The following is a 72089-nucleotide window of genomic DNA, read 5'->3' as shown; positions in this document are numbered from 1 at the left end:
GGTGGCACAGAAAGAGTGGGAGGCCACCATGGCAGTGCAGACTAAGCAGGAGCTCCCTAGGGTGGAGCAGAGGGAGCAGGAGCCCACCAGGGTGGCGCAAACGAGGCAGGTGAAACAGAAGACCAACACAAATGAGCAGACAGAGCAGAAGGCCATCTCAGCGGGGCAGTTGGCCACGACATACCAGGTGAATCAGGGACCCCTGGCACTATCGGGAAACTAAAAAAAAGACACAAGAGACAGGGAAGAGCATTCACAGCATGAAGGAGCAAAGCAAAGTTCTCAAATGTTATAGTTTTTACGGCTGGATTGGGGTGACAAAAGTTTATAACTGGCCTCCATGGCCGGGACAACATGAGACAAGAGTTTGCAAATGGCTTCCTGTGACAGGACAGTGGAACCAAAGATGGCCTCTATAGCCATGACAGGACTGGGCGAGTATTGATAAATGGACACCATTGACACCTCTAGAGGTTCTGCAGGGGTTGCCACCACCTCCGAAGGTTCTACAGTAGTATGCTCATGGGGAAGACCGTTCAAAAATCGTTACACATGACCAACATGACACTTTTAGAGCACATGCTGAGCTCCACCACCATACCAAGAGCAGAAGTGAGCACCACCACTTCGAGAGGTTCTGCAGCTAGAAACTCAGGAGAAACTGCAGCAAATGCCCTTACCTATAGGAATACTGTAGGTACATCTGCCACTGTTTCAAAAGGTTCTGTGGCATCAACAGCCACCTCGGGAGACATTATCTTGGCTGCATCCATTTCAGACAGCTCTGTGGTGGTGTACATAGCCCAAATGCAACTTAACACGACCTCCATCATGGAAAGTGCCTCAGATAGGGGAATCAGTTCATGAACAGGAGGCTTAGGGTCAAACGCCTCGGAGTTACCAGCTTTGTGTGCGAATATCAATGGCGTATCTCTCACACTATACACTAACCTGTGATATTGGAAGACTGACCTTGAAGATCTGGGCATGATAGACAGGACGTGACGTGACTCAGGAAGATGAGTTGAGGTGTGACGAGACTCTGGATGGTCAGCTGAGATGTGAAGTGACTCTGCACATTCAGCAGAGATGTGACATTACTCTGGACTGTCAGTGAAGACGTTAAATGACTCTGGCAGATCAACAATGATTTGACGTGACTCTGGAAGATCAGCGATAACTGAGTGTGATCTTGGCAGATGAGCAATGATTTGACATGATTCTTGCAGATTGGTGTTGATGTGATGTGACTTTGACAGATTACAGATGACGTGACCATCACTATGACTTGACCTGACTTGTGAAGATCAGTGACGACTTGACTTGACCTGACTTGTGAAGCTCTGTGATGCCTTGTCTTGACTGGTGAACTGTGACTTGACTTCATTTGATTCATGGCGATCAGCTGTGACTTGACTTGGCTCATGATTGGCAGCTGTGACATAACAGGGCGTTTTATTATTAGACATTGTCATAAATACGGCCAGGATCGAAGGAACAGTAGATGGATATGGAATTGGCAAAACACATGAAATAGTCCAGGAAACAAGCAATGGTTAGTCGACAGAAAACATATTCCAAAGGGGCAGAGAGAGATAATCTACGCAAAAGAGCAATAGTCCAAATGGGGCAAACAGAGTCTAAATGACAAGATGAAAGGGATATCAAAAATACTAGGCAAAGATTATACACAGAAGAGCAGACAAAGCAAAACAAGGACCAGACTAGGGAAACTAGAAAATGGCTCTGTAGAGTACCTATTGCAAAGCAATACTCTGTGGTTTGATCAGGAACTGAGTGGATTGTTAAATACAGGATAGCAAGTTAACAAGGGGGAGGGGCTAATCAATTACCAAGGAAACTAACAATGTGATCAAACGAACAAGGGAACAAAGAAACAATGGAAAACAAACACTTCAAAATAAGAGTCCACAAAAACCAAGATCGGGCTACATAGACTGAAATTATGGCAGTTATGATAATATATTGTAGGAAATGCAATGATTTAAAAAGAAAAATCACACACAGTGATTTCCTTTGTATTTTATCCTCAACTTCCTCATTTTGTTTAAATATTGTTGGATTTCCACAGTTATATTTGTAGCAATAGCAATACCACTGTATAGGTCAAAATTATTGAGTTTTATTGATTTGTATACAAAAAATAATTAGGATATTAAGTAAAGCTCATGTCCCATGAAGATATTTTGTAAATGTCATAATCATAATTGATTAGTAATGTACATGGCTTAATTTGGTCAACTTTAAAGGACAATTTCTCTATTTATTTTTTACATTTATTTTTTCACCTTCAGGTTACAGATTTTCCAATAGTTTTATTTTGGCCAAATATTGTTCTATCCTTACAAACAATACATCAGTGGAAAGCTTATTTATTCAGCTTTTATTTAATTATTTATTTACTTTCAAAAAATGTATCTGACTGGTTTTGTGTTTCACGGTGCTTAATCCTGGACACCCGGTGTCCTTCCTGGTTAGGAAACAGTATGAGACTATCATTATTCCATATGGTACTGGTACTGTACTTTTTCATAAGACTTTCTCTCAAACGCAGTCACGGATAACTGCAACAAATGAGAATATGTCTTGAAATTCAATGTCTACTTCAGACTAATACACAAAATTGCACAAATAACATTTACTGAGCTGAACAGGCCTGTTTAATAGATTGCAAAGGTCAGCTGTCGTTGTATTTGGAATAAATCAAACACATTGAGCTGCTCTGCTGATACGGCATGAAAAGTGCTAGTGCTCCAACTGCATCAACAATAGTCTTAATCCCATCCATTTGCCATTTCTGGAGGATTTGTTGAGCCTGACCTCAATATCACGGCGTAATACAGGGTGCAACAGAACATTCATTGTAACCTCAAGGATTTATTTTTGTAATGTCATGCAGTTGAATCAGGTCAAATTTTGCACGACTATTGATATTATATTCACTGTTTTTAGACCCACAGCTAAAAGGAAAGTGCTTGTATGAGAAGCCTCTATCTGTGTCTTTAACCTTTCTTTGTACATGTTGACCATTAGCACATTTAATTTGCCAGTCATTCCTTAAAATTGTACAGCTATCATTTATAACATCCATTCATTCCCTAGTAGACAGGTGAACAAATAAGAGAGATCTCTCATGAACTCCACACTTGTTTAGGCCAAGGATCTTCTGGCCTGCGCTAGTTACACAAGGCTGACATTTTGCCAAGGTCTAACTGCTGACCTTTTCATGAGGCGAGATCTCTTACCATTTAATGTCCTCTAATTGAGCATGCTTGCATTGCCAAGAAAACATTGCCCTGGGATTTGCTTCCCTGAGGGGGATGCTATTCACTTCACATACAGTACATCTAAAACACTACCTGCTATAAATATAGAACATAGCAGCAACTTATTTTATGTAATAGAACATCAAGAGACTATTGGTTTGATAACTTCAGACACTTACACAATACATATTGCTATCTTGCCATTACATGTAGCTTACAGAACTTGCGTTGCTCTGGATGTTGATAAATCAGGTTGTTTTCACATGATATCTACACAAACATACCAATAAATATCAAGGCCAGCCAAGATACAAGCTGTCACAAGCTGTTTAGAGTTCTTCTGATACCCTCCACATCCCTAAGCTCCAATTGTCTATGCAATTTATATATGCCTATTCATGCAGCAGCAGTATATCTTATGGTCACAGCGGCATGTCTGCAACTTGGTCTGAAAATAGAAAATTGCTCACATATAGTTCAATCATGACGACTCTGTGGATAGTTTTAGCATGATATTCAATTCGAAGCAGTGCATGAACAGGTATCACATTGATCACAAGTGCAGAATAGGGTACCTCAAGGTTCAGTACTAGGGTCAAATTGAGAAACTAATAAAACGCATAGCTAATATAAAAAAACTGGATGACGATTGACGGATGACAATGAGGTGTTAATTATCAGACCTAAAAACCCCCATCTATAACACTGTCTAACACTTTATGGCTGCTCTGTCAATTCGTTTTCATCAGTCAGGAAGCCCTTGCTATTTGATAACAATCTTTCCTTTGAAAGCCACATTTCTTGCATTTGTAAAACAGCATTTTGTCATCTGAAAACTCTGAATTGCATTCATGACAAGGTTAGACTATTGTACCGTTTTATTGGGTGGTTGTTCTGCACACTTAATAAACAAACTACAGCTGGTCCAAAATGCAAGAGCAAGAGTCCATACTAGTACCAGGAGTGTATGATCATATTAGACCAGTTCTGTCAATACTGCACTGGCTCCCTATTAAACATTATATTGATTTTAAAATCTGGTTATCCTAAAATCTCAGACAAACTTTGTCAGTTTTAACTTTAACTCTAGAATTTCTAATTTCCATCAATTATCGTTGACTTCATTGCACAGATACTATTTAAACTGAACTGAGCTGGCCAATGACATCTCTGAACTCAATAATGAAATGCCTTTAACTGAAAATTAAGTGTTTATTCTGGCTTATTCTAGTTTATTTCTGTTTATTACTGACATTCTATTCTTCCATTTTTATTTGTATTGTTCTGTAATCTGTATTGTTAAAAGCAGCATATAAATAAAGGTGACTTGACTTGATACAACAATGTTCATGTATTTTATCTTGGTTGACTGCATCAGCAGCAGCATGCACAACAGATGCTATATAAACTATTCACAGAATTGTCATGATTGGACTATATGTGAACAATTATTTTCTATTTTTAAAATGAACATTTAGGATTAGTCAAGCATGGCCATTAAAAAGAAATGACAGAACACGTGGATAAAAATTCATCTCAACAACATAATTTGTCCAGAACAGACGGCAAGGATTTAGAGGACATATTTTCCAGAGTTGTCTCTTATTCACCAGCGGCTGTGGGATATAAAAAGATTGCAGTGTGAGTGTGTGAAGTAGACATGGAGGTGAGATGCACTGCTGAGAAGTGTTAGGTGATGTGCAGAAGGTGATAACTTGTGATCAGGTTTTTTCCATGAATAGCTGCAGATTTCACAGCATGCACAAGTTTACATTTACATGTGGTTCAATTGTATTGTGCTTATTTAAGGTGGTAGAACAATGCACACATCTGGACTGTGCAAAGAGAATTTCTGCAAACAGACTTACAAAAACAATTAGATACTGTACGCAGTGGTGCATCTTTAGAAAGCTTTCATACATTAAGCACATCCCATACTATAAACCACTATTGTTAAAGAGACCTTTTGAGATATGTAATTTTTTTATCATAATAAAAAAAATTCACAGGTGAAACATATATGCATAAATGTGACTTTTGTTTAGTTTGTAAGAATATTATATGCATAACCATGAAAGAGTGATTTTATCAGCTTCAATATCTGTTTGAAAAATCCATTGTGTGAATAATGTTACTTGTAAGTTATGATTATCCTGTATAATACTGTCAGAAGTTTTCACACACCTCCCACCACATCACACATACACTGTAATAGCAGGATCTTTTTTTCTTTATTTAGAAGTATGATGTAACAACGCAAATATGAATGACCTGCACTTTTATGTTACATTTGATATTTAAATTAGATTACCTGATGCTTAAAATCTTAATTATAAAGAAAGAACACACATGTATATATAGTCACATATATGTACATTAATTGAAAAAGTATCCATAGTGCACCTTTTTTATCAGTAATTAAAACAAAAACAAATCTTTTTTATATTACTTATTACAAAAAGTGATAGAAACTCAATTGCAATACTTTTTGGGAAAGTAGTACTTCTACAACTTTTTTTGTATTTATATAATCCTAAAAACTACTCTTGGCTGACTTTTTGTTTCCCACATGCTCTGCCAGCCTGCCATCATGTCTGTTAGATAAAGCTTCCTGATATTCATCTTGTGTGCTGCCAAAATGTGTGTTAAGAGAATTCATACATAAGTGAATGTTTGAAAATTTGACATATCATGGTGGACTAAAGAAAGAAAGAAAGAAAGAAAGAAAGACATACCAGTTGTATTCTCTTTATCTTATACTTTAGATATTCATGTTGGAGGAAAAACACTAACAGATGGACAAAGCACAATGTCAGTTAACAAGCTCACTAGCCCTGCTGGATCAGTGACACACATTAATCCTACAGATAGACACTCATGACCTGTGCACTCAAAGAGAGCAAACCTTCATGGCTTACATGATATATTTCCTGCATTTGGGCTCAAGTGTTCAAGTAGGCATGAACACTGCAAGTGTTTGTACAGCTTTTGATTCTCCAGTATCTCCAACATCATGCTGGTGAAAAAATTGTGGTACAGAGGTTTATTTGCAGTACACATTTTGTTCATTTGATACTTAATAAAATAAATAAACTTCTACATAGCAATTTAAAATTATTTTTTTTAAGAATTTTAAAAAAGTTGCTTTCTCAAAGGGCTATAAAAAAACCAAAACACAACAAAAAGAAACAAGACAACACATAAACGAACAAACAAACAGAGAAGAAGAACTCTGAGAAGAGTGAAGGTTTACAAATGGATTGTGTTAGGAGCTCAGACAAATACTGAAGAGCCAGACCATTAAATGCTTTATACGCAGGAAGCCTTTGCAAAAACAGTGCAAAATATGGGTAATCTGATCGCAAATACCGATGAAATTCAAATGTCAATCTGGCAAAGACAAATCTGATTTTTACGATTGTAAATCTGGTAGGTAAAGGGCCAAAAACCGAGCCCTGTGGTACATCAGCATGAACAGGCCCAACCATCAAATTTGTGACCAATAAAAGATACAAACTCACTAAGATCATAAAGTGATTGGAGTAAGTTGTGGAGTTAGAATAAACTTATTGTTGCTTTTAGTTTAAATGACACATTAGAAACGAAAGTAACTTATTAAAACAGTTCAAATCAGTAATGTTTATTATTATTATTTCAATACTGCTGACACAGTTGACAGAGAGTCATTTATTATTCTGAGAACAACCAGACACACAGAGCAAAGAAAATGCAGCCTGCAAAGTGACCTGGGAGCTAGAAAGGAAAATTTGGAAATAAAAGCACTAGATCAATTGACTAGTAATGCCAATGGCACTAGTGAAGCAGAGAGCTAGAAGAACTAACAGAGAGAGAGAGTGAGAGAGAAAGAGAGAGAAATCAATACGGAACTGAAGTAGATAAAGTGCTAGCAGCATTAACTTTAAATAGCCTATTAATTTTGTGAATGCTATCTAGAATTGCGTTGGTTATTTTTAGTAATCGTAATCTGAGAAGAATATGAAGATCTTGCAGTTTCAACTGTTGTAGAGAGTGAGGGAAAGACTGGTGTCCATGTAACAAGTACCTATGATGTCTACTAGAATATAATATTTCTAGATTAAATGACACATTAACAGATGCAAACTTTAACACCGATGAATCATTTGCACTAAACAGGTCCAATGAGTAGTCATTAGAAAATTGAATGAGACCTAAACTGTTTAAAAAAAGGTCTGTGGTCATTTCACAGCCTTTATAGCCAATATGTATAAAGAATCACACAGAATAATCTCTTGATTACATTCAAGTAATGCTACATTTGGTTTAACAAAAAAATTCAACAGTGTTATATTGTAGTACAGGCAAAGAGCGTTGCAGGTCATGGACCTCTTGAAACCCTTTCTGTCAGTAAGCTGTGGATTTTGCTGTGTTAGATGTGTTTTTAGGTTAACATATTTTAACAAAAATGTAGTCTTATACATATCGCTTCACCTTAGCCTAACCTTACCCATAACTAATCCTTAAGACCAGAGGAAATGATAAATGACTGACACTGATGTACAAGCACCAAACATTGATGAAAACTATAAGCTGATTCTTCCAATCTGACTGGTTGATCACAATTTTGGAAGTCTTTGCATGATCAAAGTTTTACATGAGATTTGTACAAGAGTCTGAAAACATTGCATTCAGTTTCTACTGATGATTTAAAGCATAAAAAATGTACTCTTTGAAAAGTATGCAAAAGTGTACTTCTACAATGGCAATAATAGATGAATAGCATTGATTTTCTCCAGAAAGAGCGTTTTAGCAATAACATAAAAATTTACACAAGGCCACAACGTATAAAGCTTTCAGTAAACTACAGATTAGTTCTTAGACAATTAGGAGATCATATATTTTTGTGGAGAGGTCTAATTTCAGCTCATAAAAAAAAGAATTTTTCAGTATTTGTGAGCTATCGAAATAATTAAACATTTGTATCTTGCAATATACCTAAAATATAAGTTTGTTCTGCTCCTCTATTCTGTTTGCAAAGTGCCATTTTGAGAATGCTGATATTTTATAGAACAAATGTTAAATGTTTTCTCTCTGTATCTCTCTGCTTGTCTGTTTTTCAATGCAGAATAGAGTTTGCCTGGGGTGAAGAACATTACATGCAATTAACATATTGAATTGGAAAATAAAGAAATGAAAAATCTGTCATTCACACTTGAAACTGAGATTTCATATTTAAAAGTGTGTACTATACAACACTGAGACAATAACCTTGCCCATTTCCATAACAGAATAGGCTCTTTGTTCGCATCTTAATGAAAGAGTATTTTAAAGCTCACGTTTCACCGTCTCTATTGAATTTGGCAGGGACGTTCTCCTAACTCAGGCTTGATATGCCCAGAGGTGGGAGAAAAGGAGAAGGTTTCATTAACAGTCGTTTTAATTGCTAATCGACTGTGCTAATTAATGAGAATGGAGCAGGACTATGCAGAGCTGACACAAAGACAACTGCCGCAGCTCAGACACTGAGAGGAACCGATGTCTCAGAATAGATTCAGTGTAAAGAGCTGTACTGGTGATTGTTCTGCCACTAGATTTGGTTTAATGGCCCTCCTAAGCTCTGATAAGGCAACAGAGCTTAAAAGAAAGCATAAAGCCTACTGAGCTGCATTGCCGTCTATTGCCTACACTTTTATGCATTATCCTGCTAAATTGCAAAAAAATAGATTTTTCCCATTAGTATACCACATCTGTTATTCGCACGTGCGGTGGCTTTGTGTTTTTTTGACATCATTTACCAGGAATCTGTTCGGCTGTAAAGAAGCTGTTTTCGCTTGCACTTTAAATTAGATGACCTTCACTACTATGTACTTACATCAGAAAATAAGTACAATCTACTTACTGTCTTCATATTGTATTGCAAAACACTTCTGCAGCTATTGAGGTGGATACGGGTAAGATTAGGGACAGGTTTGGTGGTATGGGTTTAAGGGTGGGTTAAGGCGTAAGGGATTGATCAACAGTGTAATTACCGAAAATAAATTACATATAACTACATATAGGTATTTTTTAAAAAATAAGTACAATGTAAAAACATTTATGTACGCAATAAGTGCATTGTACCAAATTATTAATTTGAAATTTAAATACATAGTGGTTAAGATCACCTAATATAAATTGGGAGTTTGTTTTTGTATTGTAGCATGGATTTAGATATTTGGTACATGCAAGGTCATTTAAACATTTTCTGATTATTTTCATGTTGGTGCAGACAAGAAGTTTTGGAATATGCCAGAGTGGAGCGTTTTGAAATCAAAACTAAAAATATCCGGATTAATGTGGATTTAGTCTTAACTGCTGACTTTGTGAACAGTTACAGAGACAAAGTGAGCATTATGCACTAAATGATTGAAGGTCACATTACACCAGACTTCCAAGTTGTTGTGAACACTATACTGCCAGGAGACAGATAAAAATGAAAACAATGTGTTCTAAAATTGTCTCAAAATGTCACAAAATCCTAACATCCTCTGACTTCAAAGAGTCATAGTCTGAACTCCATTAAAAATTGGAAATCTGTGCCCATCATATACTACACAATTTTTTTTCTGTGAAATTTATCAGCCCAGGCTGAGAGAGTAGAGTAGGTTTAGACTTGGCAGCCCAACAAATCCAACCTGGGTTAGATCAGTTTCAGCAGACACACAAAGCTCAGTATATACGTATGTTCTCTGTTAACTCAGGGCTTTATCTCTAGAGCACCTAAAAGTTTGAAGTGCAGCAAACCTCCAAACACGGTGTAGTGAACACCGAACACGGTGTAGTGAACTTTGCTTTCGCCAGCCTAGGGGGCGAAATAGTGTAGTGATGGATAGTTGCGTCACCAATGACTTTATGATATTTGGATCAGGTGTCACTTAAGGTGTGGTTATGAGAACGTCACTTAAGAAAGGTTGGTGGGATCTCTAACTTGTAGAATATTTTTTTGTATCATCAGCGCAAGGAAGACTGTCACGGTGTGGTTTACGAGAAAAAGGAGCAACTATATAACGAATATAACAAAATCAATCTTTTAATCTTTCAAACACAAAATAAACAATATCCTTGCAAATAGGCAGCCAGGCAGAATATAAACCACACATATAAAAGCCAATGATCGGACAAACTGAACTGAAACACACAGGGAATAAATACCCAAAGCAATTGACTAAATTAACAAGACACAGGTGAACACACTAAGATAATTAACAGAAATGAGGTCACACCGAACACATGGCACAAGACAAAAACAACAACAAAGGAGTCCACATGTGTGACAAAGACATAAGTGCAATAAAATAGATTTATTTTATTAAAATATGAAGGTTGCAATAGGTACTCAAGATTAAAAGGAGATTGGCAAAAACTGAGTGTTATGTCTTTCCCAGCCACTTTAAATGTTCAATCTCTGTGAAGCTGGTTGGATTCTGATATCAATTTTATTGATTAATTTTTATTGTTCATTAGCTGGAAGACATGTTTTAGAAGTGATTCCAGTGAAACTGTTTCAGCATTTTTGTTATAGTAACGGTGTGCATTATACTATTGTCAATGAATTAGAATTAGATTATTACAACCCTATAATTATTGTCCTTAGTGTGAATGTTTTATATTAATGCAATATTTTTCTTAGAATCTATTAAACAATAAAACATCGAAATGCTTTTCATTTGTTCCACTGCCCCTCTGACAAAATGCAGGCCTAAGACTGTAAAAACAACCCTCTCTCAAAAAAGAAGCATAATGTACTATAAACCATCCTCTGATTTTGAATAATGCAAGCATAAGGTCTTAATGGTAGTCCCAAGTGCTGCTGGTGAACACAATGCCTATGGGTAAGAAGGCAGACAGGCGAGCAATTAAACATCCCTAGAAAAGTAGGCCACGTCAAAATTACACACAAGCCATGAGTGTGCCCTGCTGGGATCCCTAAAGACAAAACAGTGAACCAAGAATTACTCAAAAGGTGGGAAGAACCAGACAAAAAAAAAATGCTCTCAAGGACAAGTAGTGTGAGGTTAGAGTTTTATGTTAGAGCAATAAAGTCATAGCTGCTAGAATCATTCATCTTTGCTAGAGTGCTTTATTATTATTTGAACATTTGTACGGTAATGGAAAGCTTCAGTACAGTGTATATCTACCCAACATTATTCATAATTTACCTTATTTACCTCCTTTAGCCTCGTTTTCCAGTGATTCTCAAACGATTCGTTCGAAGCAGTTCTCAGATTCAGTCTCTCTAAACCCCTCCTTTCCATGAGCCTACTTTGCTCTGATTGGTCAGATGGCCCAGTCTGTTGTGATTGGTCTACAGCATAAAGAGCATTCGAAACGATAGACCTATAGTTCTGTATTTTGATTGATCGATGGAAATACAAGCATGTATTATTTATCATATTCACAGGCTGTGCTTCAGTGGAGCGCTGGTGCAAATAACCTGGGTACTGAATCATCTTTCAGAAGCAAGTGTTTTATGAATCCCATTCTGAACCCCCCCGAGATTAGAGAAGTAGTCGTCAGTAAAATTATGTGTTTATGGGCAGGGCCAAGTTGTTTGAGGCCAGCCAACATAGAACATGGATGGGAACTATTCAAATGTGTTACCCTGGTATGGGTAGCCTTTAAGTAAATGGGATTCGAATTCGAGTCCAACGACTCGTTTAGGCTGTCGATTCTTTATTTTGGGAGACAATAGGTTTATTTACCCTGCACTTTCAGATTAACAATTTTGCAGATTATTTACATTAACATGCAGCTACACTGCACACTGCATGAATGGTGATATTGGAAATGCCATAATAGGGGCAAATCAAGTGTGTCAAAAAGAAAATTTATGCATTTAAAATATATGTTTAAGAACTGAAGTACACTAAAAGTGCTCATTCATTAATTGTTTTCACGAATCAATCTCTCAGCCCATTGATATTCATATAATGTATAATTATAATTACACGCTGATATTTGTTACATTACAAGTTTTCGGGTTGTAAACGCCACTTCATGTAGACTTTCATATCTGCGTGAATCGCCTGTAGCGTTTGTCAAGTTCTGACTATGTAAAATGAAACACCTCGCGCTACATTTGAGCACCAAACTACGCTCTCGCCTAAAATGAGGTGACAGATGTCACAATGAGAAATCTGTTGGGACCCTGTTGGAGGGGGTCGGCATCAGCACCGTGGGAGAGCTTCCTGTTGAGATGAGTCATCTGTGTAAAAACAAAACGTGGTGTCGTGAAGCTTCGCTTTCACGAAATTTTTGGTGTTCTGTGATTTTGTTTTAACCTTGCTTGCTTTATTTGTGACAGGTGACCCGCTACCTCCCTCCCACTGGCCAGACAACAGCTTTTGGGTGACAGGAGCACAGCGGGACACATATGAGCGCACACACACACGCAGAAATTTGCTGTAACCTCTTGAGGGAGCAAATCCATTTCTTAAGCCATAGGCTCTGCAGTCATAGTATGTCAGATTCATCTTCTTACGCAGATGAAAGAGACATTTATCATGACATACGTGTTTGTAAGACTCAATCTGAGTTGAAAAGGGGAGGGAGAAAGAGAGAGAGAAAGCCAGAGAATATTTTATTGATACATATCCCAATCCTACACTGCTTTTAATGCCGTTACTCTGAATTCCACTAAGGTATTTAGATTTAGGTTCATCACTTAGCGTTCAAATAAATTATACTTACAAATACTGACGTGTTGTTTTCCACTGTGCTTTTCCTCACATGCGTCACAAGTGCATTGCCACAGGTTGTGGTGAGACACGAAAGCTCAATGCTTCAGCTGGCTCCATAGCAACAGTGAAACATCACAATTTGCTAAACCTTCATTTAACCGGACCCGTTTCTCTCAGGCACTTCCACGTTCTTATGTTTTCTCTGAATGTGAATATTACGTTCTGTTTAAGGGTTTGGAAATGCTGTGTTTTCATACGTCTTCTGCTAAAACATGAATTAATCTATATTTATTAAATCGTCCTTTGTGAAAAGGAGGTGCGCGTAATTGTACTTAATGTGTACTTTTAGTGTGCTTAGAAGTTTATTTTTAAAGAAAACTACATGCAAGATAATATTAATGAAATTAAAGGCCACTTAAGTGTACTTTTCAAAACACACTTAAGTAGAGTTTTAAAATTTTAGTAGACTTTATGACGTCTTCACTACAGCACAGCATGTAACGTTCTTTAATACTTGATAATTTTACTGTAGTGTAATTACAACAAATGTTTCACATCTCTGCATAGGTTCTACTTAAATGAATTTACTTAATATAAATGTAAACTGTACAACTTTATAATGCATTTTATGTTTAATTGTGAATAACACAGGGGGTGTACATGAGGCAGAAATAGTAAAAAAAATAAATAAATTGTTAATTGTCAAATGAAGACTGACCCGTGTTGTACAAATCTATTTTAAGAATATGATGCTCACCTTGAAGGCCAGTATCAGCCAGACTGCCTAAGCTTAGTCTGTTCTGATGGATTTCTCAGTTTAGTTGAGCTGGGAAACCATGCAGCTACACCAGCAAACCACCTGAAGCTGTTTTAAACAAGTTACATGATCTTATGAGCTCACTGTTCTTTGTGGGATTTTTTTATCATTGACTACGTTTTTTCCACCAGCACAGATACGGCTTGATCTACCTTATACTTTCAGAAAATCCTCTTAAATCTAAAACCTCAGAAGGATTTGCAAATGTCTTTAAGTGTCATGTCCAATCGATGATAAAACAAGTTCAAAGGATTTTTTTAAAAAAACATTCTCACAGATCTTTTTCTTGTCAAGTACAATGCGGTTTAATGTAGGCTTTTGAATTAATGCTCTGTAGGGATAAAGCCAGAAAATGATATTGCTTTTTCGTAGCTCTGGAGTAGTTCACTCAAAAATGTAAATTCTGTCATCATTTACTCTCCCTCGAGTAGTTCCAAACCTGTATGAATTTCTTTGTTCTGCCGAACACAGAGGAAGATATTTAGAAAAAAAGAGGTTTTGGGTCACCATTGACTTCCGTAGTAGGATAAAAAATACTATGGAAGTCAATGGTGGCCAAAAACAGTCTGATCGCAAACTTTTTTCTAAATATCTATGTGTTCGGCAGAACAAAAGAAATTCATACAGATCTGGAACTCCTCGAGGGTGAGTAAATGAATTTTCATTTTTGGGTGAACCATTCCTTTAGTTCAGTTTACTCAAATGTTCAAATTTCAGTATTTCAAGTATTTCTCCTTACGGTCTTGTAACAAACATTACATGCTTTTTTTATTTCCTTTACACTTCACCAGTACATGTTATCATTATACAAGTGTGAATAACTTACAATGACTTTCCATTGTGACCGACATAAATAATAACCGGTACCCAACTTTTCATGATCTCATCAATTTATGATGGCTCAAATAAGGAGCCACCCTGCATTTTTACTACATTTAACTGCATTTCAATAAGCGCTCCGTTTCTTTCATATGCTGTAGTGTTGACGAGTAGCTTGAGTAGCTTTATTGCTGCTGTCTAATAGAAATGAATAAACATCTTTTTTTTTCTTAGTAATTGTGCTAGATTTTGTATTTAAATGCTCAATTGAATAACGTCAGCTGAGTACAGAATCTTTGCATACCTGTCAATTGTTTTTCGATCTGTATCTTGACATTCAGGATGTAGCTCGGTCTTCTCAGCACGAGAGAATGTGAGGTGAAGGAGAGCTATGAACAGACGAGATGAACAGGGCTGCTAATTAGCCAAGCAGAAATAAACCAGCTGTCAGTCTAATGTGCGACTGCTGTGCTTCACTCATATGAGACGCCAGCCCACCCACGAGAGAGAAATTGTGATCATTTTGAGTCATCGGACAGATTCACCACGTCATCGGACATTGTTTTAAGTAGTTAAGTAGTGTTTCTAAAATGTACATTTCAAGGCTATCGCTGTATCGGTTAATTAATTGCGTATCAGTTAGAGGAAAATTCTCTACAAATAATTATAACAACAAATCACATCTTTCTTTCTTAAAGCTGTTTTATATTTCATTTATATTTAATATTAAATAATATGGTCTAACATATTCTGGACACTTAGCTGCATGTTCATTTAATGCAATTAAATAAAATGTATTATAGTTTAAATGTGTTTTGACGCACTTATTATATAGAACTCATTATAAAGTCCATCTTTGCATTTATGCCACTAATTACTTCTTTAGAGAATGATTATAAAAACATACTTTAAGATGTACTTTAGAATAAAACTGATATTCCAAAAAAAAAAATCAAAGTAAATGTGTGAAATTACACATTCATCTCATCTGATATCTGATCCTGCTGTTTAATAAAAAATAGTATTGTTATTATTATTATTATATAAGTGATATGACACTTATAATGCCTTATAACTATGAGAAATATAATAGAATTTGTCATACTCTCAAAAGTTATAACCACAAATAAGTAAGCATTATAACACATTAAAATAATATTCATGAGATGATACAGCATATTATAAATGTATTTATAACGCATTATGAACTCATTATAATGCCTTAAGAACACCCGTATAATGTGTTATAAATACAGGCTTCATAGAAAGGCTTACTGATCTTTCTTGTTTGAGTTTTTGAGATTTCCCAGTTCGTCTGAATATGATTTTGTACACACACACACACACACACACACACACACACATCATGGACTACTAATCGACTACTCATCAAGAACCAAAAGACACAACAATTGAACACCTTGTATATCTTTATTATTTTGAACCTAAAGGATACACAATCAAAAATACTCAAGGCTTTGCTACATCTCAACTAACAACAGCACAAGATTTTTCTGACAACAAATATAAAAATGGAAAAAGAGCAGACTTGTGACCAAACAGAGCAGAAAATCAAGCTTTGGCAGGAATTCAGATGAGACATTTCACCAAATCATCTCAAGAGTCCAAGGTTTCGTCCTCTGGTTAAATGCAAGCATAGACACCAGCTAAAGCAAGTCGCAAAGCTCTAAACACCTCCATCCATTGAGAAACAGTGAGAATATTACAATGTGTCTGACGAACATACACACCATGGGTAATTGCTCTCATGAGTTATTTACATCGAGGTTCAAAGTAGGAACCATAACGTTCTGTACATTTACAGTATGTTCTTTTGCCATTTTATTGTTGGCCTATATTAATATTTCAATAACATGTTGTAATAGGTCGTACATAAAAATGAGTCTAACAAGTAGGGTGTCTGTTTTCATATTCTAACGTGAGAGCATGTATGTATATTTTCTGCTGTTTTAGAAACAAAAGCACAAAACTCCCTGTTTTATCATGCCTTTCAAGATTGTTGTTACCTAACTACATAAGGGGCGTATGGACATTCTGCTTCCATAATGGGTCATTGACACTCACAGACATTGTGGGGAAACCGCTTGACAAGATTGCAGAGTCATGCCTTTGTACAAACAATAGTTGAGTATTAAATAAAAAAAAAAAAAAATACAGCAAAAATAAATATGAATAAATAATCATAAAAAATGAACAAAAGATTAAAACTACGCAGCTAAAAAATTAATCACTGGACACAAAAGAAACAAATGAGCCAGTGGAAATATTGGGAGATTAGGGAATTGAATGATGCAGGTGGATGTGATGACAAATCTTTAAAAAGCAGCGTGGAAAATCTCATTGGCTGTCTGTGTTGGGAGGCTTGACATCATGTTGGGCACTTCCTGCGGGAAGCCATGGAGAAACAGAGCGAGAGGTGGTCTGCTTGGCCATGCTGTAGTGGCTGATGACGGTGTAAAAGCGTCCGCGGCTGTTGGCGTCCTGGGCGGTGTAGTAGGCCTCCAGTGAGGCAGGGATGCAACGCTTGTGCTGTTCGAAAAAATGACAAAAACTCATTACAAAATCAAGAAAATGTAAATATTCACAGTATATCATTTTATATAGTCTAGTTAATAAATTTTACACAAAGAGTGACACTTTTTCTCCAGAAATGACCATGATTACGAATGTGATATTGAGCTGTTACACCAGTTCAATAAACAAGACGTTAATTGAGAGACTTTTCAGACGCAATTATTTTTGCCAAAAATCCTTCCAAACGCATCCACAGCATTATTTTGCGTCTCTGAGCAACATGACAGTGATTCGTTTCTGAATCAATCAACAGTTTAAATGAGTCGGTTCAGATACAACGACCCACTTATTTACAGTGATTTACTAGTATGTTTTATTGAAACAATTTCAACTAGCAGTATTCAAAAGACAATGGACACTTTAAAAAAAAAGTCTTTATAAAGGTAAAAACACCTATAAAAAGTAATGTTAAATTATTTAAGAGTTTGTCACAATAACACTCGTCTAATATCGTCTAATTAGCATTAGCGCTAAAATATCGAATATCACACATCCCTAGTTCACACCCCAATCTGTAATAATTAAGATGCAATTAAGTGCATTTAAAAATATGAACTTTGAATGTAATATTCTGTAACACTTTAAAACTATTATCAAGAATGACATTGAAAGACGACTTGAAATTAACTTTAAAGTAAAATTTGACATCAGAAAGTGCAGTTTTAAAAATATAGTTAAAAAAGTGTACAAAGTGTCCTTTTAATTTGGCTTTTTGTGGAGCCATCGAACTAAAATGTTAAAAGATATTAAGTAGACAGTCTACTAATACTCTAACGACTGTTAGTTGGCATGTAGTTGCTTTACTGTTAGTAGAATGTCTGAAGTAGACTATCAAAATAAAGTGTTACCAATTTTAAAGAAATATATATATGTACAGAACTTAAAATTCATCCTTTAAAATGGATTTGTCTCATTTTCAGAAATTAGACTCATTTGAAATTAATCAAATGAAACCATTACAGATGGTATTTCATTTAATTGTTTAAATAGTTTTGAAATAATGAGTTATAATAATGAGAAATAATTTGCTTACCTTATACACAAAGCCATCAGGGCAGGTGTGGTCATAGGTAAACGCTTTGTACACCACCAGAAACACTATGCAGGCCAAAAAGGCCAAGGCCAGTATGATGAGAATGGTCACCTGTATATGAAAAAAAACACAGAAAGTTCATTATCATGCAATGCAAGTCACTTTGTAATAAACCATTTGCCAAATGAGTTAATTATAGATTAAATGGTCATAACCTTGAACTGTAAAGACAGTTGTGGGAATAGAACAGAACAGAAAAATTACATCACATTCGAAACCTTTTTGCTTGAATAAAAACAGTAAAACTGGTAACACGACCAAACAACGAGCATGCTCTTTTTTCTTATTAAAATATTCAAAATGCAATGAAAATAAGCAAAACATCAAGCGAATCCGCTTCTGAATTTATCTTTGTTTAATTGAGAGTTTAGCAATCTTCTTTCAATGTCCAATTTCTGTTTAAAAATGATAAGAAATATTTCTGGTTCTATTTTTCTGAGTTGGATGCATGATACCCTCATTAAAATGAATTGGCATTTATGTTATTCTCACATATTATAAATGAATTCAAAAGTGTGCCATACATCAACACTGCAAGGGTGTCAATTATTTAACAAACACAAAACAAGTTCCAGTTTAAAGCTCTCTGATGGTTCTTTAAACCTCTGCAAAGGCAAAGATAGAACTGGAGCTAAACGCTTGGATGGAGACAATAGTGTGATCACATCTCTGTTGTGTTTTTTTTCCCCATCAGTGCTAATTTTTTCACATCACTGTCATCTTCAAGTACATTCACCTCACAGGATGCAGTTCAATCTGTCACACTACATTTGTCTCGATAAAGCAGCTCAGACAATAAATCTGTGTGGTTCAATCTAGAAATCCCAGGCTTAAAAAAGCCATTTCTCGACCAGACTGGATTAATTTGTCAAGGACGATTAGTTCTGTATAAATTCGGGCCACTTTTAGCTTTTTAGTCCAAGAAACAGCAAATTTATGTTTTTGAAGACTGACTAATTAGAATTATGCAAATAAGAATGAAAGATAATTGGGAGACACCCAGTTGACATCTGAATATTTCAGATCTCTCCTGAAAAATGCCTGTGCTGTCAGAAAACTGATGCAATCCTTTTGCTAAATCATAAAAAAACCTGCCATCTTATGTCAAAATGATTGTTAACAAATGAATCCATAGAATTATGGCTGATTGTAAGAAAACAGATGAGGCACAACTGACCTAGAGTGAGTATCAGATTTAAAATTTTTCTATAGATATTGTGGTTTCTGAACTGGATGGCGCCAGATACAAAGAAGTTCCAAAACAAACAGGAAAAAGGCTGCTTACTAATATTTGTCATTTTAGACAAAAGGCATACGCACACATATATAGCATACATATAAAATCCTAAATTTAACTCAACAGCAAAACTATTTGCGTTCAATCACTGGCAGATTTGTTTTTCACTTTTTCTTTTTCTTTTTAAGAAAAACAAGTGAGAAAATTCTGTCATAGCCATATAACAAAATACAAAATTTAAGAAATTGGTAAAGAAACACTAATATGATAATATTATGAAGTGTTTAGAAGTTACAATATCCATTTGTGATTATCAAAAACAATGGATAAAACTTTTAACATTTAATTGGAACTATTTTTATAACTAACTATAGCCCAGACCTGGAGTGCACAGAACTAAGACTCCTATAAGCATGAACCAGTTATGTGGCTAGGCTGGGACTATGTACAGTAACAAGACCTGGAGAGAGGGATATCCAAGGTATAAAACCTGGTGAAGGTGGACAACAAGTTATAGTCGACTGTCGCACAGATATCACCATTAGAAACTACGCTGAAGCAAGCTCAGTGACCTGCTCATCCTCTGAAGAAGAGCAATAAGCATGATGACTTGTGTTCTGAACAGAGTGGTGAGCACCTCAGGCACATAGCTGTGTCTTGATTTGAGGATGTCTCTACAATCGTTAGGCCTAAACTCAAGACAAAATGTAAATCACCCATTTGATTGACCAATGAGCTACAAAGTGACAGATCTTAAGTGACAGGAGGCATAAGGAAACCACTGAAACGGCTTGACTGTGCATAAGTACCATGTTGTCACAGTATATGGACAATGTGGATTAGATTCAAGCTCTCCTCAAAAACTTAACAACTAGGTTAAGGTGCTCCATGTGGCTAAGCAGCAGTGACCTGTGAGCAAGGAGTTCATGCTCTCGGCCATCTGGCTAACACGAGCCAATCATTTTGATAATTCATAATACAGATTCCCATCTGCCTCAGAGAGTAAAGAGCCATGGCCACTCACTTTGTAAAAATGTGTGTGGGGTTAGAGACAACCTAAAGGACAGGACTGCATATTGACAAGCCATTACAACCTTGGCATGTAGGGGAGCAACAAAATTCTTCCACTCCTGTCTGTTGGGCCAGTCACTGGATTGTGCCTCAAGTGTGGTTTGGGTTCTTAGCTCTACGGTCCGACACCAGTTGTTTTTTGGTCTGCCTATACTCTGGTGTCCAGACGAGGTCTGTCTGGGTAATATCTTTAGGTTCTTTCCTTAGCAGGTGCCCAAAGCACACAACTCTGGTGCAAATTCAGTTTTTGTGTAATACTGCTGGGACATACAGACACTTCTTAGCATTCCAAATGCATTTCTGGCCTTGCTAAGATGATTCTTTATGTTGTTGTCCACTGCTCCCTCATATCTTCATAAATCACAAATATGTGAAATCTTTGGTCATTGGAAGATTTTCTCTGTTTACCTGCACTGGTTGGGGATTTGGGATATGGAGTATCATTAGCTCTGCATTCTACAAATTGATCCTTAGACCTATCCATTCAGTGTATTTATTAAGATAGTATGTCTTTTCCTGTATGTCCTGGTGTATGTGGAAGATCATAGCCAGATCATTAGCAAACTCCAGTGTAGAGAAGAGTATCCATATCACACCTCTTAACTGGTTTTCTGTAGTTTTCCACATCACCCAGTCAATGCTACCCCCTCAAACATGAATCTTTAGAAAGGTCTGTGATGAAGGGCTATCTTGAAGCATCTTTTAGATCCGCCAATAAAAAAGAGTCCTTGGGACATATTTGCACAAGGATGTATTTTAATGTCAACAATTAGAACTGGCTGATTGGGCCTGAGACTACCATTTTTGAGAACAAGGAAGTAGTGGCTATAGAAGACTTGTTATTTCCTGGAGGAACCATTTCTTTGCCCACTTTTACAAGCAGAATTTGCACTTCAGCCCAGAGAATGAGTCATTGCCCAGGACAAAAGCTTGAATGACATCTCTGAAATGGGGAGGTCCACAAGTGAACTGGAGCAAGTAACCCTGAAATGCCTGGAATAGCTTTTAAAGCCCAGAGTCGTGGTGGCCATCGGTCTTTCAAGTGGCAGGTCAGAAAAAGGAAGTGGGGCCCTGTTATTTGTGGTAATGAAAAATACAAGAAGTGCTCTTACAAGTATGTGCATCCACTATCACAGAGCTTGGGCATATGCTGAGTAAGAAGGAGGGGCCCTTCTTGAACAAAGCTTCTATCACCAAAGCTAAGCAGAGAGATGGAATAAAAGGGGCTTGGATGGACACACTCTTCAATCCCAGGTTTGATGGAGAGCAGAGATTAACTGCCTCTTTTAGACTCTTTTAACTCTTTTCAGAGCTGTCAACAGTAATGAGAACCTGCAAAAATTAATGCAGAGGGTGTGCCAAGACCTGAAGAGTTTGTCGTGAACCTCCAGGAACAATGGGGCCAGCCTTCAACAGGAGGATCGTTGACAACTTCCTGTCTGTAGGTACCACTCGCCTGTCTGCGAGCAGTGCTTTTCAGGAGCGACCGATACTGCATGGCCTTTGTGACGATGACAATCAGCTCACATTAGCCACACTGGCCTGTGCTGAATCCATGAAAGGAAGGGTGCCGCCAAAACATGACAACTCTTGTGCATCTCGTGCATCTGCAAGTCATCAGCAAGAAAGGTGATCTTATACTGCCAGGAATCTTCTATGCCAAGTAGGCTTCAGGTTTCCTGCTGCTGTTTCTTTTTCATAGCCAAAGGAGGATATGATCTTTGAGCTGAATAAGAAAATTCTGACTAAATGGCTAACTTATATAGCAGTCGGCCCCACCCCTTTTGATGGACTGAAGCACCACTTGTTTAGTACTCAGAGTAAACAGTAGTTTCCAGAATGGTCTGCTTTTTTGCAGTTATGAAAAACATTACTAGAGATGCATGACAGAAACTAGTGATGTAAAATGCAAAACACAGTATCAGCTGCATTCATTTTAGAATCATTTAACCATTATCTGTTTATCTCTCTCCATTTATTTATCGTCTTATCACAGATTAAACAATTGTACAGCCTGATGTCCTTTGCCAAAATTGGCCCCATTTGTAGTATGATGCTAAGTGGTGGGGCTAGCACCAAAATGGCTGGGTGCCTTTCATGCTCTGAGTAGCATCTAGATTTGAACCACTTTAGTGTTATAAGCAACCCCCTGATGGGACATTTTCAAAAAATGTTAAAAATATATTTATTTTTTTATTATTTCTGATTTTCAGAAATCCTGCATAAAATTTGGCCATGGTTTGATGGGGAAAGTCTTGAATTGTCTTTTTGCTTCAATCCGAGCACCTGCTGTTGTTTGCAGGATAAATAAATGAATAATTATTCATTATTTTTCCATTCTGTCTTCATAGACATTAAACTTTTTTTTTTTCATCTCCATCCACAACAAATTAGGGATCCACAAAAAAAGCCTCATTCTACCAGATCAAATCCAGACTGGGGACAGAATCGGCATAAAATGAGGTCATTCTGACTCAAATGTCAATGTGTTTGTGGCACACAAGACATACCACCATCTGTTTTCATGTTTGTCACCCCCACATAGTTTATTCATCGTTATTGTGCCCTACTGATGAGCCTCAAGGTTGTAGGGTGTTTTGCTGTTTTCTTGGTCCCTATAGTGTTGTTTTTTGGGGTCAGATTAATCTATGTCCAGAAAACCATAATCCCTAGGGTGGATTTATTCAATAGCTCATCTTCTCTGGAGTGCTGGGAGCATTAATGCTTATGCTGATTCTGCATGTACTATAGAGGCTACAGTCTTTTTATTATAAATAAAATTATTACATGCAAAGATGTACATAATAGATATGGAAAAGTATTGCTAAAATACCTTTCCATATTCCAGTTTAGTCTCACTCTAATGTATACTACATGCAACATTTAGAAGTACTGGGCTTTCTCTTTTTGGCAAGCTCCAACCTAACTGGATGACTATATATTTTTTGAAGGATACACTTGGCTTTTAAATAAGTCTGACTGAACACAAAGCTGTTTTGTATCAAGCTGATATTATACAATTTGAACATTCAAAGAATATATAATTCCAGGTTTCACCACATTTTACCAGTTTTGAGGCTTAAAATCTTTAGCATTTAGTACCAAACTAGTTCTATTCTATGCCAAACAACGAAAAGTCTACTTAAATTCTACCATTACTGTTGGATAGAAACATTGTCTACATTTATTTTACATTTCCATTATTTTAATATACATAAATATCTATAAATAACAACAACCACAAAACACAGTGACATTGGGTTAACCAATGTAATAAGTTTGACAACTGAAAGCAGAGAGTTTTAGAGAGAAAAAAAAGTGCAGTTTTGCTCACTTAATGGCCCATTGCAAACAGTTTGATTGAAAGGCAATCTGTAGGCCTAAGCATTTTTTAATTTTTGTAAAAAGTAGAACTTCATCTAAACTCATTTTCAGCAAGAACATGTTATTTAGACTGTCCTTGAAAACCTCCAGCTAAGCTCTTTATATATAGCCATGGCTTATTCAGTTATCAAAGCTAGTAAACAAGTGCCAGACATATTATAAGCTGGAAAAATCAGTCTTGGCCTTGTGTATCAGAATACAGTGCCTAACAGACAAGAAGTAAATTAAATTGTGCCATAATTATGGTAATTATAAATGCATCTTGGGGGAACAATCAAAACCATTAGCAAGGTTCTAACAAGGAAAAGCTCTTTCAAACATGGAGTCACAGAGGCTGGCAAATTATGACCTGAGCTGCGGAACAGTCAGGTGGGAGCAGGCCATGCAGTATTTATTAAAAGGGAGAATTATAAAGCAAGCATGATGGGCAGACAATAGAGTAGAGAACCGAGTATGAAAGAGGACAGACTGAACAGAAAAATAAAAAAAGGGTTTTTTTGGTAGTGTTCTTGGTATCTGGAGAGAAGAAAGAAGAAAATCTGTTATTTGGACTTGGTGTATGATATCACATTTCTGAGCATGTAACAAGGCGCTATTACAACATTCTTCGAAGTTCATTGGATTATATTATATTTATGATATTGTATATCATAAAAACACCCACAAACATTGTATTTGTATAAAACCAAGTAGGCTTGTGACTGTCCCATTGACTGCCAAGTAAATACCATTGCCAATGTCCAGTATGAAAGGCTACATCAGAATACTCCATCTGCCATCAGTAGTTCAACCATAATGTTATGAAGTGATGAGAAATACTTTTTTTTTTACAGAAAGAAAACTAAAAGAATGACTTTATTTATTTTACCGTAATGGCAAAATGTTCATTTTGGGGTGAAGTAATCCTTTAAACTACAAAAGTATAAAATAAGGTCAAGTGACCCTTTGCAAAAACCTGCCTATGTCCAACAAGCCATGCTGCTGTCATACTATACATCATGTTCTCACACAATAAAAAATACATTGCAGAGCAAACAGGAAACTGACAACATGCTGACATACAAAACAGAGTAGGTTACTTCTGGTAGAAAACAAATGTATCATCTTTCAAATTTTGTCCTTTTTAAGGAAATAAAAACTGTTTTGTGGCTTTTTTATTGTGCTGTTACAGATCACTGTAGTGCCTCAGCTAAAGCACCAACACAACAACAAGAGATGCTCTTTTTTTACTACTTATTGCAATAAATAAACATGAATGAACAACAGTAGGCATTTTGCATGGAAAGGTGTCAGTACACAAAACAAATGTTTAAGTCCACTGAATTTAATCTACTGTCCTGTCTGATTTGTTTGATGGATAAAATGGGGATTCAGAGTTGTGACTGGTCAGATTTAGTGGCCGACTGAAATATTGCGAAGGCCGATATATCAGCCAATTTTTGGCATTTTTCAAAAATCTGCAATGGCTGATATATTTTTCTGTTTGTTCAATATGTGAGAGACGGGACTTTTATTTTGACTTCACTGAAAAATGAAGTGCTGGAGCATACGGTGCTCATATTCTTCTTGTTAGCCGATATCGTCTCGGTTACGTATGTAACCCTCGTTCTCTGAAGAAGGGAACGGAGACGTCACGTCGGATGACCGACTGAAAGGGAACATTCAGTTCTGTCTAATACAGATAGAAGTATATCTAATAATCAGATACAACAAAGAAATTAAAATGCTTACAGTTTTATGTTTTATGATTGCTTTAATATTATTAGCAACATTATAATACTTTCTAGTTTGCTATCAGCATTCAGCAAATATGCATTTATATCATTTAAATAAATCTTTGATTGACTAATGACCATTTAAATTAAAAAAACTTGCAAACTAGTAGTCTAATCTAGTTGAAATCTTGTGAAATGTGTACCCTGATCGTGTGTCCTCTGCATGACAGTCTATGCGTGTGAATTAAATGCTGACAGGAGCAAAGTTCAGCTTCACTGGAAACATGCAATCAACAAACTTTGTGATTTTAAATTATGCTGCACTTTATGTATTGGTTCACGGTCATATTTGTGTTATTTTCACTGTGTCCTGTATGTAATATAAGAGTTACTTAGGCTTTATTTGAAAAATATCATTCCTAAAGCACACCCAGAAATATGATTCGTAAGTGAACAGGACATCACTCTGGATCATTTACTAAGCTTTGGATTACAGGTAATAATGTAGTAAATAATGTTCAGTTTGTGCACAAACCGATTGTTCACTTCATAAGACCTTGATATATTGCCAAGATCCAGGGGTATTCATTTTATTCCTTGAATGTGCTTTTTTTCATTCTCAAATATAGACAGCCACTCACTTGCATTTTATGAATTACAGACAACCACAGTTTATGACAAAATTTTCATTTTTGGTTGAATTTCTTTAAATACACTTTTTTTTCATAAGGTGATCTATGAATCCTGTAAAATGCATTCAGTGGTTCTGACCTTATAGCTACACTAATTCTCAACCCAGGCTCGCTGAAAATATGTGCCTGTGGCGATGTTTCTGCAACACCAATTTTACACACCATACCACAGTTTCATGACAGTTCAAGTGCAACACCATATCATGTAAGCTACAGAGCAATCCTAATGCATTAAAAAAAATCTTGCAGCATGTTAAAATTGTTTTTAAGTCACAGCATAATAGTGTGCATTATTTAGCTTTCTTAATCAAAAATCTGACCCTGTAATTCATGCTTTGTATGAAAGTGAATAAAAAAGTGAATAAAGGTTTTACTAACTCTTGTGTTCAATACAAACAAAAATTAAGTAAGTTTTTTTTAATTACACAGTAATGTAAGTAGAGGCATGTGTTTTCTGTTGTGAGACTCTAATGGATGATCCAAACAATGCATGTATTTCCTATTTACTAGAATATAATCAAATGGCTTTTATTGCACATTTTGCAACTGCCTTCTGTATTTTTTCTTGCATTTTTTTTCTGTGCAGGTGAAACACACATAAATGTAAGACTTAAGTAAGAAGATGCCACTTGCTCCCCACTGTTAGTTCAGTAAAAATAAAATTCTCATTTGTCTTTCCTTTTTTTGCAATCAGTATAAAAGGAATCTGTCTTAGCATCCCTGTGCTTTCATTATGAGGACTCTGGGATACTGTAGTCGTGGGTTCAATGAGTCTCCCTTGTTCCTGGCATTGCCCTGCTGCCTCTGCAACTGCAACAATCGCCTACAAACACAGCCAGACCGCTTTCCACTCCATATGTGTGAGCAGCCCATCCGTCACAATTTCCTCAGGGGTTCTGAGATTCTCAGTTTCATCTACTCTTGCTGCATAACAACGGTTCCCACAAAGCAGTGTGATACCAGTCAATAAGTAAATCAATGCATCCCTGAGCTTCAGATGACGGAACACTTATTTTCCAAGAGTAACTCTGTTATGAGATGTGTGCCAAGGCTAACCACAGAGTATTAAAGAAGATATCCAGCTTTTATTTTTATTAGATGAACAATACCTCAGACATCTGCTTTCCAAATTACCCACTCCTCCCACCTTGTATTTTTGTGAACAGACATTTTAAGAAAAAAAAAATAGTTGAGGGATTTGTAATCTTAAGCTTCATCTGTTCCTAAGCATTTGCTACAGACACACAGCGGTGAAACAGGAGAGGCTGGGGAAAATCACACTGACGTATTAGGCATCAAGGGAACAAAAAAGACTAGGGTGTTTATTCATTATTTTTTAAGTATCAATGCCAGTCTCTCCTCTCAGAAAAAATTATGGCCTCGCTCTGTTCACTGCCTAAGACACCATCTTCCAGGTACCAAGATGTACCTCATATAGCTTGTTTTAAAAATGTAAAGTCAGAATTACCAGTCTTTGCAGAGAAAGCCATGGCAGAATTGAAAGCATAAATTTAATCCAAGATTTTATATGCATTTTGTATTTCATTGAGTATAATATATACCACCACCCTGGAGCTTGTTGAGGCCATCCAGCTGATGGATGCAGCCCAACATCGGGAGGCAGGGGAGCGAGTGCTGCTGTTTACCCGGAGGGTGGTCCAGGAGCAGAACACACAGGAGGGCACCCAGTGACCAATAGTCAGGCCAGCGGCTCCCTCTCCACGTGATGACCCAATGCCTACAGAGAACCCAGCGCAGACATGGCTGGCAGGCTGCATTCGATGCATTCTGCATTGTGACCCACCGGCCGGAGCACTGAAAGCTGAGGTTGAAAGCTCAAGTCCTCGCCCACAGCATGGAGTGTAAGACCTACCTCCCCATCACATGTGTGCATGGGGATACACTCCAAGTCCCAGCCCGCAGGGTAAGAATCTCGGCTGCTCCTGGCACCTGGCCCGTTGATCCTGAAGGACCTGCCAGTGCCTGTGCTAATTGGCCCCAAGTTCGGGTCATAGAGGGGAAAGACATTCAGCCTGTGCCCCATCCTCTCCCACACTTTGTCATCAACAATGGCCTGCTCTATTGTGTCGCTCAGCGAACGGGGGAGGAAAAATTGTTGCTGGTGATGCTGTGTACAAAGAAGGAGACCGTCCTGGAGTTGGCGCACTTGCACCCCACCCTCGGGACAGGCAACACCACCCAGCAAATCCGTGACGACTTCCACTGCCCAGACCTGGAGGCTGACGTGAAGCTGTTCTCCCAAGCCTGTCCGACATGCAGTGACATCGCTCCACACTCCTCCCCCATGCCCACTGATACGTTACCTATCATCGAGGTGCCCTTCAAGTGCATCAGGATGGACCATCACATCCTGGTGGTTGTCTACTATGCCACCCGGTTTCCAGAAGCAGTTCCCCTACAAAAAGCCATAGTAAATGAGCTGTTTATGTTGTTCAGCCAAGTCGGCATCCCCGTGAAGAATGGCCGCCAAGGACAGATGCAACTGGGACCTCATGCTACCATACGTCCTTTTTGGGAATCGGGAAGTCCCCAAGGCCTCAACTGGCTTAACCCCCTCTGAGCTTATCTTCAGCCGGAAACCACGTGGCCTGCTGGATGGTCAAACATATTAAGGAGATGAGAGAGAGGACCGACCAGGTCATGCCATTAGTCCAGGAACACCTCAGCAAGGCACAGCCACAACAACGCCATTACAACGCCATTACAACAGGGCAGCCCAACCACAGGAATACCAGCTCGGAGACCGAGTCATGGTCCTCGACCCCACAGCTTTCTGCAAGTTCCTGGCCACATGGCATATACAGTCCGATAGCGGCCCTACCGTGCCACAGAGGCATCACCGGGAAGCTATTGAGGGGTAACTGAACCATCATGGAGTCCATGGTCCAGCCCGATTGTGATGGTCCCAAAATCGTACAGAACCCTTTGCTTCTGTAATGACTTCCGACGCCTCAACGAAGTGTCTGATTTTGACGGATACACCATGCCTCAGTGGATGAACTGTTGGATTGACTGGGAAGAGCCTGGTACATCTCGACTCTGGTCCTCACTAAAGGATAGTGGCAGGTACCTCTCTGCGAATCCGCTAAACCTAAAACTGCTTTCTCCAATCCTAGTGGCCACTGGCAATACCGAACCCTTCCGTTCGGCCTCCATGGGGCGAGAGTCCCGAAGGACAAAGGAGCACCTGTGCCTTTCTCTTGTGTTCCCTTAGACAGCAGTTTGTGAACAATCACACCAAAACACAGTTTGGACTTTTGCACTGTTTGTAAATAAAACCACCTTCCGGGGCTTTTATTTTTGAGCTCTCCTTGTCGTGTGATTCTTCACCCCGTGACTATATATATATATATATATATATATATATATATATATATATATATATATATATATATATATGTGTGTGTGTGTGTGTGTGTGTGTGTGTGTGTGTAGCTTTAGTATCGTATTATACTGTAGCTTTAGTACCGTATTACATTGCTAGCATAGAACATTGACAATTTTGTTTTATTTTCACTATTTTCAAAACAGTACTTTGTTTTAATGTCATTTTCTACTGAAACGTTTATGTCATGCAATAATTTTAAAAGTTTCTCATGGTTTGGTTATTATATATTGATCATTATCCAAAAACAACAACATCAATTAAAAACATCTATGAATAATCAGTTATCAGCCATATTTTCAAATTGTACTAATCAGCATCTACTGTAGTCAAGTTTTTACTGCAGTTTGTACCAATGGGAGCATTAATTTCTGCACACGTAAAAAACGCCTTGGTCCATAAAGCATTTTTTAATCTAATTATTGCCTAATTACCATGAATTTTACATATTCATAACAACTGCTTTTGAATAAGCCAAAACAAGTCTTGACAACTATTTACACAGAAACACTGTTTCTTAGTGTGGCTTTCTACACGGCTAGAAATTCCTTTCCGTTTCATAAAAGAAGAAGTGACACAAATGAAAGAATTCTCCTCAGGGGTAGGACAGAAATGTCATGTTCAGCTCCAATTACTGTATCTTAATATGAGCCAATTAGGCTGGGTCTCTTTGGAGATGCCCAAATTGAAGGGGACAAAAGAACAATCTAGAAGACAAACACTATTTATCGGAGAATCCTTCACAATGTTTAAGGCAAGAGAAAAGAAAGCTTCTGAGAAAAAAATCCCTTTGAGCTACTCTTTTATCTCAGAATTCTAAAGACTGTTTTTTTTAACTGCAACAGAGATACAGCTCTGAGAAACCTGAGAATCTTTCAGTATTTGGTATTTCAGAGTATTGAATGAGCAATGATTTTCATTTTGGTTGGGCTAGTGTTTGAACACTTGATAAACCTAACAGGAGTAGAAGAGCAATTTTTGGACATATTTAAAAAAAAAACTGTTGTATTGTGAAGCACAGTATATACAGTAGAATAATAATAATAATACAAATATTAGATATTTGAAATTAACTCAAAATTCGAAAACGCTGAAAAGTTATTTGTGGTAATCTGGGACCTGGTGCACATTTTCCTAATTGTATAATTTTTTTTAGTTTCCTGATCTAAACCAGACTGAAAATCTTTGGAAAATCCTTGCCTTTAGTTGTATCTGTCAGTTATACTGCAGTGCTAATCTAACTTCCTCTCAAGTGTAGTCTACTTGCGATGTGCTAACTGCTTCTCTGATCCAATGTAGAGCTGGAAGGCTTCTGTAGGGGGTAATCAACAATATGGCAGAATAACAAGACTGCCTCTCCAGGGCCGTGTCTCTCACACCAGCGAGCCTGTGGGCATTTTGGCCATTAGCCCTGCTAACAGTGTGTGCTGAAAGACAGAGAAAGACAGAAAGGAACTGTGCAGTAGGGAGAGCTGCTCCATGCTACTAATTGCTCCCCAAGCACCCTATAGGTGCATAGGTAAGAGGCTTTGGCTCAAGAGAGGCAACAGTGTCATAGAATAACGTGAACTCATTTTGCTGTGTAGCCAGATACAGTAAAATGCATGTTTTGCCATTCTGTTGGAAATTTTTTACCAGCGTTGGCAAATTTTCTGGACATGTCCTGTAAAGCTGTATCATAACAAAAATAAATGAAGGAACCCAAAATACATGATGTCATATGGTATCAAAAAATACAGTGTATTTTTTAATCAAAAAGCAAAATATGCTTCGACGCATTTCATTCTCTCCTCAATTACCAGTGCAGGTTTATAAGCAATAATGTCTGGTATTCATATACATATTTTATCTGGGTATTGCCTGAATTCCATTAGGACAGAACATACAGGAAGTGTGTGACTCAAGAGAAAGTAATTTGCAATTTGTATTAGATCACACTACAGCATGGACACAATCCAGATTCATTAGTCACAGCTAAGCTCACAATGTGTTGAACAGTATGCTGAATTTGCTCATCTGGGGACTAAAATATTGTATTATTTTATTGATTTATTTTTGCATGCATTTTATTTTGTGATATTTCATTATTTCTAGAAAAACTAATTATACATTAAACAAAGCAGGTGTAACTTTATTTAATATATATATATATATATATATATATATATATATATATATATATATTTTTTTTTTTTTTTTTTTTTTTTTTTTTTTTTATTCTATAAACCTGACAATGCAATGTAAAACTGTGTTGAGTTCACATTTTTCTCCATCACACGCACTGAAAAATCCTTTAGCACAGAAAAAGAATCTAGGTGTGCCTAGTTTTCGGTGTAGACATTTATAACCTTATACTATGTTAAACTGTTTAAGGCACATGTGACCTTATATAATGCCGAGTAATTAAGTCAAGCATTTAAACGTGTAACCTGTCTACATCAATAAGTGGGTGATATTTCTATCTGAAAAGATGCAGACAAAAAAGATAAATGTGACTCTCCAGCAGTGGTGGAAGGTGAGATTAATCAGGGTTCAAACAGAGGAAAAGCCATCTGGTGTCATAAATCATCTCTGTCGTTGTGAACAGAGAACAGCGCGTCCCGCAGGAGTTCAAATACACTGTCGCATTTTAACGTGACAAATGACTCCAGTAAATTGCACAAGATTTTCATTCAATTCTAATGGCGTCTCTGGCTTCACAGAATATGACAACTGCAGATACAAGATATGTGTGATGTAATACTGACCATGTTACGACATGCTGGTTGATGCAGAGAATTTTAAAGTGTACAAAATCAATATGGGTTTTTCAAGGATAGAATCTTAAATGGATAGTTCACTCGAAAAAGAAAATTCTGTTACCATTACTCACATGGCCGTAGACAGATTGGTGCGCTATTAAATGATATTGACTTGACAGCCTTTGATAAATTTTATCTTATTATTTCATTTTTTGCGTTTTCCTCACCAAATGTCATATCCTCTCAGCAATGACATGTCCATTTGATTTTTTGATTACTGTCAGTTTAAGTGCCTGTGATGCAGTGTTGCCTATTGCAGATATTGCTATTAAATCAAACAATCAATGAAAAAGAAAAAGAAAAGAAAAAATCTGGCAACGGGGATGATGAGCCCTGATAGATGGATAGAGCCTGATGTCAGAAAAAAAACCCAAAAAAACCTTTACAATACTTTTACAATAATCACATGTCCTTTTTCAGAGCTTGAAACTTTTGCACCTAATTTACTATTATTGTATGAAAAAAATATATAAAATACATACATAAAATATAAAAATATATGTATAAATAAAAAACATGACGTTGAGTAAATTATGAGAGGATTGAAATTTTTCAAAATTAAAATTATGGCAACATTATACTTTTTGGTTGGCACTATGTAAAAACTGGGGACTGAGTGTTTTCAGCTTGCCTTTGGAGACTATAAACACCATCACTCAACACGATCAATCACTCTGACAGTGACTGCCCCCTGCATTACCCGGGGTCACTGCTTGACAACATATGGTTTTGCCCAAGCAAACGATTTGTCAAATTCAATGAATGGCCATCATCTGTAGGGGGATGCTACGAGCAATTCAGCGTAACTGCAGCATAGCATGGTCTCCTGACTTCAGGGTGGGTGACAATCGTCTCTGTTTCCTGGCACTCCCCCATGATTGGGTACTTTATTTTGTCATCGAGCGAATGGCCAGTGACAATTTACTGTGTGACTTGGGAGAATGGATTGGCAGCGTTATACAAAAGTGGATTGTATGCCCTCAAATGCATCTCTCTGCATGGCAGTCTCTGTTCTGTCAATGACAGAATGAGTTACGTTGCACCAACAAAAGCATTTCAGCTTGAACGCCTGCAGACTTTCACATAAAAAAAAGTCTTTTAAAGGCACAGAAGGCATCTGCTAAATGCCTTTTTTAAAGAAAGCACTGACTTGAACACATATTCCAATAAATGTTACCTATTTGCACATGTACTACCATTGCATTAATACCATGGTACATAAATATGATACTCGGATGACTTCACACTATCTAAAAGATAACAAAAAGTACCATAGTTGGTTTTTGGTTATGGTAACAGCAGTATTATTTGAATTATTTCAGAGAACCATGTATATGAAAAATCATGTATATGAAAATGTTGTTCGTTGTCTTCACACTAAGCAGAAAAAATGGCATGATATTACTATGTGTTTTTGAACACTGTATCATGGAATTACCATGTAAATAACACTTGTACATGAATCTGATTACTGAAGCCAAGGTACAAGGTATATGGTAAACCTGAAAGGGTTAGTCCAACCTAAAATGAAAATATTGTTGTTTTTATTACTTAGCCCCATGTCATTCCAAACCCATAAAAAGCTTTGTTTGTCTTCAAAACACATTTTAAGATATTTTAGATGAAAACTGTGAGGCTTGTAACCATCCCATTGACTGCCAAGTAAATAAGACTGTCAAGGTCCAAGAAACTATAAAAGACATCATCAGAATAGCCAATCTGCCATCAGTGGTTCAATCTGAATGTTATAAAGCTACAGAAATACTTTTTGTATGAAAAGAAAACAAAAATAACGATTTTGGTGCAAAATGTCATTTTTCTTTTTGTTGCATACGAATAGTATTCTTGTAGCTTCCTAACATTGTGGTTGAACCACTGATGGCAGATCTAAAGATCTTGACAGTGTTATCTCTTTGGCAGTCAATGGGACAGTCAAAACCCCACCGGTTTTCGTGCATAATATCTTAAATTGTGTTTTGAATTTACAGATTTGGAATAACATGGAGGTAAGTGATTAATGGAAAAAAATCTTTTTTGGATGAAGTAACCCTTTAATTACCATAGTGAAGACAAAATAAACAAAATAATGAAAATATAATACTATAATGCTTTAAACATAATATAGAATATAAATACATGTTTTACAGGAGCATACACAACTGTTTTTAAAACTGCAAGAAGATGCAAGGTGTACAGCCAATGGCAATACTTTATAAAAGCTTAACAGTGTATTAAAAGTGTTTTTTCCTGTCTCTTTCTCTCTCTGTCTATCTGACTAGCTGCCTCCAATGAAGCACTCTTTTTCACCCTCTTTTTTATTTCTTGTTCCCTCCCATTTTCTCTCTGGAGATGTTAAAATGGTAGGCTAAACAAGAGCCGAAGGGCCTAGCAGTGCAGTGTGGGTGTGCCAGGATGTGAGTGGTCCTTCAAGCGAGCACGTCTGCCGCTCACCCAACCCCTCTCCTTCATTCTTATTCTGCTGCTCTCTCAGAGATGCCGAGACTGACGGGGCAGCATTTCAGCTCAATGTCCTCTATTTTTCTATCTCTCTCTTCCCGTCCCTCATGTCTGCTGTCGGCTTGACATCCATTCAGCTATGGGATGTGTGTCTGAACTGAGGATTGTGCAGCTACGTCTGAGGATTAGCTGGGTATCTGTTTTGCACTGCGCATGAGAATTTGTGTGTCTTTGTGTGTGCAGACGCTCTCCATTAAGAAGCTTTATTATTTTCAGGCAGATTATTAATTGGTTTGCAGCACTGCCTGAAGGTTCTGCAGGGGTGTATTCCTTGAGTTTGACAAGTTATTTCTTCTAAAAATGTATGCATGTGCTTGTCTGTTACTTCAGTATTTTAAAACCTTTTTCGAGCACAGTTCATCAGCAAATATTATTCTATAGAAAGAAAAGCATAATTTTGAATCTGATCTAAATAAATTTGTAAAACAATGATTATGATTTTTCAAACAACGCTTACATGGGCAAGATCTTTGTTGTTATGTTAGCATGTTGAAATTTAGTTGTAGGTTTTGGATCTGATATGAGCATCAGGTGTATTAAATATAATTATATCAAATTCTGCATCTAGTGTGTATCCGACCGTCCGACCGGATATCATGTATTCTAATGCAAACAATGGGTGAGAAGTTAGAAATACCAATATTTTTCCACTTTAACATTATTATATTCATCATTATTTTGTTGATTCTCCCTCATAAAACCTGGGATAAATATGGACATAACCAGCAATTAGGTTGTTTCTGGATTAAATGTTTAACCTAAGCTTTTGTATAGTAACCCATCCACTGGGTCAAAACAACCCAATCTCTGGTTCTGTCCATATTTGACCCAGTGATGGGTTGTATGTAACCCAGCATTTTTTTTATTGTATGTACTTATTACATACAATAAGTCATTTGATTCGAGTGTGCACATTAATACATTTATTCTTTAAAATTGTATTTTTACCATATGATAACAATAAGCCAAAGGTAGTGGTTGCGTGACAAATTTGAAAGTTTGAAACTGCCTCTAAGAGGAGAAATGCGACAATCGTATCCAAATTTCGGGGACAGTGGAAAAACATCTTTAGGGATTACAAAGAAACAGCTATCACAGACTATTCTCGCGAACCATTCAAATCCTAATGGATAAAATCAAGTCCCATCCTACTTCATTTCTCTCTCCTTTCTTTTTCGCTATATGTAACATGTATTAGTAGTTATGTAATTATTTTTGAACAACAATAAAATACATAGGCATGTGTTTAGTAAATTCTTGTGGCACTAAGTATAGTTGTGCAGTCAGAGCAAAACATCCTTTTCCCCATATTTTCTTTCCCAAAACTTCCAGCCAACTGTACTAAGAAATCATATAGCCTCCCTGCTTAATTAAGTTGTCTTAATACCACATTTATTTTAACATGATATGTTAATATGTTCCACTTGGCTGCATAAGACACCAAGAGACTGCAACTCTCTTTTGTTTTGAACATTTAATGAGGGGGAACATTCCTTCTTTACTTGCTGGTGGAGCTACGGCAGGGAATATGATAAAAATCCAACTGGGAGGCTTCACACAGCAGAGATAACCCTGCAGTTAGCTTTCTGTACTCCGAATGACTCATTCTAGACAACAACCTCGAGAAGAGTTTCCTACAACAATCCTACACAAGAATGATCCGGTATGTTTCCTCAGTACCACAAAAAAATAACAAGCAGAAATTTGAAGGATGATCTCAGGCCAGAACATCTAGATTTTGTCTGTGGAAATATTCAGAGTATGTCAAATGTATTCTTGCTTTCCTTGAGCACTGTGGTTTCAAGGCAGCTGACAGTTTCAGTCATTGCCATTTAAGAAGGAAGTCAATCTTTTACCAATGTTTGCTGTCTTCTTCACCTGCCTCTCCAATGACCTTCACTGCTACAGGTAAAACGTCCCTCCAGACTCTCCCAACTCTGCACTAATGAAAGCAGTTCAGACTGCCAACAACTCTCTATCACCCAACTGCTTCTAGAACTGCTTCCAGGCTTCCATCCAAATAGCTAAAGCAAAGATTACTGAATGTCGGCTTTTTTTCTGACAGCATTAATGACACTTAAAAATAAGAGCATAAAAAAGAACATATTTGTATTACCATCCTATTGTAGTGATGCTATGATAAAAAACCTGGATGCAACTTGTAAATGTTTTTAGACCAGCATGAATATCCATGTTGTTAGTCTGGACTCACAACTATTTTAAGAAATCCCAGTGCTATAGATCAGCACATGTAAGATTTACTGACCAGCCATGGTGTTTTTTAGAAAGTATAGTGTAAGTGGAACACAAAGCCATCAAAGCCAATTTAAAAGAACTGACAGAATTAATGGCAAACATATCATTGTTCACTAATTACATTTTCTTTTTATGAATTCCTGTCAAAGGAAGTCCAGCCATACCTTCAGCCTTTCAGAAACTCCATCAGTCACACTGATGGTGAACTCCTCCACCTTAGGAACCTTCAGCTTGGCCTTATTCTTCTGTTCCGTCTGATACTCGGTTCGTGTCTTCACCACCACCTGCGAACAAAATGTTTGATTTAATGACTTAATGTCAACATTAAATTCCATAAGGGTTTGAGAACTGCACCATAAGCCAGCCAGCAACTGTAATCAGGTTAGGCCTTTCTCATGATAAAACATCATGCTGGTTTTTAAATTGCTCAAAATCACTGATCTCAGAAACACGCTGAGGTAAGAAGGACTTCCAGTAACATTGTCATAATTGGCCTTACCAAAATCAAAGCCTATTCCCACAACAGCACTCAGTCATGGCAAATCAGACTGGGTAGATCTCATTGCATCCCAGATGATGAAAAAATCTACTTGAAATACAAACTGGTTATCAAAAATCTAATTTTAATCTGGTTTCAAACCACATGAGTATGTGGTTTAGGTAGGGTTTATAAAAATTGAATTTCAAGCGTTCAAATTTCAAGTGGATTTCAGTTGGACACGCCAAAAACATATTTCTTGAATTGCAATTTAGTGAATTTCTCATCCTGTCATTCAATGTAAATTCCAGCTAGTGAACAGAGAGAGCACAAACTCGAAACTTAGAATTTTGCCCAACCCTCGCTGAAGGTGAGATGTGTAGTAACAGATGGAGGAATGACATCTCTAGATGATTGCGTCTCAGTATTGACCTCGGTTTCTGCCACCTGGCTTTCTAGAAACCCTGAGGTTGATCAAGTCTAATGCCCTGTAGACCACTGCATGAAGCTCAACCACTTGTCATGAACTCTGCAATTACTGCTTATCTGTCTCTTTCCCAAACCCTCTGACATTTCATTTTCCCCCTGAATAACCATCTTGTCTGCTTCCATTTCTTTCTCCTTCTCTTGAGCTATGTGAGGCACTCTGTTATCGCTGGGATTGTTATTCCATTTTTCCACTCCCCCAGAATGCAACCTCTGCCTCCAGGCAAGGTTGCGCATTGTCTTTTTTGCTGCTGATTCAAGCCATCGATAGTGTCGACACCAGGGACTACTCTGGATCGGACTAGATTGATCTTCACCAATATAAGTGTTGTACTGATATGCTGAGATGACAACCTATTTGATTGAAAAAATGCTTTGAATAATGATGAGCTGGTGATAACATGCAGCTTGTGATTTGCATGCAATTAGCAGATGATGAATTTAGTAGTCCGATGATAATGGAGTGGTTTCGAGATTCTGGATAACAACAAGAAAACCTGGCCAAATTCTTTCATATGTAAGTTCTCCTGGGAAAACAGACTTAAAGGCTGAAAAAAAAGAAAAGAGCATCTGCAGTGGACCCAAAACTAGATGCATTGCTAGCGAAATTACATCTCAAATATTAAAAAAATTATTTGTTCTTCAGTTATGGTGTCAAATGACTGACAAAAACTCACTATCGTATTTATTTAATGAATCTACACACCTCATTACAGCAAATGAACTTAATTCTTCAAAGATTGTGTTCTTAACTTGGCTCATGTAAAATAAATAATGCTAAGACAGCTTTCAAATAATTTGCAGTCATTACTGCCTGATTGCTATCTGCAGACCTCTAGAGAAAGATAATGATTTCCCGCAGGGCTGATCCTTGTCCTGCTTAAACACTTTAATGTCAGCATGAAAAATTAATGGTTATTACATTGTCCAAGTTTAGGGGACAGAATTGCATCAAGTGCGTGGATTACAGCAACTTCAGATGCTATGATTCTCTTCTTTAATAATTCTACTTTGCTTTATTACTTCTGATTCTTACAATCACAGAAGTATTAAGTTGGTCATTTAAGTACCACATTGACTTCAGCGTTATTAATTAGTTACATTAAAAAAATATATAAAAATCTGTACCATGCTTTTTATTAGACTTCAGTCTTTGAATATTTATACTCCTGAATTGACTGACATTATACACGAAGCTATAATTAGTGATCTTCTTTTCAAAATGTAATTGGGCACATTTGAACAAAATGCTTTCAAATAATTTGTACAAGACAAATTCAGTCATCTTTCTGATTGAGACTCAGGGCCATTCTGTAAAATTACAATTCTCTTTCATCTTACGAGAAAATTTCTTAATTAGAATCTCATTTTTATTAATTAAAATAAGAACTATACGCATGTATTTTGTCATGTAATCAGAGCAGGATCATCGTGCTTCATGAGAAAATAAACATTAAAAGGCCTTATCCGGAATCTTTTTCAGGAAATATGTCGGTCTAGAAAATAAACAGCATTTTTTTGTTTTTTTATCCTCTTTATATACAAAATTGTGCCTATACCACTCAATTGGAGCTAAAATGTAAAGCTGTAAAATAATATAAATATTATATTTACAACGGGTTTAATTTGCGCAAGACAATAATGATCAAGTTTACATAAAACCCTATTGCATAGTCTCTGAGAGCCACTAGTTTTCACAAGAGAAGAAAAAAAGCTCACCGGGTGGCATAGACATGTTAATAATCCAACACATCTTCTTCACCTCTGAGCTGGCATTAAACAGAGGATGCAGCCTCCATATGTCATCTGAGATAAAAGATAAACTGGCTTTTTCTCTTTGACATGCAGGCCAGTAAAGGATTTGGGAGGGGATGGGCGTGGAGTGCTTAGGCTTGCTTAGGGCTGTGCGCCCCTTAAAATATGATAGCGTTCCCTTTTGTGACTGGCTTGTACACAGGTTTGGGCAGAGTGACAGGCCACTTCAGTTAGCAGGTGCAAAGAATGATTGCGCCTTCCTCAGCAGAATCCCAAATGAGGGCTGAAGCACCACTCACAGAAAAGTGTCACAGCTCGCACCCTAAAGCACACTGCTGGCAACCCAACCTTAAAACCCGAGGTTTGTACCGGCGCGTTTGGGGAAAACAATCATCATATTAAATAAAAATCAAGAGCATAACCAAAAGATAAAATCAAAGAATAGTGCAATACAGCCTGGCAATTTAAGATAACGGGTAGGGTTAATGCCTCTATGCTTTCTAGGCATCAGCACCATTTGACATTTTGCTATGTGACAATACCTGTAGGTGAAGGTTATATTTTTCTGACCTGACAAGAAGCATGGTAGTGTTCTATTATATAAGACCTGAAGACCAATCTTCCTTACCTTGTCTGGGGCTTGGTACTGAAGATTAGTAACATCCAAGGGCGTGATGAGGGGGACGTTCTGAAAGCCGTCCTCAACGCTAACAGCTTTCGCTCCTTTGTCTTGTAGATTACTCCCCAGTTTAACCATGTTTAAAAGGTTTTTTCACTTTTCACCAGCCTGAAATGAAGAGGATTTTAAAACACACACACAGTAAAATAGCATATTAAAATAGGGCAAATATCGACCACCTTTAACAATAAAACAAAAAATCCATACACCTCTGGCACATCAATAATCCAAGCAGAGCTACATCACACCTTATAAATCAAAGCATTAGGTAAACACCTCACGAGCGTCTGTCTGATGTCGACCCGAACGCTTCAAAATACACAAACGCTGCGCTTGTAAATAAAAGTACGGGTTTGAGCGTTGATCTTTAAGATGAAAGAGAAAAAGCACAGCACGGCAGAACCACTCTGTCTAAAAATCCAGGTGCTGAAACATCAGCCACGGAGCAAATAAAGCATCCGCGCCCCTTTTACGGCTGGTTTACCAGCCACAACAATTTATCTCCCGCCCAAACACAACACGCAGCAGATGAAAAGATGTTTCCAAACACGTACTCACCGAACGCGGTCAACTTTCACGCTTTAAACGGCCTCAAAGACTGTTTCAGTTCGGCTTGTTGATGAGGGCAGGTGGAGCGTCGAGATGGAGATGCTGTATGTGTGTGTGCGTGTGTGTGTGTGTCAGTGTGTGTGTGTGTGTGTGTGTGCGTGGCGCTGATGCGAGAGATGCAGATACTGACGGCCTCGCGCAGCATCCAAACCCTCACTTACACTCAAGCCACTAGGGGGGATCTAAAAGAAACCCTACATTTGTTTTGCCCGACCCTTACAAAGCCCGAAGCTCAACGCTTACCCACACCAGCTGACTTGTTTGCCATCTAGCGAAAAACCGAGAGAAGTGCAGTAGCGTTATCATCCATTTAACATTGTATTTGTCCAGCGAAGCATTACGAAAAGAACAGTATTTAAAGTTTCGACTACGGATTGTAAATTATAGCTAACATAATTGTTAATACACTATAAATGTTAACTAATGCAATGGTACAAATCTGTTAAATTAGACTTAAATAAAACATTTTATCATTTTGTTTAGCCTAAGCACACCATTGGGGGCTGAGCATCCTGTTGTTTTAGACAGCTTTTTTTTTTGTTTAATAAACATAGCATTATCATTTATATCGTTATTATTTGGGGTAGCTTATTAATGTGGAAACATCATTACAATAAAAAACGCTAGTGCATGCATACATACATGTACATGTATTGCTCAGTTCTCTGTTGCTAAACAAAAATGCAATATTCAACTGATTTGTCCCTAATCACTGAATCAAATTTTAGAGACACGACTGTTAGAATGGTATTTGTTCAAAATATATATTGTGCAAGCCCACCGATTTTAACCAATAAAAACATATTTAGTTATATTATAACGTAACTAATTAGGCTTACACAACCTGTGGTTATTTATGACAGTGTAAGTAGTACGCCAAATGAGTATAAAGAATAGAATTCTGTTTAATTTGATTTTTCTGGCAAATAAAATCCACCGTGCATCAACAAAGCAACTGCTTTTTACTAACTCTGTTTTTGGAATAAGCCAGGCCTACTAAAGAAATCTATCATCTCCAGCCACAAGGGGGCGTGAAGCATTATATATTATTGTAATGCCTTCCTTTATACTAAATATTATACATTTGGTCATGTAAAACACTCAAGCACCCATCCCATTTTAAAGATGACTGAAGGTGGATGGAGTGCAACACCAACCGTGATTTCACCCACATATTTGTTATATATTTTAGCTACACACACACACACACACAACACCTTGTATTAAAAAGTACACTTTACTGTAGTGCACTTAAAATCCCAAAATGTGCATTTTTATATAAATGCAAACTATAATAGCCTTACATACAAATTAATTTTCTGAAAACGTTACATTCAGTTTACATTTAAGTAGACATTTCAGCCTGCTGTAGTTATGAATTTTATTTCTAAATGCGCGGTGCTTCTCCGGGATGCCATGCAGCAAAATATCTGCTGCTTTTCTCATCGCGTAATTCCTGCCAAAGGGTGTGGCAATGATGTCACACGTCACGCACAGCTTCAACCGGTAATCAATCCGTTTATCATCCAAATAATTCCAAACGAGCTCTGTGATCGAAAGCTCTCACCAGTGAACCGCCGAGATCTACATTTCCTGCCCCGCTGTCTCACGGGAAATAAATAATTAGACGGTGACCCGACTACACACAGTACTCAACCTTTGTTTCCAGAGTCTGATACGAGGATGATCTCATCACACTCCTCTATTATTCTACAGATCCTGTAGCTGGAGAGATATAAGGGAGCAACCGAGGCACGTTCACCGTTTTATTAGGGTGGATCATCTTCATTACCTCAGCGAGAAGGCATCGACCGCTGCGAAATCTAGACAAAAGAAGTTTCCCCCCCGAAACAGTGCCACCCTGATCTGTTGCAGTTGATGAAAACGTCACCTGTAAAATTATAAAGCAAAGACATCGCCGATCTCCTGTGGAGAATGGAGTGAAAGAAGGCAAGGATTGAGTTAGTGGTTAACGATAAAATCGGATTTGCGTTCGCTGAATTGAAAAATCGGGCTATCAAGCATATAAATATCCTCAATCTGACATCTGGTTTTGATCTTTTTTTTGGGTTTCTGTTTTTCTCATTTAGATGACATTGCCTGCTTTTCTTAATTGTAGAATCGACAATTGAAGACATTAATAAACAAGACACCCCGAAATGGAAAATCTACACGGGCGTTAAATATGGTTTATGCGAATACGAACGGAAGACTCAGACAAAGAAACGTAATCCAAAGAGCAAATAAAGCACTTAGGAGATCAAGTAACAAAGAACCGAATTTCCAATGGAACCATTCAGAGACAGCAGATGGTGCCAGTGAGAACACAATAAACGATAAGATAAAACCTCATGACATAAAAACAAAAGAAATACACCCAGCTTTCTGAAGCAACGCGGACGGATTGAAAAATCAGTCGAAAACTGGCAGAAAATCCAGAGGTTGGATTCCACGGCTGAATTCCTACCGGTCATTACGATTCATTTGAGCTGTGAGCCACAGAATAAAAAAATTCAAATGAATTCAGAGCAGCATCTGCCAGAATCTACAAGTGAAGCGCATAGAGAACATCTAGAAAACGAGACCATAATACCGCGTTAATGCAAGAAATACGGGAGAGCCAGCATCTTGTCACAGTTAAGTTTTATTCATTCAACATTTCACATTACAAATATTTAAAAATTATGCATATTGTTATAAATAGTTGGCTGCAAACAATTAAATAACATTAGATTTTTCTTTTTGTTTCACTAGCACTTACAGACCAACTCCTAGAATATGGACATTTCGTTTAACATAACTTAATTAGAAAGAAAAATACAAAAATAGGAACTTATAAAGTGAAATGACAATAAAAATTAAGGTGATATCTTAAGTAAAAAATGCTATTAATAAATACAACAACCTTCCCATACACAGTTAAAAACTATTGAAATTTTGCCATTAAGTAACATCGTTAACAGACAGATATTTAAATATTTATTTTCCTTCAGAAAATGTGAACCATATATTGTGGAGCACAATATAGCAATTAGTAAAAACTAGACACTTTAACATATTAAAAGCTTCACCTCAAAAATATAACAAAAATCTGATCAAAATTATAAAAATTAATTATACATTCCAATTAAAAATATACCAATAAACAGCTAAATACATTGTTGACCTAATAATTACAATGCAATCAATCACAGTAGCTTGAAATAAACAAAATAAGCAAATGAGCACAAAACCTTTAATGTTTTAAAAATAACTTCAATTATTTATATTAGTACAAATAGTTTGATTTCTTTTCTTTTTTACAAACACCAGCATGAAAAGGATTACAATAACAGTAGAAAATGACTGTGAAAAACATATTAACATCTTCTTTAAATGTCGGCAATTAAAAATGGCATTAAAGAATTACATTGCAAAGAGTCTTTATCTGGAAAAAGTTCAAAAAAAGTATTGCACATAACAACTCGAAGTTAACTTGCAACATTTACCACATTCAAGTCTTAAGTTCCCCTTCCTCCAAACGGGTTTTGATTTACTTCAAACAGACAGTGGGGATGAAGTTCTCAAGTCTTTTCAACAGCGTACTAAAGAAGATGCTTTCGTCCTGCACTGCAAATTCACCCAATGACATTTAGAGTTCTCTTTTTTTTTTTTTCTTTTTTTAAACGTGTGTGTTTGTGTGTGTGTGTGTGTGTGTGTGTGTGTGTTTCCTCCGTGCATCCTATCGATACTGGATTATGGGGAAGGCATAGAGAATAACATGGGAAGGGTGCAGGGTGTGGGGGTGGCCTTAAATGAAAGGTTTAGAAACATCTGGTGCACAACCACAACAATTAATTTCAATAGCTAATTCATGTACGTCTTTTTTTTTTCTCATCATGCATGCTAAGGATTACAATAGGAACTAGTTGGCAGTTCAAGAATATATATTTTTCAAATGTTAAAATATCTAAACATCAAACATCCATTCTCGTGATACGAGGATCAGCCTAAACATGAACCAGATTTAGCATTCTCCTTATATTATATACGTTTATATTCCAGCTATGGAGAGGAAACCGAAAAAGACGAGGTTATCTTTTAGCCATTTTGCGCAATATTAACATGAACGACAACGTGTTCTTACCATGCTGCTGTCAGATCATATATCCGAATCTAGGGTTGCCATTAAAATCTAGTGTACAAGAGCCAAGACCTTAAGCAATATACACTCTGATCTCTCCTCTGCAGATTTGTCGCGTCAACACAAGTGCGTGCTTAGTTGTAAAGATTCCTCAGCACTGAAATGTATAAAAAGCATAATTGAAAATAATATATATTAAATTCACTCAACTATTTTTTTTTTCTCTTAAAATGAAAATTTCCATATATGCAGATCTCTCAGTAACAAAAGTACAAAAGCTACCTTTCACAATGTGAAAAATTGAGGTATTGCAAAAAGGAGTTTTTTTTTCCATTTTGTGAAAAATGTGCCTAAAATGACTGTTGAAAAAAAAAAAAAAAAAAAAAAAAAAAGTATTTAGAAAAGTAGTGCATAATAAATGTTTATATGTGCATGACAAAATAATTTAGCTAGAAAACACTGTACCAAAAATCAGCAGGCCATGTATAAAATAATCATCTTTTTTTTTTTTTAAACAGCAAATTCTTCAAAAAGTGTTTAACTTCGAAAATGTTCAACCACCACACCCACCAGCTCACGTGACGGCGATAACGGCCGACACAAGGATAAATTTCTCACTAGTGTATCAAGTCTTAATTGATCACTAACTCCCTGACTTGTTTTTTTTTTTTTTTTTTTGCGCTAAATGCCGGAAATCTACCGAATTGGATGGCGTAAACTCCTGACCGTGCGACTCTTTCGGTTGACCTTTGGGTAGACTTGCGAAAAAGGTTCAGTGGTTTTCACTAGTGTTACTAGGACTTTAACTGCATGCTGATCGATTCAAGGCCAATCTTTGGTTTGCTGGAGCCCATCTGGTCTTTATATTGAACGGGATGAGGACCGGGTCGGGTCGGGGTCGGGGGCAGAAATAATCAGCCGAAATAAAATCTGCGGGGCGAAAGAAACGGTCGTGGATTCGCTAGCTACTACACAGCCATCTTTGGTTCCCTAATGTCTGAAAGTAAAACCTCTTATGTTTCAGGTGAGCGCTGGGGGGCCGAGCGAGCGGAGAGATGCATGGACTACCTTCAGTTATGCTTCACACTCAGGCTGAGCGGGCACGGCTGCTGCAGGACAGGAGGTACATTGTTCGATCGGTCTTCCTCCCTTCTAAGTAGCTTTCACTGCTGTTCTGCTTGTACGTATACACCTCTTTTCGGGGGGGGGGTTTAGGGTTTAGGCTTCTGGGGGCTGGGGAAAGGCTTAGGAGACACATATTGCGAGTTATAAATGAAAACGAAGGCTTGCCGCTAACAGCCTGAGAGAACGACGGCTGCTTCTTGCTAAGCTGGACCAGAAACGAAATCAAGTTCCTTGCACTTGAACCAGCTCGCAGGCAGACTACTGCAACTTTAACAACATACATTCCCCACTAGGATGCTGAATCTCGAATTCGAAATCAGGAAGTGACAGAGCAGATTTTCTCAATGTGCCGTTTGCTGATGTCATTTCCTTTTCTTTTTTTTTTTTTCTCTGTGGTCCTGGGGGAAAGGGTGAGACCAGCTTGATTTTTTTTGTTGTTTTTTTTTTGTTGTTTTTGTGTTTTTTTTAATATATATATATTCGACTTAAAACTAGCAGCTAAGCTTGAGGTATTAGTTTTCTTGCATGTCACAATGGAGATCAAATCCAGACAGCTGTTGTGGAATCAGTTGTTGTCATCAAGAAACATTAAAGATTAGCATGGTCTTAAATTACAAAGTATATTAAAAAAAAAAAAAAAGAAACAGAGCGTCGAGAGAATTCACTTCTGTTCTCAAATCCCAAGCTTTGGTTAACAACTGAGATCTTAGACCACACATCTGCACTCTGGGTAGCAAAGAAATAAGTGCACTCTTCCCGCACCTTTTCTTTTCACGTTTGCTCCTTCGCCTTTTCCGATTAAATTAAAATAGGACGTAATACTTCCAATCGCAATGTTAACAAAAAGCCAATTCTAAAGTCATGCAGATACTTACTGACAAATTATACTAATACTCAATATATTCACATCTCTGTGCACGTGAAAATGAAATATAATGGAGTTATAAAAAAATAGAGAGATGGATTAGACATTTTCTTTTTCTTCCTGAATCTTTTTTTTGGATACACATCCATTTTTTTTTTCATATATATTAAATGACAAATTAAAATCATATTTTTTGTCTGTCTTTTTTAAATTAAACTAAAAAGGAACCAGCAACAGAAAAGTGCATTTATTTAGATGATGATTTTGCGACTCCTCCTAGCCTACTCTCCCCCTCCTCTCTTTCTCTCTGTCTTCTCCTGGCCTACCAGCTTTAGTTCCAGCGGAAGGAGATGTGGCGAGGTCTGTCGCCGCCTTCCTTGACCAGAGGCTTGTGGAACTCCCGGCCGGCGCGTGAGTGGATGGCCGCCCAGCAGTATTCACAGTAATACTGGAGACAGGTCACGTTGGCGCAGAAGAAAGGAGCGAACTTGCCTCCGCAGCGAGTCCCCTGACATTCATCGCACAGCTGGTCATCCAGGACGTATGGCTTCACTTCCACCTGAACCGAGAAAGATCAGCAGACTGTTACAGCGCTGTGACATTATATCCGTAAAGTATGAGCAGTTTCTACTCATGTAATAAACAGCAAAATATTGCAATATTTTTTTATGTTAAAGGCAAATTAAATGAGAGTTTTTAATGAACTTAATGAATATTTTTTTCAATATTTTGTTTTGTTTGATTAAATCATCTATTCAATTGATTGCTCAATCAATTATGTACTGTCATAACTTGTATAAAAAAAAATATAATAAAGATACTGCTAAAAAAGGCAGCACAACAAATACTACCACAATGCATAAATACTTTGCAATCAATCAATAAATAGTAGTAAAAATGATGCATGTTATATAATATTTGTGAATATATATATATATATATATATATATATATATATGAGAAATTATCCCATCTGATATTTTCAAAGCCCATACTGAAATTTATTCAGAAATGTATGCAAATTGTTAATTCCTACACAATTTTAACGCAGATTTTCAGAATTGCCATCTTGGCATTTCCATCCATTGCTTTTTTTTATGTGACATTCAAAAATGTGCATAAAAATAGGTGAAAGGAAACATAGCTATTGTCATAAAAAATAACACAAAACTGCAAAACATAGTTTATTTTTGACAACATGTTTTTGATCGATTTCAGGGTATTTTACTACTCAGAACCATAACCTGAATATTTTGACCTTCAAAAACCCATCGTTCTTATTTTTAATAAATCCCACATTAAAGAAGCTCATTTAAACTGAATCTATGCAAAATGCGCATTTGTTCATAAGCCAAAAACATGTTGCAGTGTCACGACTAGGGTTGGAGCATAGTCCAAAACTGCATTTTTTGTGGAAGTCAGCACTGACCCGTTTATCGATTTCTCCATGCTGCAGTTGTACAAAACGAGCACTGATAGCAGCAATGTAGCTCTGCTGATTAGAGAAGGCGACCCGCCCTGCTCCCTTGGGGTACTTCAGCTCTGGGTCTGTGTCGATGCCTGCGTAGCACACTCCACCATACAGCCTGTCCATGATCATCGCCAGCTCCACTGTCAAAAAGTCAAAATATTTCATGCTTAAAAGATCAGAAACAAACACCAGACAGCATAATTCGTTCTAGCTCTTTCAACATAAAACAAAATGGCAACTCCAGATAAAGCTACTGTGAAAACAGTTCGTCAAGCTGCGAACAAGTGTCACAACAAAGTTAGTTTTTGTTCTCCTGATAACTAAAGGTACGATACAAAGATTTTTTGCTAGTAATTAAGATGGTTAGGGAGCCATTCAAATAGCTGCTGAATGCAATTCCAGGGCAGCTGGAGTGACTTGTATCTGGCACAAAGTAACCCTGGCTGCTCTAAATCAGTGTTCAAATAATCATGTGTTTAATCTTACCCTGTCGCTTAAAAAAAAATAAAACTCCATACCTGCACGAAGCGGACGTGGCACCCCACCCACAAATATGGTCTTCCTCGGGTCCAGGGGCTGTGATCCATCCATCACAAAGTCACTATCATTAAGATTCCACGGGCGAATCTGGACCTGTTACAAAACCACACGTCAACAAAATAAATGAAAAAAATAATCCATAACAGATAGCTAGTTTTTTTTCCCCAGAGTTCAAATCTGGTAACAAATAAAAAAAAAGCAGGTCTTCACGGAACAAACAAGGACAAATAAAGCTTGATTCGAAAATACGGCTGTTTAACACGATAAAACTAAAGAGAATTCAGTGTAAAAACTGAGGTTCGTCCTTACAGGTTTGTCTTTAATGGTGGGGCTGGAGACGCACAAGTAGAGTTTTCCATCCTCCTCGATGCAGGCATCGATAAGGGCTTGAACAGAGCTCTCATCTTGAAACAAGAGGAAAGCGTAACCTTTGAAAAAATGAATTTCAGAGTTAGGAAGCAGCAGGATTGGTAAAAGTAAAAAACAACAATAACAATAACGGACAATACCAACGCAACTCCTGTCTTTCGGTAGCGCCAATCTTGAGAGATAGCTCACCCAAAAATATATTTCATGAAACTTCAGAGATCTCTGTCCTATTGAAGTCCAGTCCGACAACTATCAAGCTTCAAAATGTTCATAAAGCCACCACAAAAGTAATCAATATGAACTGAGCGGTTCAATCCAAGTGAAGAGGCAGAAATTGTTTTATATGCCAAACAAATGAAATTCAGGCTTTTATTCACATATAAAATTGATTTACTCGTAGAGAATAATAGATCTAAAGTAATGGCGTCTCTTCATATGGATTACTTATTAAATTGGAACGGACTTCCAATGGAGAGAAAAATATCTCAGGTCTCCTTTACTTGTTCACTGAAGCTGAACGAAAGTCTTAAGGGTTTAAAATAACACAAGGGTGAGTGACAATTGTCATTTTTTGGTGAAATATCCCTTTAATTTCGTACTCGAGCACCTTCATGGTGACCAGGCCAGCCAAAACTATAACACCGGAATCTGCAAAATACAAAAATGATGGCCTTTAAAATGTTAAATACTCGTAGCTTACCTTTCGGGGGGAAGTATGACTTGCTTTCTGCTTTGTGAGGCCAGTCCACAAACAGGTGCCCAAAACGGCGGAAACTAGCAGTTATCTCATCTAGGAAAGATAATATTGCAGATAAGAGCTAGCAGCTATCATGGACGCGGTTCAAAATGCCAAGAATGAACCTTGAAACCTGTTTTTGTTTTAATAAGCTGCGGCGTAGAGGTCACCGTAAACGTGTACAATACCTTCGTCTATGTCAGGGGGGAGGCCACCCACAAAGACTTTGCGAGAATAGCGCTCCACCCTCTCTCCGTTCTGGTGAGGGAAGCAGTGGGGGGAACCCAGGCCAGGCAGGCTCTGATCGCCTCTCTCCTCGTCTGGGAAGCCATCTTCCATCGGGAACAGGGATGAGTGTCCTGAGGAAATTGGAGAAGGCGGGAATTATTATCTGCGCCTTTCCCGGTGTTTGAACTATATTTCATCTGCACCGCAGAGTAAAACAAATTACACTCAGATTATTCTGAGCCCAAGAAACACTTAGACAATTGCATCATGTTGGTTGTGTGATTTCGAAAGCATAGGGATTTCTGAATTATGGCTACTGTGTTCCTGTAATCAAACAAATTATAGCCCACAGTTTTGGCCCAATGATAAAACAGGTTATTTTCAGATTCTACGCAGAGAGTTGTGTTAAAGCCTGGATAACTACACTACTGTTTAAATGTTTAGGCAAATGTTTGATATCTCTTATGTGCTCACCAGGACGGCATGCATTTCATCGAAAATACAGTAAAACAGTAATAATGTGAAATAGGATTACAATTTAAGATAACTCTTTTTAAAATTTGCTGGAAAAAAGCTAAAATTTCACGAACAAATACCTCCAGTCTATAGTGTCGCATGATCTTTCCGAACAGATTATTTTACGCTCAAAATTACGCTGCTTAATATTTTATTTTTGTGAACAATGTGGTTTTATTCAGGTTTCTAAATAGAATCATTTAAAAGAACAGCATTTATTTGAAACAAAAAATATTATAAATGTCTTTACTGTCACTTTTAATCAATTTAACGCTTCCTTGCCAAATAAAAATATTAATTTCTTAAATTAAAAAAATAAAAATAAAAAAAGGAATCATATAGACCCTTAACTTTCGAAAAGTAATTTATATATACTTCATAATTTCACTGATTAAAATTTCAGGCTAAATTTACGTATCTTTTTAACTAGTCTAGCTTCCTAAACTAAAAGCCACCAATCTCTCCATGCTTAAAATATTGGTAACACTTTACAATAAGATGTAATTTGTTAACATGACTTAATGTATTAACTAGCATGAACAAAATATGTTTAGGGTGAAGCGTTACCAAAACATCTCTGTGAATGTAGATGGGTTATGTTCACTGGCCGAATGAAAATAACCACAATTAGGTTATATAAAGAGTATTTTGTCAAAATATCTCTTAATGCAAGTGTGAAATGTCTAGCACATGATTATGTAGCTTTGCTCTAAAGCTGCAGTAATAACAGAGGGAGGGCTGGAGGATGTAGTATTAGTCCTCTGGCTCAAGCCACTCCAGCAAATTTCCTCCTGACGTGACAGAACACAGGCCTGAGCTGCTTTACAAGACTTTATGTAAGGGAGTTAGTCAAAACTGTGGCCTGGATGTGTGTGTGTGTGTGTGTGTGTGTGTGTGTGTGTGTGTGTGTGTGTGTGTGTGTGTGTGTGTGAATGTGTGTCAGTGTCTGTGGTTGCCCTGACCACAGAAAAGCCCCAATCAAATTTACTCTTCACCAAAAGGAAAAAAAAAGAAAAAAAATCTCAACAGGAAAGAAGCAAACAATCGATACACAAATGGAAATGAAGGCTGCACGTGTACATGCAAACAATTAACAATGCCCCAAAACACGTCATGCAGATACTCGATTATTCCACCCATAATTATTTGAAAGTATTTTTCATTTTACTCATTTGGATTTGTTAAAGTGGTCATTACCTCGTCGCCTCCCATAATTCCTTGCTGCATGTAAAATAAGATGATCAGAAGTAAAGTAACACATCCCCAATGAAAATGTGGTTCCTCTGTCTCAAGTAATTTTACACTTTAAAGATGTGTTGAAAATTATGTGCCACTTCAGAAGTTCTTTCAAAAAGTACAGTCAACACAATTACCTGGATTTGTGCTTTAAACACTTTTATCCAGACTCAAACCAAAACATGCAACTAAACTGTCTAGATTTTTTGTCTCGGTGACTCAAGAGAGGATTAGTGGAAAGTATTTTTAAGGACTCTCGTGTGATTCAACCTACCTGTTCAAACGTGTCTTAATTCTGAGCACTCACTAACAGCCCTTGGCATTTATCAACTGTCTACTCGCTGGAAAAAATGATACTTGATTATATACGTTTTTTATATTTACATTTTTCACTACTATACAATGATTGAAAGTGAGTATAAGCATGTGTGATAGCATTTCTGATCTAAACGTCAAGTGAAACTGTTCAAGTTATTGGTTTTATTCAATCAAATCTCAGTGTAGCATGTTATGTTTTCAGAAAACCATATTAAAGATTAATATTGCTATTTATACGTGTTATACTGGTGCATGTAAAAAGAAGATAATATTTAAACAATACTCAACCTTTAGTTTCATTAAGATAAAAAAGGCATGGAAAATGTCAACTTCAACTGATTCAGAAAAGCTAGCCCTATTTGAGTAAGTGAAAATTTTCTTATCAAACCTTTGTGAAAACAGTGGCTATGAAAACATGACTAGTTTTAATTATATCATCATGTGACTCAGAAGCTGTGGGTTTTGTGCATATATCCTCACAAACCATGTTCATTCCAAATGTTCATTCATTTTTTTTTTTTGCACAACAGTACAAAATCATGCACACCTTCATTATGATATATAACTATACACTATAGTGCTGTCAGATGATTAATTGTGATTAAATGCATCCAAAATACATTTTTGTAAAACACATACTGTGCATATATATATATATATATATATATATATATATATATATATATATATATATATATATATATGTGTGTGTGTGTCTATGATGATGTTATATATTTTGCTTATATACATTAATGTGTGTGTATACATAAATACATACAGTACACACATTAAGTAATTATTTTTTTTTTGGATGCAATTAATCACGCTTAATCAATTGACATTTGATTGAATTTATTACCCACATTTCACTACATGCTATATTTGTCTAATTTTCACACATTTATAAATGTGTAAAAATGAAATAAAAAAGTACATTTGCATTACCCCACGTTTCAAAACGTCTAAAAAGAACCGGTGAGACAAAAATCGCCCCAAAAATTAATCTTGCTGATCATTTCAACACACAGCTTGGGCCTGTCCAGCCACCAAAACATTAAACCAATAAAATGCATGCGCGTACCATTTATGGGCAAGGGGCTGTCTCCTCCTGTATGGGTGAATCCGAGGCGACCTTCGAGAGAACAGGACATAAATCAGCTGGGTGGTTGGAACGACAAGCAGCACATTTAAATCCACACGTGGCCACTTGAATGTACACTGCAGGTTGAGTTTACCAGTTGACAAATTACAGAATCGCTCGATTAAAATGACAGCCAAACAATATCAATTACGTCACCCTTATACTTTTTGAATGACCACCCTATACGTTAGAATCGCGATGCTTTTCCGGATGCGGATCACTTTCATTCTCATGCTCGATTCAGCCTTGTTCTGCTTCTAACAGAAGAATGAGAGGAAACATCAACAAGCATGGCTGGTATGGATTGTTTCTCTGTGTGGTGTTAACATGGCTCTGGCAGCCCCCTCTTTCTACTGTTCACTCTGAGTGCAGTCTGGTGGCCAGGGCCAGCACACCATTTTGTTGCTTTAGCGAGAACAGAGGGCTCTTTTACAGGCAAAGGACAATGCTGGAAGCTATTCAAAGCAACTTGTACACTGGACTACTTCTCTTCCCCATCTCTTGTTTGGGGTGGTGTCTGCGGGGTCGATCTTCTGGTTCTGCTGGTCAAATTATGCTCTGCTAAAGAGAAACTGACCCTGAGGGTTGTTGTAATATGGTTATGATGTGTATGGGGGGGGTGGTGGTTGTGAGCAGCTTTGAATTTAAGAAACCGCGCAACCATTTTGGGGTTGCATTAATAACGGTCCAAATGTGTGGAAATCTAAAACTTGAAAGTGTGTGACATCGTATGCTTCTGTTTAAAGACGGAGAGCGTCAATCTGCAGAGCTACTGTGAACAAAATTATATTTTACCAAAGCTTTAAGCTCACAGCTTGAAATAAATGTGATGACAAAAGAAAATGTATGAGCAAGAACAGCGAGAAAACAAGTGAACTGAATCATCCTCGTCGGCTGTATGCACAAACAAACATACAGCAAGAACAGTACAATCCGACGCACAAAAATGACTTTTATGAGCCAGTTTTATCATTCAAAAGCACCCACAAACTCCTGAGTTACTGGTCTAAATCAGTCTGACAGATTGTTCAGTGAATGAACTCGCTGAAACCATCAGAGCAGTTACTGAATCAACATATGACTCACCTACTGAAATCTCAGTGCTCAAAATTTCAAGTTTCAATGTTTGTGAAACTGAAACCAGCACTGGCTGCCTCTTCATATGCGCAATTCTAATCGGATAAAAAGTTTATCCTACTCAAATGTGCGCATACGTTTTAAGGAATTCATGCCCACCTTGGTGTTTCCATCCATTATGCAATATTCCAAAATACACATAAAAATAAGTGGATGGAAACATGGCTATTGATGTGTGGTTTGGACAGGACAATGTTTGGCTGTATTGAGATACAATGGTTTGAAAATCTGGAATCTGAGGTTGCAAAAAAGAAAGAAATTAAATATTGAGAAAACGGTCTTTAAAGCCGTCTAAATTAAGTGCTTAGAAATGCATAACAACAACCAAAAATTAAGTTTTGATATATTTACAGTAGGTAATTCACAAAATATCTTCCTGGGACATGATCTGAATATCCTTATCCTTTTTAGCATTCGAAAAATGTCTTAAATAAATAAATATTTATCTGAACCACAGATTACAAATTTTGTAAGAATTCTGTGGAAGGAGCTCTGGTTAAGCTCTGCTGCACAGACACCGCTATTTGTAGGTCAACACAGAGCTTTATCTCTCTTCTTGCTCTGTGTGCGTGTGTGTGTGTGTGTGTGTGTGTGTGTGTGTGTGTGTGTGCGTGGGTGTGCAATGATTCAGCGCTAATGGGTAGCTTTTTACAGCTGCTCACTCTCACACCAAAGATTTAACACCATATCTGACGTTAAAGAAACCTACAAACATATGCAAGAAAACAAAGGGTGTAAAATACCACTGGAGAGTGCTAAGTAAAAAGACTGCAAAGAGAATGTTTTAATGTCCGTTTACTTTTTTTTTTTGTTCTCGGTATAATTCTGTTTTGCTCAATTGGGAAATAACAGGCGGCCGTAGCCAGCAGCAGTGACCATAAAAAAAAAAAGATTAAATCTACTGTCTGCTCCAGAACATGCGCTAATAAAAGCTTGGAATAACGTCATGGGCTCATTAATTGTCATTTGTATGCATTTACAACTGCTATCAAAAGGTGAGGCCTCCAGGACCGGGCCTTGCGATCAGTTGTCAGCTGCCTCTAAAGAGGAATATAAAAGTGATGCAATAACCAACCAACTTTCAAGAAAATGGAACACCAGTCACAGAACAGGAGCTACATCAAATCCGCAAACTCACGATGTTATTATTAGCAGCTATTTCCACAGAAAGGCAGTGCATTTAAAAAAGGGTCTCTAGCCTTTACCTTTTTCTTTTTAGTTTAACTATAACTTGTGTACTACAAACACGAACCGGCCGCAAACGCAATGGTCAAATGTGATTGTTTGGCACATGTTTACATAAAACACCAGTTGAAAAGCAGTGCAGTAGAATGAAAAAGCAAGTTCTGTGTGAACGACCCCTTACTGGAGAATGTCAAACCACCTAAAGCTTTCATTTGATTACAGAGAGAGCAATGCAACTTCAACCACGTGAACGGCCGCATGAATCGAACTGCTGATGGGACAAAGGTTTTTGGCCATCAATATGGTACTTTGACACATAATCTCTTTTGGTGGACTCTTATCTTACCTTTCAGAGTGTCTTGCTCAGCCCTCATGATGTCAATCAAAGAGTTCTCCAGAGAATGCATGTTGAAGCCATCGAATGAACGGGGACGATCCTGTGAGGGGAGAAAAGGAGGATGGGTATCAAGAAAAAATAACTATGATGGCATTTCTTATATCCCTCGGCTCTGCGGGAGTATCCCTTTCATCTACAATAGAGTTCAAGCTGTTGTGCTTTTGTTCCTCTCAAAAACTATATCCTGTTGAAAGGAAATCACAAATGAAAGGCTCAACAGAGGCTCTAGACCAAAATATAAATCCAATTTGGTGCTCGGTACTGAGTTGACCTCTGGATCATGAGGCTAATGTCTAATGTGACGAGTCTAATGTTTGACATCATTTATAAACCCAAAGGTTAACAAAACTGACAGAGAAAGCACAATGGCTTACACTTGCAATGCAGATTTAACTTCACAGTGACATAACCTAACAATACAAACACAGAGGTACCAATGACCAACAAGTAAAATTAACTCAAACCATGTTCAAGGTTCAAGGCTGAAAACACCTATTTAACAAAGAGATAACACCTGGATTTGATATTTGCATGACAAATGGCTCATACAGAACCTGACAAACACAGCTTGAACAATATTTATACAAAGATACAAATAATTAAACAGTTTGCATATATGCATTTGCCATTAGCCAAAGGGAATTACAGTGCGTGTTAGCCCTGGAAAATAAATAGTTCATGGTTTTGGCAAAACTAACCTCATGCAGTACCAGATAATATTATTTGATTATTTGGATTGGGGGGTTTATTAAATACAGATAGAGCGATTACACTTTAAATGGATTGGTTATTCCCCCTTTACCTGATGATTCAGCACAATCAAGTGTTTAAACAGGACCAGAGGTCATTTGATCTCAAAACTGAGACTTCCATTAAACACACACTTTAGACTCAAGACTCTTCATTCTATTGTCTACCAAAAGCAAATAACAAAATCTAGGTCTTCCTGTTTCTTGAAGGTCAGTAAGACTTGCTATGCAAGTACGTCAACACAGACGCAAATGTTTGGCCAAAGCATTACAAGAGTGCAATCCTATTGTGCATACTTGATATGTGCTCTTGCGTTACCATGACGGTAAAAAAACATCAGCACTTAAGGGGGCAACAGAGTTACCTTTTAAAAGTCTGCTCCAATACAGGAATGGTTCACAACAAAACAAAAATCCTCTTCCTTATGTGACTTGCATTCTTCTTTGAAACTCAAAGGATATCTTAAAGATTTTTAAGATTTTTGAAGGACAGATTTTGTCTTTTCAATCAAAGTCGGTGGGGTTCAGTTTATACATCCATGTGATACAAGTTTCGAATGACTTAAAGGGATGGTTCACCCCAAAAACATTAATTACTCACTCTCATGTCGTTTAAAACCTGGAAGACACAAATGAAGATATTTTTGATGAAATCAAACTGCTCTGACTCTGCATACACAGCAGTGCAACCGAAATGTTCCCAGAACTAGTAAAATAGTAAGAGCAACATCAGTGGTTCAACTTCAGTTTTGTGAAGCTACGAAATTACTTTTTAGGCACAAAGGGGAAAAAAAATTACAATTCTTCTTAGCTGCACCTTCCACCATTTTGTGAGTGCCACGATGCATGTGCACAGTTTACAATGAACGAAAAAAAAAAAAACATTATGTTGATTACATTCTGGGGAAAGCGTGCACATCTACTGAGAAGTTTTTTTAATAAATTGTTATTTTTGTTTTTTTTGCACACATAAAAGTATTCTTGTACCTTCTCAAAACTGAAGTTGAGCCACTGATATCACATGGGCAGTTTTACCAATGTCCTTGCTATGTCTGGGTTTGGGAACATTTCAGTTGCATTGCTGTCCATGCATGGTCACGCTCGATTTCATAAAAAATATTTTCATTTGTGCTCCGAAGACCTTAAGGGTTGGATGAACTGATGACAGCATTTTCATTTTGGGTTGAACCATCCCAAAATATATATAATTATTGGGTGAACTATCACTATAGAACGTGAGATGCAGGGCTTGGAAAAAGTCATAATCTAGACACACTTTTCTGCATCCATCTTCAGTTTTTAGAATGCTGTTAGAGAACAGTCAAATGCATAAACCTAGCACGTGTTTGACAATCCACCAAATATGCCACCTTTTGTACGTTTTAAATAAATGGCCTCCCAAGGAATAACATTGCCACACAGTACATACTTAAAGCAGCCGAGTCCATCTGGCTATTTATATAAATAACTAACGTGGGGTACCTGAGCTCCAACATAAACGCAGCTTCCATCTGAACTGGATGGTGCTATGATTAACGGTACAATCTGCTCGTGCTCAGTCACGATCTGGCATCTGCTGGGATCTTCAGAGCACCACTCATCCCCCTCAGCTTAGAGAGGCTGTGTGCTCACGCAGGGCACTTATGCCACAGCACAGGGCTGGCTCGCTGATTCAGAACACGAGTGCGGGCCAAAGGCCGTCCTCAGAATTACTGCACAGTACACTCCGCTGAGAGCCCTTTGATGAAGAACCAACTCCATAAGGAACTGAAGCCATCATTGACAAAAGCAGAACAAGCTGCGTTCTATACGTCGCGTCTTATTAAAAAAGGTGTTAATGAGCATATCCCGCTCCTTAACACTAGAGCTATTTCGGGTTTAACTATAATTAGACCGTGTGCACGGCTTGCTGACTCAAAAGGCCTTTACCCACCAGGGGCATGTTTTCAGGTCATCATAGTTCAACAGATATGGAAAAAGTCTGCTGTGAGCTTTTCAGAAAGGGACCTTGATGGAGCACCCTGATGTGAGTGATTAAGTGTGGCATGTTACGGGTGTTTCAGGAACGACATTAATCTGAAATGTCATGGCTAAACTAATGAAAAGGGGGACGGGAGGAGAATGGGAGGCAGAGGCTTGACATTGTGTTTTTTGTCGTAGCACAAGGTATTTCAAAGCCTTCCACATCAAATCACTCTAAAGCCTATTAATCCAGCCTTTCCACACGGTTGGGGAGGCAGGGGGTATGGAAACTTTCCACAGGGGAGCGCAACTGACTCTGCTGATAAAGTAATTAAAGCGTAGAAAGAGCTATCGTTCAGATAGATGGCATGAAACAACCATGGCCGTCATGGTCATGCCTCTATTGTAGACCCTTTCTTATTGGAGGACTGCCAATATGACAAAATAACACTGAAAAGGTACGTGGTTTCCAACTGACAACTGAAGGACACTGGAGGGTATATCTATCTCCAGACAGCACTGAAGCAAGATGCCTGTGATAACCGTGTCAGTGTAGTTCACAATAAAATGCAAAAAGCAAACAGAGAGGAGGACGCTATAGTGAATTTCTTTTTATATTATCGCGCTAATATTATGGCACTGTGCCATTACAAAAAAACACCACCTCAGATCTCAAAATTGTAGGTTAATACAAACCATTAAGACAGCAACCTAAAAAACAAATGACTTCTCCCTTAAGTAGTTCCAAACCTTTCTTTGTTCCGCTAAACACAAAGGAAGATATTTTGTAGCCAGGCAGTTTTGGTCACCATTAACTTCTATAGTAGGAAAAATATACTTTGGATGTCAATGGTGACCCAAAACAGCCTGCTTAGAAACTTTTTTTTCCCTTTATGTTCAACAGATTTTTTTTTTTTTTTTTTTTTTTTTTACAGATTTAGAACTACTCAATGATAAGTAAATGATGACAGAATTTTCATTTTGGGGTGAACTACTGAACACAAGCCTTATTATTTACCAAAAGACTGGTGTTAATTTATGTCATGTAACCTATTTCAACACAAACATATGCATTACTACTATCTGACTGTCTGATCAAATTTTCAAGAAATAAAACTGCTTCTATCTATGACAATGTGGTTATTTTGGGAAAGGAAAGCCTTGTTCCAAATGACAGCAAAAATAAATGTTGTGCTGGACACATGCAGGAACCAGGGAATATAATACAATATACATTTATCGACTTTCTGTTACAGTTCTTACGATTTATAGAGTCTGTTCCTTTTTACTTTTGATGTAGGGAAAAGAGCATCTTGCACATACTGCGAAACTTGTAAAAGATGGCAAAATCAACCCAAAGTTCAAAGGCTTCCAAGTTGCACATAGAAAAACAAAGGAAAAGCAACACAGTGGAAATGCAAAAATAGCATCTAAATGATGACAGAATTATAATTTTCATATTCTAGCCACCAAAAAGCTTTTTTCTTTGTATCGAACCACAAAGATTCCCAAGAGCAGAGGTAGTTTAATGCACGATGGGGTGAATGTCTGCTGAGGCAGCCCGAACCCAAGCAATCATAGGGGAATTTAAAGAAGATTATAGAGGGTTAAGATGACGGCTAGAATTTACAAAGACCAAGCTGACCGTACTAACGTACTAAAAACACATCATCCTTATTACGATAACAAAAGTGTGCATATGATATTACAGAATGAATCTAGAAAGGCATCAACGGGAAGAAAAAAAGAGTGAGAATGATTTGCATGCGGTGCAAAATGAAAAACGTAAAGTGTGTCATATTAGGCAACTGCGCAGTCAAATCCTTGGCTAACCCTCTGTTCTTTACGATAAAGCCGAGCAACAGATGACTATTTGCCGTGGGCACCTGCGCCCCGTGACAATAGCCAAACAAATGCTGGCCTTGAAAATAAAACAAACAGCTTTAAATCGTCTCTGTGTCAGCCTGATCACTAATTGAGCCTTTGGCATATAACAGCCCAGTTGAGTTATAAGAAAAAAAAAAAAAACATCGCAACAGCCATATTTGTTTTTCTGTTTTCTTTACAGTGTCTTCAATCATCTAACCTTGTCATGAGAACCATCTTCACCATCACGAATTGTGTGTCCCATTTCTCATTTTCTCTCTGAGCAACTGCTTAATTACACATCTCGGCAGCGCCTGTTCATGTGTGAGTCTGTCAGTGTGTGTGTGTGTGTGTGTGTGTGTCCTGCCCCCCCTCCGGAGACAGCCTTTGCTTTCACACCAAACATCAGATATTCTTGGCTGAGAGTACACAGAGCCTGTGGAAACTTCCAGCGACATTATGCAGCGCTGGGAATCACATCACGTATTCAACCAGCTGGAGCAAATAGCTGCGAATAAGAGCTGCCTGTTCTCAGCGGTGGAAGCCACAGGTTCCAAGCGCTATCAAATACCTTTAGTTTGTTGGTTTTACAAAAAACAGAACAAATCTAGATCGCAAAACTGCAGGCTGACCCAAGTTCCTATGCCAGATGATGACCTCCGTGAGCAAAATGGCCCGATAAGAGGATCTGGGAAGCACCTGTTCACTGGAATCAAGCTGAAAGCGAGATAGACTGACACAAATGAGGGCTGATGGCCCACAGACCTTACACTGCTTACCATAACACAACATTTAAAGCTAAAAGACTGTATTTTAGCAATTAAATTACAGCTAGTACCAACAAATGTTACATTCTTCTAAAAAAAAAAAAAAATAGGAGGAGAATATCAATGTAAACGTATTGTGACAGAACCTTGAGAAGCAACAGTGTTCAAGTCTTGTCTGAAAGTTTGTGTTTATTAGTTAACAGGATTGGTTTCTGAACTGGTGTGCGTCAAAAAAAAAAAAAAAAAGACTTACAATTTAAAGCATAAAATTTAGTTATTCGTAACAATTATTTTTTTGTTTGGTTTTTAAGTATCTATAGCACCTTTTTGGAAAGCAAATCAATTCTATTTTTTAAATGACTAAATTTGCCTGTAATAAAGAGGAGTCTTAAGAGATAATTTAATGGCCCAATACCTTATTGGCAAGTACAAAACATTTCTTAATCAATAAAAAAAGTATCTAGGAGGACTCTCTGCCCTATCTTTTCACCATCATCACTCCACCCCTCCATCACATGTACCCAGACACACTCTGAACACAAACAGAAGCAGTTCTAATACAGCTAATAACACTTATAACAAAGTCATTCTGCTCTAGTGTAAATGAATTTAACTTTTTTTTATATTTATGTATTCATACCGCTTTAACAAATCTAAAGATTCCTTTAATCTATCTAATCTAGCTCCATTAAAGTATGACAAGGCCAAAAATATACTACCAGAAATAAAACAGGTTGGCCGACATTTTAAAACCTCTGCTGCTATGATTAAAGTAATGGCTTATGTAAATGTAATCAAATGGGTCAAAAAGGCAATGTCTACATTACAATTATTCGCTTTGTAAGATTAGCATCGAGCCATCCCGGACAGCGTCGTGCTAGGCAACTGTCAGGTCCTAAAATCCCACAGAGCTGTTTGGAAAACAAAACAGGCAGGGCAAAGTTAGTCATCCAAGCCTCTGGCGCATGTTGCTTTGGGTCCAACTCAAGCTGAATTTGTCACAATGTGCCATGAGAGAGCAGAAACAGGCACATTAAAGCTGCGCAAATGTAGAAAATGATCCACGTTACAGGGTTGACACTGACAGAGACTGCGGCATCAAAGCGACCGGGAATAATTCATTTCAATGTAAACCGCCAGTTTCTGATGACTAAAGCAAATTAGCAGAGACATCGGGTCGACTACTAATAATGGTGGGGTGTATTATCTAGTTATATGCATTATAAAGCTGTAATTAAACCGTTATAGGCTTATATACTTTTATCTTTATACTATATACTATTGTCTTTAGATTACTATTCTCACCATTTTATTAATATCCTTTAACAAAGATTAAAAATAGCCTTTGATGAAGCTTTGATTAGATTTTAAAACATCTAAAGCCTGTTAACACCAAGAATAGTTATAAACACCAATGATAATATTAGAATCCACATCAGGGGTCGATAGCGGGCTGTTTATTATAAGTGCTGCAGTTCTGTCGCCTGCTGCTTCGAATGATCAGCTCTTTAAAGTTGGATGGATTCTGATTGGCTGTCAATGATTTTTTTCATTCATTAGCTGAAAAAAAAAATACATTGTTCCGCAATATTATTACAACTGTAGTGTGGATTTCCATGTTCTCGTAAAGGTGTGGTCACATTCACAATTGCTCTGTGTGCAAATCTTGTGTGCAAATTCCGACAGGAACCTGCTGAAATATGGAGCGAAAAAATTCCCAATACAGATTTTGTCCCCAGCCTCGTTTTTTTTTTGCACAAAACATTTAACTGAACTTAGTTTAAATGAACAACGTGTGTAGTCTTTCTCCATGTCTCCCACGCTAAGACTTCCCCAATTATTACACAGCTCCAGGGATTTTATGCAAGCTACATATTATACTCATTTTTCATCCTCAAACAGTGCATTGTGGGTGTTGAAGTTTTCTTACCTTTTTTGGCAAAAGACGACGCCGCAGGCCTTTTTCTCTAGTCACGCAAAACAAAAATCATCTTTCTACTACACAGGTGACCAGGTTTTATTAAAAGCTCATCTAGCTAGTGGTAAATTGCGCCTTTAAACCTTCACAATTATAATTAACATCTTTGGACTGTGAACGTCGGCCTGGCCAACATTGGTCAGTCACTAGTTTCTCTTAACTAATTTTGCGACGTAATTTCTAATATACACACCTGAAAAGGGAAGATGTTCTCGCTCCTGCTGTCATCCATCCAGGACTTTGGGTTGAATCCGGGGCTGGCACGGGAGTACTTCTGCTGGGGCATGTGGTTGTTGGGGAAGGTCTTCTTCAACGGTGAGATGGAGTTGAGAGGTGTCATGCCGCCATTCAAGCCACGGCGGTACTCGCGACCCTGGGAGCCACCCCAACCGCCGTAACCCCCACCTGGGCTCCACGAAGTGGAAGAAGGAGAGGGCGAGGGGCTCTGGTAGCTGCCCCAGGGTGAGGGAGGCTTGCTCAGGTTGTTGGAGAGATGCGGCAGCTGGCCGAAGGGGGCGCTGCGGTGGGGGAACGGTGGCGGATGGGGGCTGGCCGGAGAACGACGATGCTGCTGGTGCTGGCTGTGAGGGTGCTGGAAGTGGGGGTGAGGTGGGTGGTGCTGGGAGATGGGACCGATCTGGGGGGAGAAGTTGCCCCCGAAGCCTGGGCTGACGTGATGGGAAAAATTTTGGAACAGCAGAGGGCCGTTGTTGGCCGAGGCGGCCGGGTTGAAGAAACTGATGTCCTCGTTGATGATGGTGGAGGGGGTGGCGGGGATAGCAGCCGACCAGTTGTTGAAGCTGGTCAGGGAGGAGGAGGTGCTGGACTGGGCAGCTGTGCCCAGTCCCGAGGGCTCTTGATAGTCGAAGGGCGTCAGTACGGGAGACTCCAAACGCAGCTTCTCCTTGCCGTTGGTCCCGTCGGATGACCCGCTCTCCACTTTGCTCTCTTCGGCGCGAGCCTTTTCCAGCTCGGAGATGATGACGCTCTCCTGGTGTCCGGGGGAGAGCTGCTGCTGCTGCTTCTCCTGGTTCTCTTGCAGATCCTGCTGCTGGGCTTTGGGCTTCTCAGAGCCCAGAATTTCATCTTGCATGTTGCTGTGAGCGCCGGCCGCCGGGAACAGCCAGGTCGAAGCACTGCTGCTGCCATTTCCGGTCGGGGTGCTGTTTATGAAAGCGGCGGGGCTGGCGGTCGCATTCTGGTGGTGGTGGGGCGCTTGCAGGTGAGGGTGGATTCGTACTGGGAAAGCAGACTTGTTGCCAGTGTTGTTCTGCACTAAGACTCCAAACCCGTAATCCCCCATTTATGTTCTCCAGTTCAACCTGGCTCCGACACAGTTATTCTTGCTTCCTAAGCCCTGAAAAAGAACGCATGTCCATGGTTAAAATACTCCATGACGCAGTTGCACAACATAATTCATGACATACTGGAAACGCTGAGGACACCCTTTGGTGAGAGACTATGTGGCACTACGCCACCAGACGTCACAAAAACTGACAGGACAGATAAATGTGATCAACGTCGCCAGGAAATGTATGATATGACAGGTTTGTGTTGTCAAGTACTATTCCATACTGGCTATAACGCAAGTTATAAAGGTCTTTCGGGCTCTAATTATAGATTCGTGACGTCTCTTCAGCTAGCAGCTAACAGGCTACCGGCTTATTCAACAGGAACTGCTAAAAGGCTCCGTATCAACCGAAAGGCCGACTCGACCGTTTTTTTTTTCTGACGCAGAAATAATACAGCAGGATAGCTTACTCGATAAAGTACCGCCGTTGTTATAATTTAAACATCATCTGAAGGAAAAAAACAATTGAATCCTTAGTATTCCCTTTCCTTTTCAACGAACGAATGCTCGAGCTGAAAAATGATGACGTCTTCTGCTCTCGCACTACAATACTCACAATACTGCACGATTTAACACACACAGAAGCGCAATACACATCTAACGTCAGGGATTTATGATACATACGTTCACAGAAATCAATAAATAAATGTACTTTTCACCTTAGCGGCTGATCCGAGCGATGACTGAGGACAGACACTCGTTCCAGATATTATCACAACGCAAACTAACGCAGAAGCTCGAATAAACCGGTGATCTGATACTATGAAGTGGGAATCTTTAATCCGACAGAAGTGTCTATTTTTTCTCCCTTCCTCGTCTTGACGTGTCCTGCCTTCTCAATGACACAGCCCTGTCTCGCTTTAGCCAGCTGCTAACCTTTAAATCACTTGCTTAGACGATTCTACGTCATTGACTTCAATATAAAAATACTAGTTTAGTTACTGGTGAACTGCAATGCGTTCATGCGTCCTTTTCATTGTTAAATTTTCGTTTCTCTGTCTTTTTTTTTCACCAGCGCACTGCTGCTCCCTTCGTTGCGCTGCCGCTGCTGTCCTTCTCCTCTCCACGGCACAATCTACTGAAGCCAAATGACAAGGAGACCCAGTCCACACACACTTCCGGCTAAAGCTCCGCCTCCGCCGCGTCGGACCACGCCCACGGGAACCTCACAAGACGTCTGTTCCTCCCACGCTGGTGGAAGACACGGGGTTTAATTGGTTAAAGCGCACGGCGTTTCCGCCCACTTTTTCCTAATTTGGAAGCGATTCATAAATATGTGTCTGCCCTTTAAGGTCATTTGAGTAACGAGGTTCCGCCTTTACCCTCTACGTCTTGAAATCTCCTCCCTGTAAGGTCAACAAGGCTTAGAAATATTCAGCATTATCTATCTATCTATCTATCTATCTATCTATCTATCTATCTATCTATCTATCTATCTATCTATCTATCTATCTGTAATTTCAAGTAAATTGGGACACATTTCTTATTATAAATACAAAGGTAGACATTATTATTAAATGTTTTTTAATATACGATCATTATAGCCTAATATTTTTTCATACATTTATTATTTTACAGTTTTTTATTGCTGAAATTAATGCTGAATTAATGTTTAAAGTGGAGGTCTCAGTGGGATATTTATTTTGCAGCACCACAAAATGCTGTGCAACATGTTTAAATGTATATAACCTCCAGCTCTTTCCCGGAGATTTCTTCTGTCCTCTTGTGACAGAGAGCTGCTGCATGTGCAAATGTTTGTCCTTTTTGACACTGCAAGGAACTGAAATCAGCAAAGGCTGGCTTTTCTCAGTTGCAAAGACACCTGCTTGCGCCCTTCTACCCTGTTTTAAGCGACCCGGATCAGTCTCATTACCGGTATTTCTGCACACCAATGGGTCAGAGAGCAGTTAGGAGAGTGGCTCTGAATATGACAGCTGTGCTCTTAGACAGTGGTCTCATTAAGGCCTGCTGCTTTATTCACTCCATAATGGAGCTCCTCCACCGTCATCATTTGGACTTCTCGTAGGTCTACCAAGAAGGAAGCCAGATTGTAAAAATCAGCTTCTGTGGGTGACATCTTAGGTATGAGACAACATGGTTTATATATTATTATAACATGACTACAAATATGACAATTATATTTTATCAAGTTCAAAGAACATGAGACAATGGAGTCGACAAGAAAGGAAATCAGTCATTGTACTAAAATATTAACTGGTCAGAATTATCCAGAGAATATAGTAATAGTGGTGATTGCCAGTAAATAACAAAAGTAACTAAACTAGTTGACCGCTATCTTACCATTCGCATCACGACGAAGCAACATGCTCCCAGTGAGCTGTACTGGGTAGCCCCGCCCATACTACAATCTAATTGGTTCAAAATCCAGATGCATAAGAGTATATGGCTGCATACAAAATCGAACACTGCGTGATTCTGAAGTGTGCATACGATGGACACTTTACTATCCCATGAGGCTATGAGAAAGGATATATGAAGGGCAGTGGTAGGTCATGTCATAATAACACTCTGTCAAATATAGTATGGTACATGAACATACTCTCATACTCATTTTATTTCCGAAAAAGTACTTAAGAGAGAATGTAACTTCAGACGCAGTCGATATTTTAAATATGGTCTGACTCGATTTCAGTTTGTCCATAGAGATAGCATTTAGCCTTTTAGCACTTGGTTCCTTTGTTCAACGTTTTTGTTTTTTTGTATTTCGGTTAACTGCCTGAAAAAGGTCTGGCTTAAGATATTTTCCCGTTTTATTCTACAACATAAAAACATCAGTAATACCCAGTTGTGCTCATTTAAATACTTTTACTTGTCGTGAAAATGGCAATCGCTAACATGTGGCTGAATGGAACGAACAGATGTTGTCGGGGACAATAAAAGTCATCATGCTGAACAGGTAAACTCATCTGCTTCATTTATATTCATCTAGTTTCGTTTATAGCCGGTGTTTAGCATTTTACATCTGACAAGTTTCAGAATTCATGCACGTTGCGTTCATTCGTGAAGACCGTCGTGCTAAGCAAAACCTGAATCGCAAACTTTTGTGGCTCACAGATCTTATTTTCCTCAATAATCCAAAAGCCGATGGAAAAATCCTTTTGGGAACCAGGGAGAGGCTAACTTTAGGATTGGCCTACAAAATGGCGTCAGTCGCTGCATCACTGACTCTAAATCTATTTATAGGGTATGCTTTTTCTAACAGTCTGATTTTATAAATAATAGAACAAACCTCTGGATAATTTCTGCCAGAGACCTCATATTTACCTGGGTCAAACAGCAACTAAAGCACTCTGATTGGCATCTAATTAAATACCAGTGGACGATTCTCTTCGCTAAACTCCTTTATTAACTACTCATCTAACATTAATTAGAAAAGTTTTTATAGGAACCCCAGTGAAATTGGCTATCATTGCCGGCGTATACCTAACCCCTCACTCTCCGATTTCCTCTCCAGCACAGTCTCAGATGTTCAGTATAGTTTATTCAGAGGGGAATCAGTCTGTTTGACATGTGCACTTAATGCGGAGCGAAGATGCCACCATGCTGGTAAAGGGATTAAAAAGCAAAGACAAAACCAGTCGGACTGGCTTCAATGGAAACACACCTTTGCAGCAGAGCTCAAATAACCTCCATGCAAAATTATTCAGTCAGTCAAGCGCATTTACATGCATTAAAGCAATTTGAATGAGGTTGGTGCATTTGAACAAGCAGATGTGCACTCGTGTCTCGCTGTAAAGATTGAGCCACTGCAGACGCGACCCCGGTTCAGTCTCCGGTTTCATTCGCCAAAGAGCCAGCAAGACCATGAATAAAACATTGAATTCATTGAAAAATTAATCACCTCTACCTGAGGCATAATTATGGCACAATACTTTCCTCAAGAGAAGAGAGTGACGTTGTAACGAACATGCATTGTGTTGTGTAATACTGCTTATTCTGTGTGCCATGAAATATTTAGCTAGTGTACACAGGCCTAAACAAAGCGATGTAAACTGAACACACAACGAGGATCGTGTTCTCAGTCGTAGCAGCAAGCAACTGGATCATTCACGGTTCGCAGTATATTTTCATAGTCTTAATATACAGAATATTGGTAACACTTTATAATATGGTTCATTAGTTAAAAACATTAGTTAACACGAACTCTGAATGAATAATATTTCTACAGCATTTGTTAAGAGTAATTTCAGCATTTACTAATGCATTATGAAATCACAAGTTGTGTTTGTTAACATTAGCTAATACGCTGTGAGCTAACATGAACTACTGTCTTTTTATTAACTAACGTTAACGAAGATTAATAAATACTTTAATAAATGCATTGTGCGTTGTTGGTTCATATTAGTTCATACATTAACGAAAGTTAACAAAAGATACCTTATTGTAAAGTGTTACCAGAATATTAAACTCACAAGATGGACGTTACATTTTCTTACAATTGTCACAATTAGGTATACACTGAGGTTCATTTTTCATTATTTTATATTTTAAATAATTTGCCTTTTCCTATACTTTATTATAAATGTTCATATAAAAATATTTTTATTTTATTTTATTTCAAATATTTCTAATAAAAAATATTTTTCCTATGCTTTCAATATCACTTTTCATTGTATTATTTTATAATAACACTTTAATTAAGGGCTTAATTAATCAATTCCAGGAAGTGGCATATTTTGTTCTTAGATTTTTAACAATGTTTTATAAATGGTCTCACTTTAAAAAAAAAAAATATATATATATAAAAAAAAAAAAAAAAAAAAAATATATATATATATATATATATATATATATATATATATATATATATATACACACACATATAAAATCTAATAATTTAATGTAGTTTGAAGTAAATGATCTATTATTTTAAGTAATCATTTATCATTTATAGATATCATTTATGTTTTAAGTGCTTGAGCACGTGTCTGTAAAAGACTGCTACACAAATTTAGAAATGCTCTGATTACAACACATGTATGTTTTATTTTTTGAATATCAAAGAGCTCAAAAGACACTGTAGGAATGATCTAACTGCATTTAAACCGACGAGAAGGTTGAGCCAAAATGGCTGCACTGCTTGCCATTCACAAACTCAAGCAATTTGTTCAGTCATTTTATTCAATCACCAACACCTGTATGTAGTTTAGACGTTATATATTCTCTTGATAACCCGCTATAAGAGCTCAGCAAGCAAATGTTACACGATTTATCAGTCTGCCGTGGCGTTCTTTGCATTGGGCCAAAGCTCGTGCGTATTGCTCGCCGTCTATTTGTTCTTGCCGGGATCCCTGAGGGATAAAATCCTAATTAAGCTGAAGGGACCGAGCAGTCAGTAGCACATCAGCTCTGCTTGTGGGAAGGAATGTGGCTAGGCGGCTGTTCACGTCAGAGAGGCATTTGCGATTTCATTAGTCCTCTGGGTCCAGAGAGGAATAAATTATAGACAATCAGCTCAGCATATGTATGCCTATGGGTATGTGCTTATGAGCAAGAAACGGAAAGTGTGCATTGAGTGGCAGTTTGCATTTAGGCATTGTCATGTGATTATGATGTCAAGCGGCCTCAGACATCCCGGCTTGCCTGTATGACCGAAGAGAACATTCTAAATTGTTACAATTTTCAGTGCAATTACAATGAATAGGACCGAGGCTTTTCTGACTCAGAAGGATGAAAAACACAATAAAAGAATCACAAAAGAAGTCCATTCAACTTGAGCAATGTTTTCCAGGTCTTCTGAAGTCATGAAATATCTTTGTGTGGGAAATTGGTCCCACTTTATATCGGGTGGCCTTTATAACTTTAAATGTACTTACATTTAAATGAATCATTTGGTACAATGCACTTATTGTGTACATACATGTTTTTTCATTGTATTTTTTAATTACTATTACATCTGTGATTCATTTCTGTAATTACAGTTATAATTACACTGTTGATCCATTACTTACACCTTAAACCTACCACCAAACCTGTTCCTAACCTTTATCCCACCAAAAGTGTTTTGCAATACAATATGAACACAGTAAGTACAGTATTTATTTTTGATGTATGTACATAGTAGTTAAGACCACCTAATATAGTGTGACCGCAGTATTTATCATTCTCAAATAATAGTCTGTTATATTCTGGAACTATATTGTTTGAAGATATATATATATATATACGACATAGATGATTTCAGACCGTTCGTACTTCATACTATGATACTTTTATGGTGCTTTTGAGTCCTTTCAGGAACATTCTCTAATATGGAAAAGAGTAACCAGTACAAAATGTTTCCTTTTAAGTTATGTTTAGATCAATGTGAGTGTGAGTGACTAATGGCTAATAGCATGTGATCTAACTCTTTAATATGAAATCTACCAGCACACGTATGCCTGCGTGTCAAAACACAATTACAGTTACAGGGGCTGGCCTCTAAACTGAAATAACTCACTCTTTCTCTCCCTCCAAAGCGCTCCCAACCCCGTGAAACGCTGACACGGCTGATCAGTCTGAGTGGCGGACGAAAAAGCGCTGAGTCAGCCCGGGCTGCGCCGTCCTCCTCCACAGCAGAGATGCTCAGAATGTGGCCTCATCAATAATGAAACGTTCCCTCAGCCTGCCGAGA

General features: G+C 37.8%; 2 protein-coding genes across 5 annotated transcripts; both read right to left on the bottom strand.

Annotated features, from left to right (window-relative positions):
- Window positions 1–16033: 16033 nt before the first annotated feature.
- Window positions 16034–41582, bottom strand: nsg2 (neuronal vesicle trafficking associated 2). 2 transcript variants are annotated; one of them, XM_043220812.1, is made up of 5 exons: window positions 41345–41582; window positions 40736–40894; window positions 37553–37672; window positions 18250–18360; window positions 16034–17171 (listed from the first exon to the last, which is right to left on the bottom strand). In XM_043220812.1, the coding sequence occupies exons 2-5, from the start codon at window positions 40862–40864 to the stop codon at window positions 16980–16982; spliced, it is 552 nt and encodes a 183-aa protein (XP_043076747.1). In that variant the 5' UTR covers window positions 40865–40894; window positions 41345–41582; the 3' UTR covers window positions 16034–16979. The 2 variants fall into 2 exon arrangements, with proteins under 2 accessions (XP_043076747.1, XP_043076748.1); XM_043220813.1 differs by lacking the exon at window positions 41345–41582 and adding an exon at window positions 41035–41226.
- Window positions 41583–44021: 2439 nt separating this feature from the next.
- cpeb4b (cytoplasmic polyadenylation element binding protein 4b) lies at window positions 44022–66476 on the bottom strand. Of its 3 annotated transcripts, XM_043220826.1 has the most exons (11): window positions 66115–66476; window positions 64298–65461; window positions 56732–56822; window positions 54004–54054; window positions 52566–52589; window positions 50813–50983; window positions 50589–50678; window positions 49829–49947; window positions 49498–49612; window positions 48938–49119; window positions 44022–48067 (listed from the first exon to the last, which is right to left on the bottom strand). In XM_043220826.1, exons 2-11 carry the CDS (start codon window positions 65405–65407, stop codon window positions 47840–47842), a joined length of 2181 nt encoding a protein of 726 aa, XP_043076761.1. In that variant the 5' UTR covers window positions 65408–65461; window positions 66115–66476; the 3' UTR covers window positions 44022–47839. The 3 variants fall into 3 exon arrangements, with proteins under 3 accessions (XP_043076761.1, XP_043076762.1, XP_043076763.1); XM_043220827.1 differs by lacking the exon at window positions 52566–52589; XM_043220828.1 differs by lacking the exons at window positions 52566–52589; window positions 54004–54054.
- Window positions 66477–72089: the final 5613 nt, after the last annotated feature.

This window comes from Puntigrus tetrazona, chromosome 21, assembly GCF_018831695.1.
Source record: "Puntigrus tetrazona isolate hp1 chromosome 21, ASM1883169v1, whole genome shotgun sequence".
NCBI lineage: Eukaryota > Metazoa > Chordata > Actinopteri > Cypriniformes > Cyprinidae > Puntigrus > Puntigrus tetrazona.
Note: the sequence above shows the minus strand (reverse complement) of the source record. Positions and strands in the feature narration are given on the sequence as shown.

What these genes read in the sequence shown, in the direction of transcription:
- cpeb4b (XM_043220826.1), bottom strand. Translation starts at nt 65,407, where the DNA reads ATGGGGGATTACGGGTTTGGAGTCTTAGTGCAGAACAACACTGGCAAC. An exon ending in AGAACATCTTCCCTTTTCAG is followed by an intron (nt 56,823 to 64,297) that starts GTGTGTATATTA and finishes CTCCCCTCACAG; the next exon opens with GATCGTCCCCGTTCATTCGA. An exon ending in ATGGAGAAATCGATAAACGG is followed by an intron (nt 48,068 to 48,937) that starts GTCAGTGCTGAC and finishes TTCTCGGTTCAG; the next exon opens with GTGGAAGTGAAGCCATACGT.
- nsg2 (XM_043220812.1), bottom strand. Translation starts at nt 40,864, where the DNA reads ATGGTTAAACTGGGGAGTAATCTACAAGACAAAGGAGCGAAAGCTGTT. An exon ending in AGTACCAAGCCCCAGACAAG is followed by an intron (nt 37,673 to 40,735) that starts GTAAGGAAGATT and finishes TTTTGTTCGCAG; the next exon opens with GTGGTGGTGAAGACACGAAC. An exon ending in GAGTTTCTGAAAGGCTGAAG is followed by an intron (nt 18,361 to 37,552) that starts GTATGGCTGGAC and finishes TTTCATATACAG; the next exon opens with GTGACCATTCTCATCATACT.